The 72,089-nt window shown below is 40.3% G+C and overlaps 1 protein-coding gene across 2 annotated transcripts; it reads left to right on the forward strand.

Annotated features, from left to right (window-relative positions):
- Positions 1-70,034: 70,034 nt before the first annotated feature.
- On the forward strand, positions 70,035-71,083 carry LOC147610439 (uncharacterized). 2 transcript variants are annotated; one of them, XM_086786471.1, is made up of 3 exons: positions 70,035-70,232; positions 70,453-70,558; positions 70,787-71,083. In XM_086786471.1, the coding sequence occupies exons 1-3, from the start codon at positions 70,146-70,148 to the stop codon at positions 70,894-70,896; spliced, it is 303 nt and encodes a 100-aa protein (XP_086642597.1). In that variant the 5' UTR covers positions 70,035-70,145; the 3' UTR covers positions 70,897-71,083. The 2 variants fall into 2 exon arrangements, with proteins under 2 accessions (XP_086642597.1, XP_086642599.1); XM_086786473.1 differs by having other exon boundaries at positions 70,489-70,558.
- Positions 71,084-72,089: the final 1,006 nt, after the last annotated feature.

Raw genomic sequence — 72,089 nt, forward strand, 5'->3', positions numbered from 1 at the left:
TTATGAGGAAACTTTCAGCCCAGTTGCCAAGATGGCAACAGTGAGGGTTGTGATAGCAGTGGCTGCGTCAAAGCAATGGTCTTTACATCAGATGGATGTAAAGAATGCATTCTTGCATGGGGATTTGCAAGAAGAGGTGTATATGTTGCAGCCACCTGGTTATGAGGATGTGAGTCACCCCGAGCATGTTTGCAGGTTGAAGAAAGCCTTGTATGGCTGGTCTGACAAGATTTTTGAATATCTTGTCACTATGGGCTTTCATGTAGCCAATGCAGATTTCTCGCTGTATGTGAGACATGGTGATAGAGGGGTTGTGCTTGTTGTCATCTATGTAGATGACTTGATCATTACGGGGGACCATGATGCAGAGATCTTTGATGTAAAGATCTTGCTTAGACAGAAGTTTGAGATGAAGGATCTGGGGGAGCTCAGATATTTCTTGGGCATTGAGGTGATTAGGTTACCACATGGTATTGGATTACTGCAGAGAAAGTATGGCTTGGACATGTTGTCCAAGTATGGTATGACAGGCTGTAAGCCTATTTCCATGCCATTGGATCAGAATGGCAAGTTGAGTGCAGATTTAGGAGAGATCTTGGAGGATCCTACTATGTATAGGCGCATAGTAGGAAGTTTGATCTACATGACGATCACCAGACCAGATTTGAGCTATGCTGTTGGGTTGGTGAGTCAGTTTATGCAAGTTCCACGGAAACCGCATTTGGATGTAGTGAGGCACATACTGAGGTATGTGAGGTCTACTTTGCATTGTGGACTATTCTATGAGACTGGGACAGAGATATGTGTACATGGGTACACAGATGCTGATTGGGCTAGTAGTATCTCAGATAGGAGATCTACTAGTGGATTCATGTTTTCTTTGGGAAGTGCTGCTGTGACTTGGAGCAGCAAGAAGCAGCCTACGATTGCTCTATCCAGTATAGAGGCCGAGTATAGAGGAGCTGCTATGGCAGCATCATGTGAGGTAGCTTGGTTGAGAAAGCTACTTGCAGATTTGGGTCTATCAGTGGATAGACAAGTTGTCATTTTCTGTGACAACATTAGCAGTATACAGTTGGCCAGGAACCCAGTCTTTCATGCTCGTACGAAGCATATAGAGGTCCACTACCATTTCGTCAGAGAGAAGATCTTGGCAGGAGACCTTGACCTTGTTTATGTCAGTACAGAGGATCAGGTAGCTGACATCTTCACCAAAGCATTGGGTACAGAGAAGCTCCGCAGATTCAGGGCTTCGCTTGGTGTACATGAGATGGAGTTGAGCTCGAGGGGGAGTGTTGAGATATCAAGCTCGTCTAGTGAGGCGGTGGACACTGATGACCCGCCTGGGGGATAGGCCCCACACTTACACCACTGGCATGGTTGGTGAGATCTTGGGTGATATGCGGCCAGTGGGATGACAGGCTGTGTGACAGCCATTCTAGAGACTGGCATAGTTATAGCGCCAGCTCATTTAGTTGGGTTCACACTATAGAGAACCCGTGTGTATGTATTGGTTGAGTACCTTTCATATTATGTGTACTCTTATCTTGTATATGTTGTGTTGAGTGTTGTGTGAAGAAGAAGAAGATTTTCAGCCTCTCACCTTGTGTGTTCTCTATTAGGGTTTTGTGAGTGTGTGTGTGTGCTTGCAAGAGCTCAAGCTCTCTTCCCCCTTGCATCTTTTCAAGAGGCTCACTTTTTCCTAAAAATAGAAGCCTCCTCCTTTGTAAAAGGTTAATGGTGTTCATGCACTATTACTCTATTCATACTACCCAGAGCCATTTACATTGAATTTTCTTGATAATTCAATTGTTTTTTGCCTTAATCCTCTCCAAAGTAATTGGTGTGGCCACTCTTGCTTCAAACAAGAGTATAACCCTCAATCCCTCAAGTCAAAGGAAAGCTTACAACTCCATGATGTAAGCTAAATTTTTTCTCACTTTTTAATTTTAAATCTACTGTTTTCTTGATTTTCTTATTTTATAGTTGATTAAATTAAATTGTAATGCTATGCCTTGATGAAAAGGCCACCCCCTTCTCTTTTTTACATTCCAGCTTTTCTTTATCCTAGAATGATTAACAAAAAGATTAATTAAACTTTTCTTTTTGTTTATTTTCTTGGAAATTAAAAATTGTGTAGATTAGGGTCCTATACATCTAAGTGGGGTTAATTTAAGTTGAAAATAGAATTATAAAAATGAGAAATGGTCAACCATACAAAGGAAGTTATGGCAAAATTTTCTAGAATTTTATGGAAAAGAAAGTTTATTTTTATGTTATTCCAAAGAGTAATTCCCACATTTTTGCATATAAAAGAAATATTCTAATTACTCCATGTACATATTCACCTATGAATATGCACGGATATCACTCATATTAATTATTAAAATTGAATTTTATGCATAGAAAGATGCATAAAGAAATTATTTTTATTTCAAAAGCGTTATTCCCATTAAAATTGATTTTTATGCATAGAAAGATGCATAAAGGAATTATTTTTATTTCAAAAGTGTTATTCCCATTCAAATTGATTTTTATGCATAGAAAGATGTATAAAGGAATTATTTTTATTTCAAAAGTGTTATTCCCATTCAAATTGATTTTTTTGCATAGAAAGATGCATAAAGGAATTATTTTTATTCTAAAAGTGTTATTCCCATTAAAATTAATTTTTAAGCATAAATAGATGCATAAAGAATTTTTATATCAAAATTAGAATTCTCTTAAATTCTATGTTTAAATTCTGTGCATAGATGTGAGGGTGAATCAGATAGATGTGAATGAATGAATGGATGGATGTGATGTGATGTGAGAAGAGGTGAATAGATGTGATGTGAATTAGATAAATGTGAATGGATGGATGGATGGATGTGATGTGAATAGAGGTGATGAGTTGTGAGGTGAATAGATGTAATGAGATGTGATGAGTTGTGAGGTGAATAGATGTGATGAGTTGTGAGGTGAATAGATGTAATGAGATGTGATGTGAATCGGATAGATGTGAATGAATGGATGGATGGATGTGATGTGAATCAGATGGATGTGAATGAATGGATGGATGTGATGTGAATAGAGGTAATGAGATGTGAGGTGAATAGATGTGATGAGATGTGATGTGAATCAGATGGATGTGAATGAATGGATGGATGGATGTGATTTGAGTGAGGTGAATAGATGTAATGAGATGTGATGAGAATCGGATAGGTGTAAATGAATGGATGGGTGGATGTGATGTGAATACAGGTGATGAGATGTGAGGTGAATAGATGTGATGAGATGTGATGTGAATCAGATAGATGTGAATGAATGGATAAGATGTGATGTCACATGAATCAAGATGTAAATGAATGATATGGGATATGAGTGGATGATATGTGATGAAAATAGATGTGAACGTATAAGTGAAGATGTAAATGAATGTATATGTGAAGAATGGATGTGGATGTATGTGAAATAATGGATGTGGATGTATGTGGATATGTATGTGAAAGAATGAATGTGAATGTGTATGTGAAGAATGGATATAGATGTGTATGTGAAAGAATGTGATGTGATGTGTCATGAATATATGTGGATGTGAAGTGCTAGATATGAATGTATGGATACATTTGAGAAGTTGTACATGAACAATTGGATGGATGTGGATGAGTGAGATGAGATGTGTATGAATGAGATATGATGTGGATAGAAGTGATGTGATATAATGTGGATAGAATGTATGTGATGGGATGGTTATAAGAATGTATGTGGTAGATATGAACGAATGAATGTGATGGATATGAATGTGATGTGATGTAAATGGATATGAATGTGATGTAAATGGATATGAATGTGATGTGATGTAAATGGAGATAGATGTGATGTGTGATGTGAACGAATATGATGTGATGAGATGTGGATATGCGTAGATGCGAATGGATGAGATCTGATGCAGATAAATGAGAAAAGATGAGATGAAATGGAAAAATGATGTGATTAGAATGGGAATACATATGAAATAAATGAGAATTGATGTGGAACAATATAGAAAGACGAGAGTTTGTTATGACTTGTTTTTAAATGATTGTTTTATGTAAAGAATGGTGGGAAAGCATTTTGACCATCTTGTGAATGAGATCGTGGAGACCTAATCTGATAAAGTTGCAACCAGCCGACGGAGAGTCAATGGAGGACATCTCGCGTAGCAAGGTCGATCGAGGTCTTATTCGATTTAAATGGTGAGCTTTTGGTACAGTGGATGAGGGACCAAGGAAGCGGCCTATGAGTGAAGTGCTAGGTGACCTGTGAAGGATCCTAGAGGGTGCTGACCATATGGTGCTCGGGCTCTGGGTTGCCGAAGATACCCACACGTGCGTCAGGGAAGATATTGGAACAAGGAGAAAGAGTTGATTTCTAAATTCAGGCATGGATATGGTTGATTGACCTTGCTGGTCCTCAATGGATGAGTCCATGGCTCTTTTATATGAATCTGTTGGTTGATCTTGCTGATCTTCAACGAAGATTCCATTTTGATTTTTATAAGTGAAAATATTACCGGTTACTATGAGCTAGGAACTATCGAAAAGGCCCCTAAGTGGACAGGTGGTGAGCGTTCTTGTTTTGCCAATGATGCCATAGGTACACCGATGAAGAAAAAATTAGAAATTAGTATTTTACTGGATATTTTGGAGGACTATGATCAGTGACACTATGGTTTCATTAAATGATTATTTTAAAGATAGCTAATTCTGTGAAAACGGCAATTTCATATTGGGTGTATAAGTGGTGTGACTAGTTTTAAGTTTGCATGAATATTCAGCTAGGGGGCCTGGGAACTCTTTTCCCTTGTACCCAAGACAAAACCTAACCAAATTCTTAAATGGATCCCATCACTACAGTGGTTGGCTAACCCACGGGATTGGATGGGGTTAGGCTAGATTGATGGGTCCCTAAAATGATACTCAATTCTGTTATGGTACGATAGATAAAGTAAATCCCGGATAAAAATTGTTCTATGGAAAAGAATCAATGGCTCTGCCTCTCAATGAGGAAAAAAGCGTTGGTTTTTATGATCCAAGTGTAATGTTCTCCTTAATCTGACTATGGGACTTACGGGTTCGGTCAAATCAGTTCAGTTAGTTAAGCCTTTTGACTACGTTAGAGTAAAATTATCCTGGAGGAATCGCCCGTGCTTTGCGAGTGAGGGAAGTTTTTCCGGGTTTGATTTTGGAAGAACCGAGGGATTAGTCTCTTGTCCGGATATCCATGGGCGAGGCCCCGAGTAAGGGACCCTGCCCCCCCACGTAGCAAGAAGTGCTACTTTCGCTGCTAGCACCCCTGAATTTGTTGCGCGGTGGGTACTGGGATCTTTTAGCTGGTAAATTGGCTAATGTGGATCAACTAGAAGCCTAAAATGTCAAAAATTTATGAAGTAGCAATAAAAGGTTTTAAAGATATGATGAAATTCATACAAATTGATATTAAGATTGAAATTCATAAATAAGTAATTGGGGCTTCAGATGGAAGTATGCATGGAGGCCTAGACATGATGGTATTTACCTTATAATTCCAAGGAGCATGACTACCCGTATATACTGAGGGTATAACTACAGCTCTTTTACTGGCAGTATATATGAGTAAATCTAAGACTTCAAATTATAAGCAAAAATGCTATCCAGATGATGAACTCAAATGTGGTTGATATGATTTTAAAAACTTTGGTTGAAAACTGATGAGTTGATTTGGATTTTGATAAAAAATGATGATTCCTGAGTTTTGGTTGCGACGATAAGCTGAGCAAAACCACAATGAGGATGAATGGGACGAGTCCTTGTGATGATGTTCGTAGATAATGACTTTAGCAAATCACTATGAGATTATTGGATTGTGCTTGTTGACAAATTACTACTGCTAACACTTGACCCAGTGGATCAAGTTAAGGGATGTCAAATTAAAAATCTCTATAATTGAAAATTCCCATGAAGGACTGTTCAGATGGAAATTTTGATCTAATGGACCATTATTGTGATCAGGATTTGAATGATATGATCTCAAAGAATTGTTATCTGACGATGAGTTCTATATAAGGGATCTTTATCCCAGGATTTTGTTGGGTTCATCAGACTATAAGGAACCCCAGAATCAGTTGGATCTTAAGGGAAAGAGTTGTCCTCTCTAATTTGCAAGATGAGGACATCTTGCGTTTATTAAGTGGGGTAGGATGTAAGATTCCTCCCTCCAGCTTTTGAGGTGTGCAGGTGTAAGAACCTTCCCTTCTGATCTTATAATTATTTCCCTCTCAAAAATAAAAGAAAGATCATGTTTTACCATGTTTTGGCCTGGAGAGAGAAAATGTCTAGCGGGAGGTAATTCAAAATTGAGATATTTTTAGATATAAAAATCCTCCTAGTGTCTAAAATGATACCCTCTGAAACAAAAATTCAAAAAGAACTTTCCAATGTGCAATTGGAATTAAAAAAAATAGGTGTAAAGGATCTTAGCCTAAGGTTCTAGATTTTCAGAAATTTTTGGATTATGGTCCAATTAAGGTTCCTATGGACCAATAAGATTAATCCAAATGTAGGGGAGAGATAAATTGAAGAATAAAAGAAAATCTTCCAAAAATGAGTAAATGCTCACATAAGATGAAGAGTTGACTAAGGACAAGGTTTATTAGTAAAAAAAGAAGAGATATTTAGAGGACATGATGCATTTTTGACACCTCAGTGTGGGGATCTCCCCTCATGAAGGAGGCGCCTATTTCACATGTGTGGAGGAGTTTTAAACTAAAAAATAATGAGATATTTTCATCTCTCCTGTTTCAACTAGATCCAAAAAGTAAGCTAGACTGACCCAAAAAAGGTCAAAAATTGACCAAACTGATCTGGAAAATTGTAGAATCAGTTTGCTTGGTTAGAGGTTCTTTTTTTCCTATAAATAGAAGCCTCCCCCTCTGTAAAAGGTTAATGGTGTTTATGCATTATTACTCTACTCCTACATACCCAGAGTCATTTACATTGAATTCTCTTGATAATTCAATTGTTTTTGGCTTAATCCTCTCCAAAGGAATTGGTGGCCACTCTTGCTTCAAACAAGAGTAGAACCCTCAATCCCTCAAGCCAAAGGAAAGCTTACAACTCCATGTTAGCTAGATTTTTTCTTACTTTTTAATTTTAAATCTATGGTTTTCTTGATTTTCTTGTTTTATAGTTGATTACAGTAAATTCTAATGCTATGCCATGATGAAAAGGCCACCCCCTTCCCTTGTTTACATTCCAGCCTTTCTTTATCCTAGAATGATTAACAAAAAGATTAATAAAACTTTTCTTTTTGTTTATTCTCTTGGAAATTGAAAATTGTGTAGATTAGAGTCCTATACATTTAATTTTTGTTAATTTAAGTTGAAAATAGAATGATAAAAATGAGAAATGGTCAGCCATACAAAGGAGGTTATGGCAAAATTTTCTAGAATTTTATGGAAACGAAAGTTTATTTTTATGTTATTCCAAAAGAGTAATTCCCACCATTTTTACATCTAAAAGAAATATTCTAATTACTCCATGTACATATTCACCTATGAATATGCATGGATATCACTGATATTAATTATTAAAACTGATTTTTATGCATAGAAAGATGCATAAAGGAATTATTTTTATTTCAAATGTGTAATTCTCATTAAAATTGATTTTTATTCATAGAAAGATGCATAAATGAATTATTTTTATTTCAAAAGTGTTATTCTCATTAAAATTGATTTTTATGCATAGAAAGATGCATAAAGAAATTATTTTTATTTCAAAAGTGTTATTCTCATAAAAATTGATTTTTATGCATAGAAAGATGCATAAAGGAATTATTTTTATTTCAAAAGTGTTATTTCCATTAAAATTGATTTTTATGCAGGAATAGATGCATAAAGAATTTTTATATCAAAGTTAGATTTCTCTTAAATTCTATGTTTAAATTCTGTGAATAGATGTGATGAGGTGTGATGTGAATGAATGGATGGATGGATGTGATGTGAATAGAGGTGATGAGATGTAAGAGAATAGATGTGATGAGATGTGATGCGAATCAGATAGATGTGAATGAATGGATGGATGGATGTGATGTTAATAGAGGTGATGAGATGTGTTGCGAATCAGATAGTTGTGAATGAATGGATGGATGGATGTGATGTTAATAGAGGTGATATGGGATATGAGTGGATGATATGTGATGAAAATGGATGTGAATGTATAAGTGAAGAATGGATGTGAATGTATATGTGAAGAATGGATGTGAATGTATGTGAAATACTGGATGTGGATGTGTGTGAAAGAATGGATGTGGATGTATGTGAAAGAATGGATGTGGATATGTATGTGAAAGAATGGATGTGAATGTGTATGTGAAGAATGGATATAGATGTGTATGTGAAAGAATGTGATGTGATGTAAAGAGATGTGATGTGTCATGAATATATGTGGATGTGAAGTGACAGATATGAATGTATGGATAGATATGAGAAGTCGTATCTGTGAATGATTGGATGGATGTGGATGAATGAGATGAGATGTGTATGAATGAGATATGATGTGGATAGAAGTGAGATGTGAATGAATGAGATGAGATGTGTATGAATGAGATATGATGTGGATAGAAGTGATGTGATATAATGTGGATAGAATGTATGTGATGGAATGGTTATGAGAATGTATGTGGTGGGTATGAATGAATGAATGCGATGGATATGAATGAATGTGATGTAAATGGAGATAGATATGATGGAATGTGATGTGATGTGATGGAATGTGATGTGATGTAAATGGAGATAGATGTGATGGGTGATGTGAATGAATACGATGTGATGAGATGTGGATATGGGTGGATGCGAATGGATGAGATCTTATGCAGATAAACGAGAAAAGATGTGATGAAATGGAAAAATGTTGTGATGAGAATGGGAATACATATGAAATAAATGAGAATTGATGTGGAACAATATGGAAAGACGAGAGTTAGTTATAGAAACTGTATTTATCACTTGTTTTTAAATGACTGTTTTATGTCAAGAATGCTGGGGAAGCATTTTGACCGTCTTGTGAATGAGATCGTGGAGACCTAATCTGATAAAGTTGCAACAGCTGTGAGATGGAGAGTCAATGGAGGATGTCTCGCGTAGCAAGGTTAGAGGTCTTGACCAGCCTTGGTTTGATTTAAATGGTGAGCTTACGGTACGGTGGATGAGGGACCAAGGAAGCGGCCTATGAGTGACCTGCGAAGGATTCTAGAGGGTGCTGACCATACGATGCTAAGGCTCTGGGTCACCAAAGATACCCACACGTGCGTTGCGGAAGATATTGGAATAAGGAGTAAGAGTTGTTTTCTGAATTCGGGCATGGATCTGGTTGATTGACCTTGCTGGTCCTCAACGGATGAGTCCATGGCTCTTTTATATGGATCTGTTGGTTGATCTTGCTGATCTTCAACGGAGATTCCATTTTGATTTTTATAAGTAAAAATATTGCCGGTTACTATGAGCTAGGAACTATCAAAAAGGCCTCTGAGTGGACAGGTGGTGAGCGTTCTAGTTGCCAATGATGCCATAGGTACACCAATGAAGGAAAAATCAGAAATTAGGATTCAACCGGATATTTTGGAGGATTATGATCAGTGACACTATGGTTTCATTAAATGATTGTTTTAAAAAAGGCAATTTCATATTGGATGTGACTAGTTTTGAGTTTGCATGAATATCTAGCTAGGGGACCTGGGAACTCTTTTTCTTGGTGCTCAAGACAAAACCTAACCAAATTCTTAAATGGATCCCATCACTACAGTGGTTGGGCGGTTGGCTAACCCACGGGACTAGGATGGGGTTAGGCTAGATTGATGGGTCTCTGAAATGAGTGTTATGGTACGATAGATGAAGTAAATCCTGGATAAAAGTTGTTCTATGGAAAAGAATCAACGGCCTCTCAATGAGGAAAAAAGCATTGGTCTCTATGATCCAAGTGCAATCTTTTCCTTAATCTGACTGCTATGGGACTTACGGGTTCGGTCAGATCAGTTCAGTTAGTTAAGGCTTTTGACTACGTTAGAGTAAAATTATCCTCGAGGAATCACTCGTGCTTTCCGGGGTAAGAGAAGTTTTTCCAGGTTTGGCTTTGGAAGAATCGAGGGATTTCCCCTACCCTGTGCAAGAAGTGCTACTTCCGTTGCTAGCACCCCTGAATTCGTTACGTAGTGGGGACTGGGATCTTTCACCATTCTTGATGTGAAAAGCAGTACTACATCTCCCTCCTCAAAGATCTTAAACATTGTGTTCTTGTTCACTTGCAACTTTCTTCTCTTGTACACAATTTCCACTGTCAAGGTGCTGTGTAGTCTTCTTTCATCAAGCTTCGGGAGGAGCTGTTCAATCTTGTGCATCTTTGATTCTTCCGGAGAGAGCCTTTCAGCCACTGCTATCCTAAGACTCTGTGTTAGGAACTCCATGGGCACTACTGCTTCTAGTCCATACACCATACTAAATGGTGTAAGTCTTATTGCATTCTTATAATATGCCCAGAATGCCCATGATGCTGAGTGTAGTTTCATGTCTCAATCGTTCCTATTCTCATTTACTGTCTTGATCAGGATTCCCTTGAGGATCTTGTTGGTGGACTCTACTTGCCCATTGGCTTGTGGGTAGTAGGCTGTCGACTTCTTGTGTATGATATATCATGTGCTTCTCCATCAGTTTCCTGATCACTTCATTGATGAAGTGAGTCCCTTTATCTCATTGATTGTCTCTATACAGCATCTGAATCTTGTCATTATGGTTTCATAAATAAACTTTTCTACAGATGATGCCTTACAGTCTCTAAGGGCCTTGGCCTCTACCCATTTTGTGAAACAATCAGTGGGGCCACCAATATATATTTGTTTCCTATCCTTTGAGTAGCTGGTTTGAATGTGCTGATGAAGTCCAGACCCCACTTTTGGAATGGCTAGAGTGGCAAGACAAGATTATGGGGCATTATGTATGCATCGCTTAGTTGCCCCATCCTTTGACACATGTCACACTCTTTTGAGAACTTATGCACATCTTTTAATGTAGTTGGCACAGACCTGCCTGGAATACCTTTCGTCCTGTGACTTCTCTGGAAAAATGCCCACCGCTTACACCTTGATGTGCTTCTACTAACACGGCCTACTACTTGTGCTCACGAACACATCTCCTGAGAATCTAGTCGATACCCATTTTGTGTAGCTGCCCACTACCATGAATGACTTACTCCAGAGAGTCAGCTTCTTCCTCTCATCTCTAGACATGTACTTTGAAAAGGACAAGTTAGATAGGAATTGCAGTATTTTGTCATAACAACTGGGTCTTTCTCCTTCTGTGAGGAAGATTTGTGCGGGAAATTATCTTCCACCCCATCTAGCTCTTCTCCTGTTTTCAGTCGATAGGAAGTCTGTTGAACTCAAATTCTTGCAACAAGAGCATCCATTTGGCCAAGTTTCCTACTAGTTCTGGTTTGTTTATTAAGTACAAAAGAGCTTTATGATCAACATGAAACTCAAATAGCCTGAACATCTTGATGGAGTAGATCGTTCCTAGTAACAGCTTCTTTTTGATGGAGTAGTTCTTTTCCTGTCTAGACAATCTCCTGCATGCATAGTACACTAGTTTGTACCATCCCTCTCAGTGCTTCCTGCATCAGGGCATTGCCAATGGCCACATTTGAGACGTCAAAAAACACATGGAACACCAGGTCATAGTTGGGTTGCTGCAGGATAGGTGCGGCTGACAGTATCCTCTTCAAATTACGGAATGCCTCTTGATAGGATCTAGACCAGATATATTCAGCATCCTTTACCATTAGGTTGTATAAGGGCACTGCCACATTAGCCAGGAATCTCATGAACCTACTATGCCACTTGATTAGTGCCATGAACCTTGCAAGCTCTTTCAAATTCTTGGGAGGTTGCAGCTTTACAATGACAACAACCTTGGCTAGATCCACCGCTAGTCCTTTTGCAGATACTATGTGTCCCAAGAGAGATCCACTGGTTATAAACGAAGGCACATTTGGCTTGATTTAGGCTCACTAAAGCCCTCCTACACTTTTCTAGGCACATTGTGAGGTGTGTAATGTGTTCTTCTTTCTTTCCAAACACGTTGAAGTCATCCACAAACACCCTAAAGTCATCCACAAAAAACACCCTCATGAAGGTGGTCAGATATTCATAGAATATTTCCTAAACCATCCTCCTCTGGAATGTAGTAGGAGCATTTTTCAGCCCGAATGTCATCACATTGGAGGTGAATGCTCCCCATTCTATTAAAAAGGTAATTTTTTCTTTATCTTTCTAGGCCATTTGCACTTGATTGTATCCACTAAATCCATCCCATGAAAGAATATGTTTCATGCCCCACTACTGTCCAGCAATGAATCAATGAAATGCAATGGGAATGGGTCAAATATAGTGGAAGCATTCAGCTTGTAGTAGCAGTCAATGCACACCCTAAGCTTCCTATTCTTTTTTGAAACAATGACTATCAGCAATAGCCATTTCACCCAATCCACAGGATAGATGAACCCCACCTTTAATAATTTGTCAATCTCTTCCATCTCACCTATTTGGTATAGTTTGGGTTCATCCTGTATCTACTTTGCCCGATCAGGGTTGCATCTTCCTTCAGGTTGATTCTATGCTGGTAGAAACTAGTTTCAATCCCCTTCATGTTCGAGTAGTTCCAAGAAAAGACATCCTCGTAGGAATTCAACAATTCAAGTAGCCTCCCTCTGAATTCCTGATTTAGATCCTGAGTGTTTTGTGTTCCTGATCATCCCCCAGATTCACCTCCTCAAGCTCGTCTTCCTACACCCTGATATTTCTTTTCCTAAGCTCAGTTTCTTCCTGTTTTAGAGCCACCACCATGTCTTTTTCCTATTCTTCTTGTAGCTCTTCCACATCATCCTCAGTGTCCTCTTCCTCCTTGTGCACGCTTTCCTTATTGATTATCACCTCCGGTTAAGCTACTAGGACCTTCGGGTCATACCTTTGCACAATCCTTTCTATGTCCACTTCAAATAGGGAAAGTATATCTAGATTCTCCTTCAAGATCTGCTCTTATTCATCATCTTCTACCCCTTCTAGGTAGTTCAGGCCTTCTACATGCATTGGTTGGTTTCGTGGGCTTAGCCTGTCTCTTCCTGCCATCAAGATGCCAACCTTTTTTTGCCTCTTCTGATAGTGATCTTGTTTGTTTCCCAGTTATTCTTTATTCTTCCACTCTGAAGCCAAGGCCTTCCTAGGAGCATGGGGTATGCACCTACTATCTCGATCATCATCCTTCTAGGTAGTTCAGGCCTTCTACATGCATTGGTTGGTTTCGTGGGCTTAGCCTGTCTCTTCCTGCCATCAAGATGCCAACCTTTTTTTGCCTCTTCTGATAGTGATCTTGTTTGTTTCCCAGTTATTCTTTATTCTTCCACTTTGAAGCCAAGGCCTTCCTAGGAGCATGGGGTATGCACCTACTATCTCGATCATCTTGAGAACAATGAAAACAACAGTGAAGCTACATCTTGCTGCCTCTATCTATTCTGCTTTGATTATCCTAACAGGCGGACCCTTCTTTGGTCGCCATGCTAATCTGGAATGGAGCGGGCTTCATGTCAGTGATCCCTAGCTTTTTAGCTAGGCTGTCTTGTATTATATTTACCCCTGACCCATTGTCCATAATAACTCTTATTACTATTTCACCTTTGATCTTGATGGTTACTTCCAGAACATACGTGTCATAGTTCTAATCAGTTTCCACATTCTTGCATTCTACCGCCCAATTTTTTGGTTCCTGCAAAGGCATTTGTGCCAATTTTTCATTCGGTATTATGGCTTGTTGTTGGCGGTAACTTCTATCTGGAAACTAGGATCCAAAGTTATGTTCAATTTCATCTTGATGAGATCCTCCCATAAGTCATATTCTTTACTGCTTTTCTCCTCATCACCTGGCGTGCCTTGACTTCTATACATCCTTCTTTCTCTTTCCTTTTCTTCTCTTTCATATCCCTGACTTCCTCTTGTTAGTATTCTTGTCTGGATTCCTTCCAGATGTCCTTCCCTTTCTTCTTCTATCTAAACACTACTGCTGCTTTGGGCTATACTTGGCCCCAATTGGCATTTCGGCGCATATCCTTTGGGTTCCTTCTCATTGCAAACCAACTTCTTTCCTGCTGCAATCTCTTCTCCCTTCTTGATTAGGTTTGTGCTATCCATATTGCTTTCATAATTTCCTAGGCGTGGGCTTTCCTATATGGTCCTTGCCATTCCTTGTGCACTTTGCACTAGTTTGGTGATCTTATCATCACGGACAGTCTGTTGTATTGCCCAATGCTCTAGGTTCTGTCTCTGCTCTGGTTCAATATTCTTGCATGTTGGCACCTTGACAAGTCCTTGTGATCTTGTCACCAGCCATCACTTCTTGTGGCTTTTCCTTTCCTGCCCCATGGTCTATTTTTACCATATTCACAGCCGCATCATTGCCTATTGTGTTTGCCTCCCTTGGTGGCCTTGCCTCCTGCAGTTCCTGGTGATGGCACTGAAATATGGGGTAGTCATTCTATCTGTGCCCTAGACCATTGCAATAGAAGAAGGCTCCCCTTGGTGGACCAAATTTTCCACCTCCCCCAAATCTTCCACCTTCTCTTCCATATGGTCTATTGATTTGAGGCCCTATGGTGACTTGGTTGATAGTGGGGGCTTGTTGCTGTGCTGCTACCTTTCCACCACCTTTGGGTTCCCGCTCCACGTGTTGTAGTAACAAATCTTTGTAGTGTGATCATCCCTTCCACAGACGGTGCTTGCTGTGCACCCCTTAACTAGAACTCCTCTTTTGTGTGGCCTTGATTGTTACCTCATGGACCAGACATCTCGTCTGAGTTCGGATCCTACATGTCCTCCTGCAATCTTGTATAGGGTGGCCCTTAGTTCTTCCTAGACTTTCTGTGCCTATTTCTTGCGTTTCTTTTTCTCGGGCTTCTGCTCTTAGACATCCGACTCCTAATTAGATTATGACTTTGAGGTATCTTCTCTGGAATCAAATTTTGAGGTTTCTTCCTCTTGTGCTTCTTTTTCTTCTTAGAGTCTTTGTTTGTTTGCTTTAGGACTCCTTCAACTTTAGCGGCTCCTGCTACCACTTCTTCGAAGGTTAGGGCTTCTAGGCTGTATGAGGTTGCTATGGATTCCTATCCAGTTCCTGCTGATCTTCTGGCAGATTTCTTTTTTTATTCCAGAATCAGTCTTTCTAGGTGTTGTGGAATTTGGTTTGCCAATCTTCTTGGTTTGCATAGAGGACATTGCAGTGGTCCTCCTTGTTCTATGACTTTAATTTTGTCTAGGGCGGTACCACATTTCCCTCTTTGAGCTTCCTTTGTTCTCCATTCCTACTCCATTGTGCTCTTATGCCTCTCTGGTTAGCATTCCTAACCCTAGTTATTAGTGTGTGCTTTCTTTCTTGGCTTCTTTTGGCCAGTTTACCCTACTGACCATGTAGGACTTAACCTATACTAGCCTCTATCTCTCTACTCTCTACCTAGCGTGCCATTTCCCAGTAGGATCACCAAAAGTGTTAGTGTCCGATCAGCACTTGCACGGTTCCAGATCACCTAGTCAGATCTAGGGAGGAGACATGACTGATGCAACTATGCCCAACAAGATAAGGCAACACGAGCGCATTGTGCCACTGATCTACCTAGGCTAAGGGAGTTAGTTGGACGATATGGCTGTAGTTAGTTCCTACATCTAGTGAGATCCTTAGCATGTCTCCTAATCCTATCTTTAAAAGGGAGTCACTTCTCAGACATGATTGATTATAGACACAGACATAAGTAAAAAGTCATGTTCAACATAGAAAGCACTAACACAACTTAAGAGTCAAATGTAATTGCACAATACAAAGAATGAAGAACTTAAGAGTCAAATGTAATTGCACAGTACTATAGAGAATGAAGAACTACGTTGACAATCACTGTATTCCTCACATCAGTAAAGCCTAGCCCATATAATGCCATAGTCCCCTTCACTCTCCACTCTCCTTTTCTTTACATTTGCCCGAGTACTACCCGTTGGCAACAAGAACAATTATAAGGTTGTTACAAGAACAAGATCCAGAGCTGTTGCCTAATGGACATGCTTGGCGAGACAGTCCACCACTGGATGGCTGCCAACAACTTTGATGGAGAGCTCTCTATCAAAGCTCTTTATTAGGCTTTCTATTGGAGAAGCTAGGGTTAGGGTTGTATAAACAATAAGCTATCTATTAGGGTAAGGGGAATCACTTTTCTTTTCTCTTCTTGCCCTTCTTCTCTTTTCCTGTTCTACTTCTCCTATTCTCCTCTTTCTTTCTCATATAATAAAATACATAGTATAATTTTTAGATTTTTGGTTGAGTATACTTAAAATGTTAATTACTAATTTGATTTATTTTAGTTTGATTTTGTAGGTGTTGGAATTAGGGTTAAGGTTTGTTGGAATTAGGGTTAAGGTTGAAGGTTGAGAGCACACAAACTCACGAGATTAGAATAAACAAATGTGTGCTAGATACAAAAGATAAGTACACACCCCAAAATGAGTAGATAAGAGGGTGTACATATGCATGAGGGAAAAAACCTCCTAGTGAGGGAAAAAGTGCCCCGATGATCCTAAGTGTGTTCACACACATCACTACCATATAATGCTACAAATCCCCCCTAGAGTGATGATGTGAACATGTACAGGGTATGGCTGATCAATCCTGAAAAGGAAGTAAGCCCAAAGCTTTACAAAAAGCTTCTAACTTTTCACGAGGAAGAGCCTTCGTGAATAAATCTACCATGTCATGTGTAGGCACATAGACCAAGATTATCTCTGCTCTACAGTGTTGAGATATCGAGCTCGTCTAGTGAGGCGGTGGCCACTGATGACCCGCCTGGGGGATAGGCCCCACACTTACACCACTGGCATGGTTGGTGAGATCATGGGAGATATGCGACCAGTGGGATGACAGGCTGTGTGACAGCTATTTTAGAGACTGGCATAGTTATAGCGCCAGCTCATTTAGTCGGGTTCACACTATAGAGAACCCGTGTATGTATTGGTTGAGTACCTTTCATATTGTGTGTACTCTTATTCTTGTATATGGTGTGTTGAGTGTTGAGTAGAGAAGAAGAAGATTTCAGTCTCTCACCTTGTGTGTTCTCTATTAGGGTTTTGTGATTATGTGTGTGTGCTTGCAAGAGCTCAAGCTCTCTTCCTCCCTACATCTTTTCATGGTGTCAGAGCCTGGTTCATGCTAAGGGCTGAGCTGCAAGCAAGAGAACCACAGGAAGCGGTACGAGGGTAAGAGCTTCAACTACTCTTCCCTATTGTGTTGGTGACTACACCCTTGTCGGGAGCTCTACGGGAGGCACCGGCAAACGATCTCTGATTGAGGAGCTTTCTTCGCGGGAGTAAAGCTATAGGGCAACTATACAGTCCTATTGGACTAAATTTTTTGGGCTGAAAACGTGTTTCAGGCGCGTCTGGACCTCCGTTTTTCAGAAAGCAGGCGATTTCGAGCACTGCGGGTAAGTCATCGATTCTCTGCAGAACTCTGTTTTAAGAACTGCAGGAAGACAGATTGACTGTGCAGACACTGTGGGTGCTGCAAGAGGTCTATAGTTGCCATTGGGTGTATGTATGCACATTGAAGTCACTGGTTGTGACATTTGAGAGTACTACAGTACCGCTGTACAGAAAATACAGCAGTTTGTGCAGAAAAACCAGAGTGCAGTTTCTGGTAAAATTGTGTGTTTGGCAAGATGTCTAATGATGGCATAACACAGATTGTGGCTGAGAAGCTGGATAAGAATAACTTCCATGCTTGGAGGTTCAGGTTAACGAATTTCTTGATGGGAAAAGGCTATTGGGACTACATAGAAGGTGAGCATGAAGAGGCACCGGAGATACCGGATATAAATCCGACTGCTGCAGATGTGAAAGAGTTTAAAGACTGGAACCAAGGAGCCAGGAAAGTAATGTATTGGCTTTCCATTAGTATACAGGACACCATGATTGGACACATTCAGGATGCCAAGTCCCCCAAGGAGGCGTGGGATACCTTGGTAAAGCTTTATGAAACAAATACCAAGGCACGTAAGATACAGTTGAAGAATGAACTTCATACTGTGGAGAAAAAGAGCATGTTTGTGAATGACTATACGTTGAAGATAAAGGGTATTGTGGAATCCCTTGCATCTATTAGTGTGTCAGTAGATGATGATGACAAGGTGGAAGTCTGTCTACGTGGTCTCGGGCCACAATACAAGGCGTTTAAGACGTCTATTCAGACTCGGGAAAACATTCCCAACTTTACAGATTTGGTGTCTATGCTGATTATCGAAGAGAAGAACTTGGGTGAAGACCAACAGTCTTCACAAAGCAAAAACAGTTCAGAGCAACAGGCATTTTACACGAGTTCAGGAAGAGGATGAGGTAGAGGAGGCCATGGACGCGGTCAAGGAGGTGGCCGAACAGGTAATCAGAATTATGGCCAGCAACAGCAACAACAACAACAGTCCCAGAATCAACAACAACAACAACACGCAGGTGGAAGAGGCAAATTCAGAGGCAGGGGGAGTCAAAGAGGCCGTGGAAATTGGCAAAGGCAATATAATGATGCACGTGAATGCTATTATTGTGGTAAGCCTGGACATGTGCAGTCAGAATGTTATAAGAAGCAGGCTGACATGCAAAATGGGAAAGTGCAGCAAAACAACTATGCATCCTCAAGCAGAAATAATGAGGATAATGAAAGGTTATTTGTTATGCAGCATGTTGTGAATGCCATGTCTGAAAATGTTGATGCAGCACAAAAAGATAATGTATGGTATGTGGATTCAGGCGCTTCGAACCACATGACGAGTCATGGGGAGTGGTTCAAGGAGATGAAAAACCCGGAAAGACCAGGTTTTGTGGAAACAGGGGATGACACTGCTCATCCAATTGCCCACATTGGAGATGTGCCATTGTCTATGCAGGATGGCAAAGTGAAGTACCTTGCAGATGTACTTCATGTACCGAACATAACAAAGAATCTGGTTTCAATTGGCCAGATGATTGAGTAGGGTTTGCAGGTTCGGTTTAACCCTGATGGATGTTATGTTGAAGATTTTAAAGACAAGTGCAGGTTGGTTGCAAAAGGCAACAGAGTGGGCAGAATGTTTACATTGGATGTAGACATGCCTGAGATGAGTGCTACGATGTTTGCAAATGGTTCAGGAATTGTTGCAGACACAGACATATGGCATAAAAGAATTGGACATGTGAATGTGCAGAGATTGAAGTCTATGCAGACAAAAGGAATTGTGACAGGGCTGCCAAAATTTAAAGTGGAAGGTATGCATAAAATCTATGAAGCATGCCAATTTGGGAAGCAAACAAAGCATGTGTTTCCACGTAACAGATATGTGAGCAGAAATGCGCTAGATGTTGTGCATTCAGATGTATGGGGTCCTACGAAGACCATATCTATGGGAGGTTGCAGGTATTATGTGACTTTCATTGATGACCACACAAGGAAAGTGTGGGTATATTTCATGAAGGAGAAGAGTGAGGTGTTCACTCACTTTCAGAATTTTAGAGTTTTGGTTGAAAAGCAAACAGGAAAATATGTAAAGTGCCTAAGGTCAGATGGAGGGGGAGAGTACTTCTCCAATGAGTTCTCTGAATATTTGAAGAAGAATGGTATTCGGAGACAGTATACATGCAGATACACTCCGCAGCAAAATGGAGTTGCTGAGCGGAAAAACAGGCACATTGCTGAGATTGCGCGAGCATTGATGGAAGAGAAGAATATGCCGCATTGCTATTGGGCTGAGGCTGTTTCTACAGCAGTATACATTATGAACAGGACTCCAACTGTAGCCATACATGATGTAACTCGAGAGGAGAGGTTTACTGGCAGAAAACCAGATTTGTCTCATCTAAAAGTCTTTGGATGCATTGCATATGTGCATGTGCCAGATGAGCTGAGAACTAAGCTGGACCCGAAAGCTAAAAAATGTGTGTTTATTGGATATTCCCTTGAGCAAAAGGGATACAGGTGTTATAACCCTGCTACACGTGAGCTGAGGGTAAGCAGGAATGTTGTGTTTGATGAGATGAGCAGCTGGTATGTTGCTGAAAAAGAAGCTGTTGGGGCTGATGTGAGTGGAAGTGTGGTTACACAGAATGCAGGTCAGCAATCACAGTCTTTGAGTGGACCAGGAGAGTCCTCATCTAGTGGGTCCGTTGATAGACCATGGAGTGGCAGGCTGCGTCATAATACCAGTCCTGCAAATGTGATTACTACATCACGTAAAGGAAAAGAGAAAGTGGTTGAGCCCCTTGGTATGCCTGACATTTCTGCAGGGCATTCTCATGTTGATGGAGAGTCTAGTGGCTCAGATATGAGCCTTGATGAGGAGCTTGGGATCCCAGCTATGAGAACACCTGGTGTAAAGAAGGCTATGGAAGCCATGAATGAAAAGCTGCGAAGATCTGGGAGAGTGAGAAATCCTGTGCAGAGATTTACCTATGATGGTTATGTGGCACATCACTATGCATATATGGCAAAGGTTGTGCAGGTTGTTGAGCCCACATGCATTGATGAGGTTGTTGGAAATGTGTGTTGGGAGAAAGCTATGGATGAGGAGATGGATGCACTATATGGAAATGAAACTTGGGATTTAGTGCAATTGCCTGAAGGCAAGAAAGCCATTGGATGTAAGTGGGTGTACAAAGTTAAACATAACAGTGATGGAAGCATAAACAGGTACAAGGCTAGATTGGTAGCCAAAGGATATGCGCAGACATATGGGATTGATTATGAGGAAACTTTCAGCCCAGTTGCCAATGGTCTTTACATCAGATGGATGTAAAGAATGCATTCTTGCATGGGGATTTGCAAGAAGAGGTGTATATGTTGCAGCCACCTGGTTATGAGGATGAGTGTCACCCCGAGCATGTTTGCAGGTTGAAGAAAGCCTTGTATGGCTTAAAGCAAGCACCAAGAGCATGGTCTGACAAGATTTCTGAATATCTTGTCACTATTGGCTTTCATGTAGCCAATGCAGATTTCTCATTGTATGTGAGACATGGTGATAGAGGAGTTGTGCTTGTTGTCATCTATGTAGATGACTTGATCATTACGGGGGACCATGATGCAGAGATCTTTGATGTAAAGATCTTGCTTAGACAGAAGTTTGAGATGAAGGATCTGGGGGAGCTCAGATATTTCTTGGGCATTGAGGTGATTAGGTCACCACATGGTATTGGATTACTGCAGAGACAGTATGGCTTGGACATGTTGTCCAAGTATGGTATGACAGGCTGTAAGCCTATTTCTGTGCCATTGGATCAGAATGGCAAGTTGAGTGCAGATTCAGGAGAGATCTTGGAGGATCCTACTATGTACAGGAGCGTAGTAGGAAGTTTGATCTACATGACGATCACCAGACCAGATTTGAGCTATGCTGTTGGGTTGGTGAGTCAGTTTATGCAGGTTCCACGAAAACCGCATTTGGATGCAGTGCATACTGAGGTATGTGAAGTCTACTTTGTATTGTGGACTATTCTATGAGACTGGGGCAGAGATATGTGTACATGGGTACACAGATGCTGATTGGGCTGGTAGTATCTCAGATAGAAGATCTACCAGTGGATTCATGTTTTCTTTGGGGAGTGCTGCTGTGACTTGGAGCAGCAAGAAGCAGCCTACGGCTGCTCTATCGAGTACAGAGGCCGAGTACATGTGAGCTAGCTTGGTTGAGAAAGCTACTTGCAGATTTGGGTCTATCAGTGGATAGACAAGTTGTCATTTTCTGTGACAACATTAGCAGTATACAGTTGGCCAGGAACCCAGTCTTTCATGCTCGTACGAAGCACATAGAGGTCCACTACCACTTCGTCAGAGAGAAGGTCTTGGCAGGAGACCTTGACCTTGTTTATGTCAGCACAGAGGATCAGGTAGCTGACATCTTCACCAAAGCATTGGGTACAGAGAAGCTCTGTAGATTCAGGGCTTCGCTTGGTGTACATGAGATGGAGTTGAGCTCGAGGGGGAGTGTTGAGATATCGAGCTCGTCTAGTGAGGCGGTGGCCACTGATGACCCGCCTCGGGGATAGGCCCCACACTTACACCACTGGCATGGTTGGTGAGATCATGGGAGATATGCGGCCAGTGGGATGACAGGCTGTGTGACAGCTATTTTAGAGACTGGCATAGTTATAGCGCCAGCTCATTTAGTCGGGTTCACACTATAGAGAACCCGTGTATGTATTGGTCGAGTACCTTTCATATTGTGTGTACTCTTATTCTTGTATATGGTGTGTTGAGTGTTGAGTAGAGAAGAAGAAGATTTCAGCCTCTCACCTTGTGTGTTCTCTATTAGGGTTTTGTGATTGTGTGTGTGTGCTTGCAAGATCTCAAGCTCTCTTCCTCCCTGTATCTTTTCATACAGAGAGTCTTTCCCTAACATAGTGGTAATGCAGCTCAATGTGCTTAGTGCAAGCATGAAACACTCGGTTCCTCGCAACTACTAATGCACTCTGGCTGTCATAGTGAAACTCATAGTGCTAGATGACTGTCCAACACCCAAATCAGCCACCATAAGATGTCTTAGCCACACACACTCAATTGTAGCTGTAAAAGCTACCCTATACTCAGCTTCACAACTGGAAGTGGCCAGTGTAAGCTGCTTCTTGTTGAGCCATGATATACATGAATCACCAAGGCGAAAGCAAAACCCACTAGTGGGGACACTCATGCGTCATAACATCCAGCCCAATCTGAATCACTGAAAGCATGAAGCTATGACTCACTTCCCTTTGGATAAAATAATCCAAAATACTGAGTGCCCTGTAATTAGCGAAAAACTCACTTAACAGCCTGCCAATGCTTTGTACCTGGGCTATGCATAAATATGCTCAACTGTGAGACCACATATTGTATATCTAGCCTTGTGTTGCACACATAAAGAAGGGATCTACTGATACAAACTAGCATCAAAAGAGTCTCATGCATCTTGAAGACTAAGTCGTGTGCATGTCTCTGTAGGTGTAGCCGAAGGTTTACAGTCTTTAAGATCAAACCTTTTCAATAGCTTCTGTATATATTTAGACTACATCATAACAATGCCATCATTGTGCTATATAGACTAAATTCTCAAATAGTAATGCAAGGGCCCCAAATCTAACATCTCAAACAATGACTACAAATTAGTCTTAAAGGCTAAAATTTGATCTATATCGAGTCCCGTGAGCATCATGTCATCAATGTATAGAACGATGAGACCAAAAATGTGTCCTTACTCCTCTTCACATAGAGGGTACTCTCTATTGGACTGTTGCAAAAATTATTTGCAACCAAGTATGCATGAATCTTGTCATACCATGCTCTAGGAGCCTTTTTAAGGACATAAAGAGCCTTTTTCAACTTGCATACTTTAGACTCTTCCCCTTTCACATAAAAACTAAGAGGCTGTGATACATACAGCTCCTCATATAAATCACCATTTAAGAATGCAGTCTTAATGTCCAACCGCCGATATACATTCCACCCATGATGTGTTGCCAAAGCAATGAGACACCTAATGGTAGTCATACGAGATGTGGGTGCAAGGGTCTCATCATAATCAATGCCCTTTTGCTGGGCATACCCCTTTGCAACTATTCTGGCCTTGTAGCAATCAATGCTACCATCTTCTTTGCATTTTAACTTGTAAACCCACTTAGTACCGATGGCCTTCTTGTTGCCATGAGGTAGATCTGTCAAATACCAAGTGTCATTTTTCAGTCTAGAGTTATACTCATCCTACATAACATGCATCCAATGATCATCATCCTGTGCTTCCTTAAAGGAAACAGGCTCCTCCTCATTACATAAAGTAGAAATGAGAACATGATCCACATGAGAATAATTTGCATGATGAGAACCTGCACGCGTTTTGCTAGTAAAGGAGCTACCAACTTGCTACCCCTCAATGTCTACACACAAGCCATTTTGGCATATGCCTACATTCTTCTATAGGTGCTCTCTCCTCATCCACTACATCCTCAATAATTGCCTCATCAAAAGGATAATTTGTAGGCTGATTTTTCACCTGTGCAAAGACTAAATTTCAGCACTTGGTTGAGCATTCAATTGCTCTATTGCTCTACATATGGCTGCCCTCAATTAAACAAAGGTAGGAGCAAATCAAACACGTCCTTTGAGCATACATTTTGCTATTTTTTGCATGAAAGCATGGGCTAGATTGAGTTTTTGACAAAAACATCTCTACTTACCAAAATCTACTCCGGTCGGATGGTAGAGTCTATATCCTTTGCTTTCTGAACTGTAACAACTATTCATTTAACTGCCTTATCATCAAGCTTACTGCGTTGTTGCTTAGGCACAAGAGCACAGCAAGATAACCAAAAACATGAAAATGAGCCATAGAAGGCTTCCTGCCATGCCAAGTTTCATAAGGAGTTTTAGACTGCGAGGTCTTGGGTAAGGCATTTGTTCAACACACAGTTTGCGCACATAGTTGCCTCTAACCAAAAATCATGAGATAAATCTTGTTGTCTCCATGAGAGACATGTTCTTCCTCTCAGCCACACCATTTTTTGAGGTGTGTATGGCACTATACATTGATGCCTTATGCCTTTTTAGCCATATATGCATGAAATTCCTTGGACATATACTCCCCCCCTCGATCTGGAATGAAGGGTGACAACTTTACATTCACATGCATTTTCAGCCCCATGGATACATCTATGTACATGAAGATGGTTGGCAGCCTCATTTACATGACTATTACACGGCCAGACTTGAGTTATGCTATTGGGCTTATGAGTTAGTTTATGCAAAGCCCTAGAAAGCCTCATTTGGACGCAGTGAGACGGATCATGCATTATGTAAAGACTACATCACATTATGGTCTTCTTTATGAGCATGGTAAAGGCTTAGATGTATATGGCTACACAGATGCAGATTGGGTAGGTAGCTTATGATAGGAGATCTACTAGTGGTTATGCCTTTACATTTGGGAGTGTTGTGGTGAGTTGGAGTATCAAGAAGCAACCCACTGTTGCTTTATCCAGTACAGAGACTAAGTACAAAGGAGCAGCCATAGCTACTCCTTTGTACTGTTGTGGTGAGTTGGAGTATCAAGAAGCAACCCACTGTTGCTTTATCCAGTACTACAGAGACTAAGTACAAAGGAGCAGCCATAGCTGCATGTGAAGGAGTATGGTTAAATCAAATCGTGAGCTGATTTGGGTGAGTCCATTGAGGGCAAGGTTTGGGTGAGTCCATTGAGGGCAAGGTTTTCATACACTACTGTGACAACATGAGTAGCATATAGTTGGCCAATAATCTTATTTTTAATGCCCAGACCAAACATATAGAGGTCCACTATCACTTTGTCAGGGAGAAAGTGTTGGATGGTACAATGGATTTGAAGTATGAAGACTGAAGAGAGCAGGTTGCCGACATATTTACGAAGCCACTTGGGAGAGAGAAGTTTGAGTACTTCCGTACCATGTTGGGAGTACATGCAATGAGCTTAAGGGGGAGTGTTGATAGCCCAAGCTCATCTTCTTCATTTATGGTTGTACATCATGAGCTTGAGAGGGGCTATTGAGATTACAAGCTCGATGAGAGCTAGAGCCAGGCACAATATGTGCTGGCATGGTAGATAGCAGCATGTGTGTGGCAATAAATGGTCGCATCCAATTGTGGCCACAGTGTGTGGACATTAGATAGGGTTATTTGGTGTATGAACACAACACATTTAGTGTGTGGTGTGTAGTTCTCTTCTATTATGCATTGTTGTGAGAGGGGGATATGGCTTCATTCATTGGTTAGGGTTACACTAATGGATTAGGGTTTGCTCTCCTGTGTGTGTACTCTTAATTTATCAGTCTTTTATCACAAAGTACTAAGCATCTGATTATGCCACTAACATGCATACATCATGAATAGAAGGGTCATAAACTGCAATGTACAGTCCATGCCCAATCATCTCTGATCAAAACTTGTAGATTCCCTCTTCTCTACACTTGGTGCATATGCATCAGCAGCCCACAGCCATGCCTGCTTCTTTCGTTTTCTCCTTCTCTAGATTTTTCTTGCACTCATTTATGTAGTGCCCTGGTTTTGTGCAATAGTGACACTTACTCTTCTTTTTAGGCTTATCACCTTCTTTCTCTGCATCCTTATACGTCACTAACTCGCATGACAGATTTGTTTTCCCTAGATTTCTCTTCTTGCAAGAGTACTGAAACCAGCTCATCAAATGTAAGGGCATTTGGATTTCCCTTCATATCATAAGTCTAAGGGTAGAGGCAAAACTTTGATAAGAATCTGGCAATGCATTGAGAACTATGGGCATCAATGTACTATTAGGACATATCTCATCGACACTAGTGAGCCTGCTCCTTAAAATCTTTGATCTTGGTCAAGAAGTTGTTCATTGAGTCTCCATCACTCTTGTGCTCAGATTAACTATTTATGCAGATATGCAATGCATGCTTCATTGCACACCTGGTATAATGCAGGTGCATCCCATGCCTGTTTTGAGGTCTTTCATGACTAAATATGAAGAATAATGCTTTGCTTCACAAAAAGTGCAAGTAATGCATGAGCCTGTGTATCTCTTGCATCCCATCTCGTTTGAGTAGCAGTGGGAGGTACTGGTGGTGCATGTGGAGGAGCCACATCTGTATCAGATTCTACTTCTCATGTACCTGCAACCACTAGTTGCACTGGTAGTTGTGAAACAGGATGAGTTTCACTACCATTGACCACATTTGAAGGGCCTTTAGCAACCAGTACATGCCTCATCATATAGGACCACAATGGGTAGTTAGTCCCATCAAGTTTTTCCTCAGCGCAGACCACATTTGAATACATCACTACTGCTAGCCACCATGACTGTCTACTAAATGTAAAATCTTTCAACAAACTGCAAGTACTCAATATTCACTGAATGCAATCCCGGATGGCTGCCAACTAACTCAATCACCTTCAAAGTGTATGAAAAATAACATAATTTTACCGCTGCACAACCTAAACACCCAAAATCAAGCAAAACCAATCCAAAATGATGCCTCTTTAGAATGTCTGTAGAAACCTTGCGGTGCCCAAAACACGCTCGGAGATCACATCATGGACCCCAAAAACATTATATACTTTGTATACAACACACTACAGTATATACCTTCTTCTCCTAAGAGAGTATCTCAATTGGAGACAGAAAAAACAGGGTTATGAGGAGGGAGGTAGACTACTAGATCAAGTGTCAAGGAAGCTAGCTCTAATACCATTTGTTGGAATTAGGGTTAGGGTTGCAACAATACACACACACAAGATAGAGACACTTGAGAGCACACAAACTCACTAGATTAGAATAAAAAAATGTGTGCTAGATACAAAAGATAAGTACACACCCCAAATGAGTAGATAAGAGGGTGTACATACGCACAGGGAAAAAAACCTCCTAGTGAGGGAAAAAGTGCCCCGATAGTCCTAAGTGTGTTCCTACAATAGGCTCTTCTTCTACATCTTCAAGTCAACACTCACAAGCCTCTTGAGGAGGTAATAACTTGTTCCTTTCTCTTATTCTTGTAGGGTTTTTGTATGCCTTTGATTTTTGTATGTTTTGCATGCAAAGAGCTTCAATGCTCTTTTTGTATAGTATGTTTATGCATATAGCTTCTATGCAAGAAAGATCTAATAGAGAACTATGATGGAAAGCTCTCTATTAAGGTTTTTATTAAAGAGACTTCTCCTCTTAATGTTGTATACTATTTTTTTTTCCATATTGCTTTGATTTTATAGGGTCTCATTCTACATCTTCAAGTAAAGACTTACAAGCCCCATAAGGTACTTAGAGAAACCTCTCTTTTATCTTATGTTTTTTTAAGATTTAAACTTTAACATTATTTTAAGCATGGTTAAGCAACAAGCCTAGGTGTACATAGAGCTAGAGAACCAATTTTAGGCCCCCAATTGTTAAATGGTGGGTGGTTGACCATTGTAAAAAGAGAGCTCATATATATAAGTGACTTATGAAATATAAAAAGGATATGCAATCCCATTATCACAATTGAGTTCTCTCTCTCTCTCTTGTGGCTATGGTTGTGGTGAGCTTGTGTGTGATGCCTGCTTGCTTGCTTGATTGTATGTGTGTGCTTATAGGTGATTCTCCCTTGCTTGTCCCTTCTCATTCTTCTTGATCTCTCCTCTCTCTCTCTCTCTCTCTCTCTCTCTCTCTCTCTCTCTCTCTTGCACACACCAAGGCATTTGCAATAGGAGTTGAGCTCTCCAGAGCTCCTTCTCTCATGGCTCCATACCTAGCTCAACAAAATCTCCACTTGGGTAACATAAGTGGTGGTGGAGTGAGCCCCTAAAGGCTTCACATAAAGGAGTTAATCCGCTAAGTGCATGTTTCCGAACCGATGTTTCCGAACCGGCCCTTACATTGTCTTTCTCTTCTCTTCTTCCTCTCTCATGCAAGGAGTATGCTCATCTAGGTGAACATGTATATTAGTTCTCAATTTTTTAGCTTTTTGTGTTGTTGACTGTAGTGTGGACTCCTCACAATAAGATTAACTTCTACACCTTTTCTATAGTGCAAGGGCTTACCACCTTGCAAACCCTATGGTTCATCCTCTCTCTAAAAACATTATAGAAAACATCATTATCAAAAAAAGGAGTATTTTGATGCCCACTACCAACCCCTATGCCACTTCTTACAATGCATAAGCCAGCCCCTCTTTTGAAGTTGGGCTCGGTCAACCCGCTTATTGTTCTTTTTGTGAAGGTGCTCCTTGGTTCTCCTAGCGCACAACTAGTCATGCACAATGAAGGTTTACAATGCCACAAAAATAATCCACAAGAGTGATGCCAGGGTGCGATAAAGATTGGCCAACATGTGATGATGGAGTGTTAGAATTAGCTTGTGAACATGGTGGAAAACACATGCTTCTACACATATAGCCATGGAGTACACATGTACACATGAGCATGGAGTAAGAGACATGGATCAAGAACAAGGTAAACACATAAGCAAAACATCATAGTGTATTCCCCCTTCCAAATTTAAAATAAGAGGGGCATTAGATAGCCATCCACCAATCATGTGACTATTGGGCTCCCATAACCTTCACAAGATACTTACTCCCCACTAGCCCTCTAACCACCTCTTGATATGACATCTGTAAGATTCCTCCCGAGCCTCTCAAGAAGTCGAGTATCTTCCTGTGTAATCAAATCCCTCTTCAGAAATATAAAAGATCTTGTTTCTACCTGTTTTGGCCTAGAGAGAGAAAATCTTCTAGAGAGAGGTGATTCAGTTTTTAAATATTTTTGGATGGAAAAATACCTCATCTTATTGAAATAAATTCCCCCCAAATAGAAGTTCAAAAAGAATTTCAGAAGGTGCATTATAAATAAATTATAATCTATTCAAAAGGCCTTATCCTAAGGGTCCAGATTTTCTAAAAATTTTAAATTAAGGTTCCTATGGACCAATAAGATTAATCCAAATGTAGGGAGGAGGTAAATTGAAGAAATAAAGAAAATCCTCCCAAAAATGAGTAAATACCCACATAAGATGAAGAGTGGACTAAGGACCAGGACTAAGGACCAAAGGAAATACTAAAAAAATGAATTTTTGACACCTCAGAGTGGGGATTCCCCCTCATGAAGTAGGTGCCTTTTTTCCATCATTGCTTTTGAATTTTAAATCAATAAAATTAGATATTTTATCTCTCCTCTCTCCTAATTCAAAACTGGATCCAAAAAGTGAAATTCACCCAAAAGTGGTCAAAAATTGACCTAACTGATTTGGAAAATTCTAGAATCAGTTTGCTTGGTTAGAAGCTAACTTTTTTCTATAAATAGAAGACTCTCCCTTTGTATAAGCTTAATAGTGTTTTATGCACTATTACTCTACTCCTCACCAGAGCCAGAAACAGTGAAATTATTGATAATTCATTAGTTTTTAACCATTTTCTCTTCAAAAGAATTGGTGGCCACTCTTGTTGCAAACAAGAGTAGATCCCTTAAACCATCAAGCCAAAGAAAAGCTCACAAAATTTCATGTAAGCTAGAAATCCTACTTTTTCTTTATTCCATTTAATGGTTTTCTAATTTTTATTTTCTTTAAAATGAAAAATGATGTTATGCCTTGTTGGAAAGGCTTTCCCCCTCTCTTCATTCTCGAATTCAGCCTTTCTTTATCCTAGATATGTAATCAAATTCTTAGAATTAAACTTTTAAAATTGTTTCTCTTTAAAAAGTGGAATTTGATTAGTTTAGAATGCTTTAAACCATTAGGGATAATTTCTAAGTAACTTGAGAATGAAAAAAAATGTAAAAAAATGGTCAGCCATACAAAGGAGGTTATGGCAAAATTTTCTTAAATTTTGTGAAATAAGTTTTATCTTTTAGTATTCAAAAAGAGTAATCCCCACCGTTTGTGTATTCTAAAAGTGTTATTTTCATTCTAGGCATAGAAAAATGCATATTAAAAATATTTTTATTATAAAAGTGTATTTCCATTAGAATTAATTTCTATGCATAGAAAGATGCATATTGGAGAATTTTTTTTATTCTAAAAGTGTTACTTTCATCAAAGTTGATGTTTATGCATAAATAGATGCATAAAAGAAAAGTTTTATTTTATAAAAGTGTTACTTTCATCAAAATTGATTTTTATGCATAAATAGATGTATAAAAGAAATTTTTAATTATAAAAGTGTTACTTTCTTCAAATTTGATTTTTATGCATAAATAGATGCATAAAAGATTTTTTTTAATTATAAAAGTTTTACTTTCATCAAAATTGATTTTTATGCATAAAAGAATTTTTTTATTATAAAAGTGTTACTTTTATCAAAATTGACTTTTATGCATAAATTGATGCATAAAAGGATTTTCTTTTATATAAAAGTGTTATTTCAATAGAAGTTGAATTTTATGCATAAATTGATGCATAAATGATTTTTATATCAAAATTAGAGTTCTCTTTAATTCTATGAATTTCCATGAATAAGTAATTACTCTGTGTGAGAGAAAAATCCTATCGTTTCATATTAAACTATTGAAGTCAAAATTTTAGATAAATGATTAATTTATTCCTCATAGGAATTCGTGATTAGTTTTGAATTCAGTTAAGCAAATACTCAATGAATGAAATTCAGTAAAGTAGTAATTGAAATATTACCCTTCGAGAAAGATAGTTAAGGGAGAACCTTTCTAGACTCAAACCCTGAATCAGACTATGACCAAGACAACATAACTCCTTCGTCAGTTTCAAGAAAAGACGATGTGACCAGTTCAGGAAAATTCACTCGAATCACCCACCGAATTTGAAATCAAGTTAAGACCCTTTGATTCTGATCTGAGGATCAAGGTTACAGAATTCAAGGAATTCTGTTTGGAATTCAGACCTGCGATCAGAAAGTCTTGGGATATGGATTTAAGATATACTCATTATATTCAAAAGAAACTCAAAACTGAAAACTTGCATAGAAACCCTGTTTTCTTAAAGGACTGTCTTATGCTAGAATGCTGGAGGGAGCATTTTGGTATATGTGTTTTTCTAAGGGAAGCTGGGGCAGGGAGTGTTCAAAGGATGGCTCACGCGGCAAAAACTTGCCCAAGTCTTGACCAGTCTTTGTATGGTGAAAAATGGTGTGCTTCTGGTATAATGGGCGAGGGCCAATGAAGCGGTCCCTGAGTGAAGTGCCACGACACCTAAGGGGGATCCTAGAGGGTTTTGACCAGGCGATGCACGGGCTCATGGTGCTTAGGACACCCATGCGTATGTCGTGGAAGATATATACGTATGATGATGAAAAATTATTGTAATCTGTTAACTGGATCTCGTTGCTGACTAGCTGGTCTCGACACGGAGAGTCCAGAGTGATAATTGTTTTTGAGGAACAAGGAATTGGATGAAAATTTTGAGTTATGATATCTGTAACCAATAATTGTTTGTCAATGGATTGTTTTATAAGTTAAAGTTTAAAGAGGAGTGTGTGTGTATCTGTATTCTAAAGCAAAAGTTAAGAAAGGCATTTAATTATGGGTGGGTGAGTACTTGTCTGGTTCTACCAATTCCAGTGGTTGGGCGGTGGCTAACCCATGGGCCGGATGGGGTTAGGCTGGAATGAGTAAAGTTTTAATAATAAATTTGATTAATAGGAATACGTTTAGAACTTGAGTAGTGAAGTAAAAGCCTGAAGACTTCTCTAATGAATAGATCAACGGCTATGCCTGATTCAATTAGGAAAAAAGCGTTGATTCCTTCAAGTTAAGTTTGTAATAGTTTCCCTTCTATCTGGTTTATTCAGATGAAGGTTAGTACAATATATTGACTTTGTTAGAAAAAATTGTTAAGAAAATAAAAATGGTGGAATCATCCCCGTTTTTCGGGCATGGGAAATTTTTCCGGTTTCGATTTTCGGAATGACCACCAGCTTAGTCTCGTGCCCAGACATGCGAGGGCCGGGCCCCGAGTGGGAAACCCTACCCACGCATGAGGGAGCTGCTTCCTCTACTACCAGCTATCGGGAATCCGGTGTGCGGAGGGGGCAGTGGGATCTCACAGTTGGTATCAGAGCGCTGTTGTAAATTTACATAGCAGCAACAGAAATTGCTTAAAATTTTAGAGTAAATCTGGAAAATAATGTTTTCTCTTGTTAATATTATGTTGAAAATTGAAAACTCATAAATTGAATTGGAAATTTATAGATGGATACCCCGAATCTATCTGGCATTCTGAACTCTCCCAGAGTTAGGATATGATAGCCTTTGCATTCGAGCACCTCATCAACTCTGCCATGACCCGAGTAAACAGAGTGAGACTCGCACGTCATTTTGAGTCTTTACTTTCCTAATCTTATAAAGCAACGTCGGTATATGTGGTTCTTTGGAGGACGAGATGTATTAATATTAGTACCAATCAGCATCAGAGACTCAGGCAAAATATTTCCTTAGCCATGATTTTGATAAGGCTAGGGTTTGTTCATCATGTACAACTCTTTATTCATTCACCCAGGAACTTCAAAATTTCATGCCAAGTTTTTAGGCTTCTTAGCCGCTTTATCCCTAGAAGTAGAATTACAGCACCTCTTTCTATAATGAATTGTGTGTACCATGGCATGTCTCCTTCGTAGTTTCGCTTCTTTATGTGTACGCGATTGAGGCAGTGACTTTGGAGCTCTGATGCTTTATGTATATATCAAAAACTTTTGATAATAAATGAGGTTTTGTAAAATAAATAAATATATATATATATATTCAATTTTTTTTCATGATTGTGAATATGGTTAATCTTGTTCAAGAAGTATGATGAAATAATTATCTGTTTAAAGATAAATCTCAAAAAATAAATAATCATAAATCTATTGTCAAAGTTAAGCTGACAAAAATCTTGTTTTGTCAGAGTCATGAGGCACGCGGCCCGTGCAAGGCAACTGGATCCTCTAACAGATGTTCGAAAAGCACTGCAGAGATCCCAACTTGGTCCCTTCAAGGGTGAAGGGGGAGCAAATAGGTGAAGTAGTGGAAAAGTGGATTGAGGCTATGGAAGAATACTTTGATGTAACTGGCTACAATGAGAGAAGCAAGATGTCTCTCACCAGGTTAAAGATTGTGGAAACGGCTAGGGTCACTTGGAGGAATCACTGCGAGACTAACCGTCTCGACAAAAATACCCAGACCTGGACTGAACTTAAAGCTTACCTCAGAAAGAGGTTTTGTCCTCCGGGCTTCCTTCAAACTAAAATGAATGAGTTCTTCGAACTAAAGCAGGATAGCCGAACAATTGAAGAGTACCATCAAGCTTTTGCTCTTCTCCTCAAATATTCTCCACAATTGGATGAAGAGCAGCTAATGGCCAGGTTCATTCAAGGAATGAATGAGCCATTGGACACCTTAGTAAAGAATGCCAAACCTGTCTCAATGCCCGAAGCAGTAAGAATGGCAAAGGACTTTGCCAAATCCTTTGTAGTTAAGGTCCCACCGAAGCCTACACCCTCTAATTTTAAAAGATTCCAAACCCCCGAGTACTTCAAACTTTCCACCCCCAAAGAGGCAGCAAGGCCCAATTCAGAATTAGGATGCGAGAAGATTTAGAAGTGAAGGAAGACCCTTCCCCCACCAGAACACTTTCTCACGAGCCTCACCTATTTCAAGGATTAAGAGGGACAAGCTCATAAGTGAGAACCGGTGTTTGGATGCCAAGGTTTTGGTCACCAGCTAAAAGACTACCCGACTCCTGCCATGTCAAGGGGACAGGGAAGTCAAGGACCCAGAGTGCTCAGACCAATCCCTTCGTAGTATCAAACAAATCACGGTCCGTCTTGCCCAAATCAAGGAAATCCCAGGAGAACTCCAGCTCAACTATCTGCCTCTGTCCAAAGTAGCCTTAGAACTCTTTCCTAGAACTGGGGTAACCAAAGAGAAAGGTTTTCGCCTCAGACTGCAGCAGCCAGAGAGCAGTCACAATAGCAGAAGTAGTGGAAGAGGAAAGAGGATAGATTTATGCAGCAATTGAAAACCAAGGGCCAAATCGTCAGTTCTCAGTCATCCATACTCCAGCTGAGTATCACGGTAAGCCTTTTAAGCTTTTGATTGATTCAGGCAGTACTTATTCTTTCATTTTCCCACGATGCTTACATAAGCTAGTCTTAGAACAGAAATCAGGGAAACCTATGCAAGTTGAATTGGCCAGTGGGAAGATTCTTTTCACTCACCTTGAGACAAGTTATATTCAGTTCAATCTAGATGGGAATTTAACTGACTGTCAGTCCAGAGTTATACCTTTGGGAGTTTTTGACAGGATTCTTGGAATGGACTGGCTCCACAAAATCAAGCTGACATTCACTGTCATAATGGAACCATTTCCTTCCATGACCTTCACAAAAATAAAGTTCAAGGAACCAAAATTTGAAGATCCCCAAGTCAGTAATTAGTAAAAGCTTCTAAGTTACTAAAAGGACTTAGAAAGAAGCAGCTCATTTATGTTGTCAAAATGAATCCAGTAGAGTCAAAGTTAAAAGCTAAAGAACCTAAATGGTTATGTGTTTATGATGATTTATTCCTAGCAGAATTAATTGAGATGCCTCCGATTCAGGAAGTAGATCATGAGATAGAATAGACCCCCGGAGCTCAGCCAGTAGCCCCGCGCACGTATAAAATGCCAGTTCTTCTGAAGCCATCAAAGTCAAGGAACAGCTTAGACAGCTATTAGAACAAGGGTTTGTAAGACCTAGTGTTTCACCTTGGGGTGCGCCAGTTCTCTTTCAGAAAAAGAAAGATGGAACGCTAAGATTTTGTGTGGACCATAGAGGTCTCAATCAGCTAACAGTTAAGAATAAGTATCCTATCCCCAGAATTGATGAGCTTGTAGACAGGTTAAGTGGAGCCCAGATCTTCACAAAGATGGATCTCAAATCAGGGTACTATCAGATCAGGATTAATGAGCAAGATATCCCAAAGACAGCCATCAATACTCGGTATGGGCATTATGAATTCACTTGATACAGGAATTTGATTTTGAAATCAAGTACCGCTCAGGCAAAGAAAATGTGGTAGCAGATGCCCTCAACAGAAAAGCCTCCTTGCTTGCAATTACTGTAGTGTCAAATCCTTTTATTATTGAAGCAAGAGAGAAGATCATGCAGGATAGATTCTTTAGCCCTATTGCTACCCTACTTATGCAGGAAAGCAAAACTCCACAGGAGTTGAACCGAGTTCAAGGGTACAGCCTGAATGATGGAATTATGTATTATAATCGCAGGCTATGCATTCCCAATGATGAGGGAACTAAGGGACAAATTCTGAATGAAGCCCATGACAGCCTTATTGCAGGACATCTAGGTTTCATCAAAACCTACATGTCTGTGAAGAAAAGCTTCTTTTGGCCTAGACTAAAAAAGGATGTACTTAATCATGTACGTCAATGTTTGACATGTCAGAAAGTCAAAGCCGAGAGAGTAAAAATGCCTGGGAAGTTACATCTATTAGACATCCCCCAGATGAAGTGGGAATGCATTAGTATGGATTTTATTACTGGATTACCTTGTGCAATCAGGTTACAACTCCATCTTCGTGGTAGTTGATAGACTAACCAAAGTTGCCCATCTGATTTCAAGAAAGGAAACCTACACTATAGTGGATGTGGCCAGAGTGTTCCTCAAGGAAATCTTCAAATTGCATGGCCTACCCAGAAGAATAGTAAGTGATCGAGAATAGTAAGTGATCGAGACCCCAAATTCACGTCAAGATTCTCGACTGCATTTTTTGAAGCAGTAGGAACTTTCTTAGATCGCAGCACAGCTTACCACCCCGAGACCGACGGTCAAAAAGAAAGGATAAACCAAGTAATCGAAGATATACTTCGGTCATGCTGTGGCAGGGAACCCAAGAAGTGGCTAAGTTATCTGCACCTACTGCACCTAGTCGAGTTTGCCTACAATGCTTCTTATCACCAAAGTATTGGGATGAGCCCTTTCAAAGCTCTGTATGGACAAGATTGCTTAACTCCATCAACTTGGTCCGACCCATTGATTAGGGTCGAGATGTTTAGACAAATGCTTGATGACATGGAGCAGCAGATGCAGTCAATTTGCAAAGATATAAAAGCTTCCCATGATAGACAGAAACAGTATGTAGATAAGAAGAGAATAGTCAAAAAATTCGAAGAAGTAGATATGGTCTTTATTCGAGTACATCCTAAAAGAAGTTCTCTATCTCTTACGAAGTACAAGAAGTTATCCCGCAGATATTGTGGGCCATATCTAATTACAAAGAAAGTAGGTGACTTAGCCTACGAACTTCTTCTGCCTCCTCATCTCAAAGTACATAATGTATTTCATGTCAGCCTACTTAAAAAGTATGTACCAAGCCCGAATCATGTGCTTGATGATAAAACCTTCACTTCTTCAACCCAAGGGCAGATGAAACTCTAACCTGAAGAAATCCTTGATGTTCGAGAGAAGATTCTCATGAATAGAATTCTGAGAGAATTATTGGTTAAATGGAAGTTCAACCCTTTTGAAGATGCCACCTGGGAGATAGAAGCTAAACTGTTGTGGGACTACCCCCAGTTTGCGAGATGAGGACATCTTGCGTTTTTCAAGTGGGAGAGAATGTAAGATTCCTCTCCCCAGCCTCTCAAGAAGTCTAGTATCTTCCCCTGTAATCAAATCCCTCTTCAAAAATATAAAAGATCTTGTTTCTACCTGTTTTGGCCTAGAGAGAGAAAATCTTCTAGAGAGAGGTGATTCAGTTTTTAAATATTTTTGGATGGAAAAATATTTCATCTTATTAAAATAAATTCCCCCGAAAAAGAAGTTCAAAAAGAATTTCAGAGGGTGCATTAGAAATGAATTATAATCTGTTGCTCAAAAGGCCTTATCCTAAGGGTCGAGATTTTCTCACAATTTTAAATTAAGGTTCCTATGGACCAATAAGATTAATCCAAATGTAGGGGAGGAGGTAAATTGAAGAAATAAAGAAAATCCTCCCCAAAAATGAGTAAATACTCACATAAGATGAAGAGTGGAGTAAGGACCAAAGGAAATACTTAAAAAATGAATTTTTGACACCTCAGAGTGGGGATTGCCCCTCATGAAGTAGGCGCCTTTTTCCCATCATTGCTTTTGAATTTTAAATCAATAAAATCATATATTTTATCTCTCCTCTCTCCTAATTCAAAACTGGATCCAAAAAGTGAACTAAACTGACCCAAAAATGGTCAAAAATTGACCAAACTGATCTAGAAAATTCTAGAAGCAGTTTGCTTGGTTAGTGTTGAGAGTCTTGATATCCCAAGCTCATCTACATCTTCATTGGCAGTACATCATGAGCTTGAGAGGGGCTGTTGAGATTCAAGCTCGATGTCAGTGTGAGCCAGCTATGCTATGTGCTGGCAGATTAGGTAGGAATATGTGTGAGACATAAATGACCGCGTGTCCAGCTGGTCATAGTGTGTGGACATTAGCTAGGGTTAGATGAGTGTGGACACAACTCATAGTGTGTTGTGTGGATTATGGATTATGGTATTATGCATTGTGAGAGAGTGGAGATGGCTTCCCTCTATGGTTAGGGTTTGCAATATACATTAGGGTTTGCTCCTGTGTGTGTGTCTCCTCCCCCTCTACCGTTCTTTCAACATGGTATCAGCTCGATGTCAGTGTGAGCTAGCTATGTTATGTGCTGGCAGATTAGGTAGGAACATGTGTGAGACATAAATGACCGCGTGTCCAGCTGGTCATAGTGTGTGGACATTAGCTAGGGTTAGATGAGTGTGGACACAACTCATAGTGTGTTGTGTGGATTATGGATTATGGTATTATGCATTGTGTGAGAGTGGAGATGGCTTCCCTCTATGGTTAGGGTTTGCAATATACATTAGGGTTTGCTCCTGTGTGTGTGTCTCCTCCCCCTCTACCGTTCTTTCAACATGGTATCAGAGCTTGAGGGGGAGTGTTGAGAGTCTTGATATCCCAAGCTTATCTACATCTTCATCGGCAGTACATCATGAGCTTGAGAGGGGCTATTGAGATTCAAGCTCGATGTCAGTGTGAGCCAGCTATGCTATGTGCTGGCAGATTAGGTAGGAACATGTGTGAGACATAAATGACCGCATGTCCAGCTGGTCATAGTGTGTGGACATTAGCTAGGGTTAGATGAGTGTGGACACAACTCATAGTGTGTTGTGTGGATTATGGATTATGGTATTATGCATTGTGTGAGAGTGGAGATGGCTTCCCTCTATGGTTAGGGTTTGCAATATACATTAGGGTTTGCTCCTGTGTGTGTGTCTCCTCCCCCTCTACCGTTCTTTCAACAGTTAGAAGCTCAATTTTTCCTATAAATAGAAACCTCCCCCTTTGTATAAGCTTAATAGTGTTTTATGAACTGTTACTCTATTCATCTCATCCAGAGCCAAAAACAGTGAATTTATTGATAATTCATTAGTTTTTTACCATTTCCTTTTCAAAGGAATTGGTGGCCACTCTTGTTGCAAACAAGAGTAGATCCCTCAAACCATCAAGCGAAAGGAAAGCTCATAAAAATTCATGTAAGTTAGAAATCCTACTTTTTCTTTACTCCATTTAATGGTTTTCTAATTTTTGTTTTCTTTAAAATGAAAAATGATGTTATGCCTTGTTGGAAAGACTTTCCCCCTTTCTTCATTCTTGAATTCAACCTTTCTTTATCCTAGATATGTAATCAAATTCTTAGAATTAAACTTTTCATATTGTTTCTCTTTAAAAAGTGGAATTTGATTAGTTTAGAATGCTTTAAACCATTTGGGATAATTTCTAAGTAGCTTGAGAATGAAATTTTTTTTGAAAAATGGTCAGCCATACAAAGGAGGTTATGGTAATATTTTCTTAAATTTTATGAAATAGGTTTTATTTTTTATTATTCAAAAAGAGTAATCCCCACCGTTTGTGTATTAATAAGTGTTATTTTCATTCTAGGCATAGAAAAATGCATATTAGAAATATTTTTATTATAAAAGTGTATTTCCATTAGAATTAATTTCTATGCATAGAAAGATGCATATTGGAGAATTTTTTTTATTCTAAAAGTGTTACTTTCATCAAATTTTATTTTTATGCATAAAAGATTTTTTTATTATAAAAGTGTTACTTTCATCAAATTTGATGTTTATGCATAAATAGATGCATAAAAGAATTTTTTTATTATAAAAGTGTTACTTTCATCAAAATTGATTTTTATGCATAAATAGATGCATAAAAGAATTTTTTTTATTATAAAAGTGTTACTTTCTTCAAATTTGATTTTTATGCATAAATAGATGCATAAAAGATTTTTTTTTAAATTATAAAAGTGTTAGTTTTTTCAAAATTGATTTTTATGCATAAATAGATGCATAAAAGATTTTTTATTATAAAAGTGTTACTTTCATCAAAATTAACTTTTATGCATAAATAGATGCATAAAAGGATTTTCTTTTATATAAAAGTGTTAGTTCCATAGAATTTGGATTTTATGCATAAATTGATGCATAAATGATTTTTATATCAAAATTAGAGTTCTCTTTAATTCTATGAATTTTCATGAATAATTGATAAATGAATAAGTAATTACTCTGTGAGAGAAAAATCCTATCATTTCATATTCACTCGGATAATAATGAGGAAACTTAGAAAAGAAAACTAACGAAGTCAGAATTTTAGATAAATGATTAATTTATTCCTTATAGGAATTCGTGATTAGTTTTAAATTCAGTTAAGCAAATACTCAATGAATGAAATTCAGTAAAGTAGTAATTGAAATATTACCCTTCGAGAAAGATAGTTGAGGGAGAACCTTTCTAGACTCAAACCTTGAATCAGACTATGACCAAGACATAAAAATCAAGTTAAGTCCCTTTGATTATGATCTGAGGATCAAGGTTACAAAATTCGAGGAATTCTGTTTAGAATTCAGACCTGATGATCAAAAAGTCTTGGAATATGGATTTAAGATATACTCATTGTATTCAAAAGAAACTCAAAACTGAAAACTTGCATAGAAACCCTGTTTTCTTAAAGGACTGTCTTACGCTAGAATGCTGGAGGGAGTATTTGGTATATGTGTTTTTCTAAGGGAAGTTCAGTTGCAATAGCTGGGGTGGGGAGTGTTCAAAGGACGGCTCACGCAGCAACAAAAACTTACCTAGGTCTTGACCAGCCTTGGTATGATGAAAAATGGTGTGCTTTCGGTACGATGGGCAAAGGCCGACGAAGCGGTCCCTGAGTGAAGTGCCACGACACCCACCTAAGGAGGATCCTGGAGGGTTCTGAGCACAGGCTCGCGGTGCTTAGGACACCCATGCATATGTCGTGGAAGATATATATGTATGATGATGAAAAATTATTGTAATCTGTTTACTGGATCTCATTGCTGACCAGCTGGTCTCGATGGAGAGTCCAGAGTGAACTATTTTTGAGAAACAAGGAACTGGATGGAAATTTTGAGTTATGATATCTGTAACCAATAATTGTTTGTCAATGGATTGTTTTATAAGTTAAAGTTTAAAGAGGAGTGTGTGCCTATCTGTATTCTAAAGCAAAAGTTAAGAAAGGCATTCAATTATGGGTGAGTGAGTACTTGTCTGGTTCTACCAATTCCAATGGTTGGGAGGTGGCTAATGGGCTAGATGAGGCTGGAATGAGTAGAGTTTTAATAATAAAATTGATTGATAGGAATACGTTTAGAACTCGAGTAGTTAAATAAAAACCTGAAGACTTCTCTAAAACGAATAGGTCAACGAATAGATCAACACGGCTGTGCCTTATTCAATTAGAAAATAGTTTCCCTTCTATCTGGTTTATTCAGATGAAGGTTAGTTCAGTATCTTGACTTTGTTAGAAAAAATTCGTTAAGAAAATAAAAATGGTGGAATCGTCCCCGTTTTTCGGTCATGGAAAATTTTCCCGGTTTTGGTTTTCGGAATGACCACCAGCTTAGTCTCGTGCACCAGAGATTCGAGGGCGAGGCCGCGAGTGGGAAACCCTGCCCAGCGCATGAGGAAGCTACTTCTGCTACCAGCTATACCAGGAATCCGCGGTGTGCGGAGGGGGCAGTGGGATCTCACAACATCAATCCCACCACAACTCATTAGCCAAAGCTAATGCTAGTAATGGTCGGGGGTGTTCACACCCAAGCTAATGCCAAAATGTTAGGGGGTGTTCACACCCAAGCTAATGCCAAAATGCTAGGGTGTGTTCACGCCTGTCAACACCTCTCTTTAGCTTTGTTTAATTAAGGGTGTATGATCTCCTATCAATGCCAAGTATGTCATGAAAATGTGTGAATAAGTGGTTGCTAGAAGGTAAAATGCAAGCCATTTCAAGTCATCCAATATAATCATGTAGAGCTCCATAAAGATGATGGTAGACCAAGGAGATGGTGGAAAGATGATTTCTAGTAATGCAATGAAGAATCCACAAGCATATGTTGATGAAGAATCTCATCTGAGTGTGATACCATCTGCATAGAACCTCTGTTTTCATTTAAAGGACTGTTTATGCCAGAATACTGGAGGAAGCATTTGGCATGTGTTTTTCTAAGAGGAGGTTCGTTGAAACATCTGGGGCGGTGTCGAGGGACGTCGCTCGCGCGGCAAAGCCTACCGAGGTATTGACCAGCCTCGGTACGGTTAAAATGGTGCGCTTCCCGGTACGATGGGCGAGGGCCACCGTAGCGGTCCCTGAGTGAAGTGCTAGGACACCTAAGGAGGATCCTAGAGGGTTCTTACCAGGCGATTCATGGGCTCGCGGTTGCTAGGACACCCACGCATGCGTCGAGGAAGATTTGGATGTACTGAAAAGGATAACTTTTGTGGATCAAAATTTTGGATATTGGATCTCGTTGGTTGGTCAGCTAGTCTTCAACGGAGAGTCCAGATGACACATTTTGTAATACAATGGACTTAGAATTTTGGAGGATGATGATCAGTAATATTATGATTTTTCATTAAAGGATTATCTTAAAGATTCTTGTTTAAGAAATTAATTTCCATCCTCTTAAGTCTTAGGATCTCGCGGACGATATCAAAATGAAAATTTAATAATATATCATTTTTTTAAGAGAATCATGAGGCGAGGGAACCGTGGGTCAGCCAAACCCTCTTACTGATGATGAAGAGCTTGACCGAGAAGTTCGCAAGGCTCTCCCTAGAACTCAGCCAGGACCCTTCTCAAAGGTGAAGGGGAGAACCTGGGCGAGGCTATGGAGAAATGGGTGGAAGCTATGGAAGAGTATTTTGATGTCCTAGGCTACAATGAGCGGAGCAAAATGGCTCTTGCCAGGTTGAAAATTGTGAAAACAGCCAGGGTGGCATGGAGGAACCATTGTGACACCAACCATCTCGACAAAAATACTCAGTCCTGGAACGATCGTAAAGCCTATTTAAGGAAGAGGTTTTGTCCCCCCCCAGGTTTCTAGAAACCAAAATGAATGATTTTGTAAAGCTAAACCAGGGAAGCAAAACCATCGAAGAGTATCACCAGGTATTTGCTCTTCTACTCAAGTATTCTCCACCCCTAGATGAAGAGCAACTTATGGCCAAGTTCATTCGGGGAATGAATAAACCCCTAGACAAATTGGTCAAAAATGCCAGGCCTGTGTCCATGGCAGAAGCTGTCAGAATGGCAAAGGACTTCGCCAAAGCTTTCATTGTAAAAGTCCCACCAAAGCCAGCTTCGTCATCCTTCAAAAGATTTTTAGACTCCAGGAAGTTCTTCCAACTTTCCGCCTCTAAAGAGACACCAAGGTCCTAACCAAAATCTGGAGTCGAGAAGTTTCAAAAAATGAAGGAAGACCTTTCCCTCGAAGTACTTTCTCAGGAACTCCGGCTTTATCAAGAATGCAGAGAGAGAACAAATGCTTCAAATGTCAAGGGTTTGGGCACCAGCTCTCTCAAAGATTGACCATCTCCTTCTGTGGGCCAAGGAAGCCAGGGTCCCAGAATTCAAAGGCAGACTCCTTCGTATCAGTCCACCAATCAAGGTCCCCCGTGCCAAAATTTGGGTCCCCCGCGTCAGAATCAGGAGCATACACTACTGAGAGTAACTCCAAGTCATGGACGGCATAATTCCTCTCATGTGTTCTGAGTTTTTTGGATTCATAGGCCACTGCATGACCATCCTGCATTAGACCACCACGCCTAAGGCAAATCCACTGGTTACTAAGGCTATCTTCAGCTTGTCAAAGGTACTGTGACACATTGCAATCCACTAAAAAAGTGTACTTTTCTTGAGAAGGTTAGTTAAAGGGGATGCTATCTGAGCATACCTAGGTATAAAGATCCTATACCATCCGGTTAACCCTAGGAATCCTCTCACTTCCTTTACTGACTACTGCTTAGATCTTTGTGGGGTCAGGAGAAATCCCATCCTTTGACACTATGAATCCCAAGTATTTCACCTGGTCCAGGGATAAGGAACACTTGCTCTTCTTTGTTGCAAAGAGTTGGTGTTTCCTTAGGATTTCTAGGACTTTGCGCACATGATCTTCATGGTCTGCAGCATTCTTCGAGTATACTAAGATATCATCAAAGAAGACAAGAACAAAATCATCCAAGTATTCTCTCTGAATATCTTGCATAAGACAATTAAATGTCTCCGAGGCATTAGTTAATCCAAACGGCATGACTGTGAATTTATAATGCCCATAGTGAGTATTGAATGCTGTCTTCGGGATGTCCTGATCCTTGATTCTGATCTGGTAGTACCTAGATTTTAGATCTATCTTTGTGAACATTTGGGTCCCACTTAACCGATCTAGAAGTTCATCAATCCTAGGAATAGGATACTTATTCTTAATTGTTAATTGATTCAGTCCTCTCTGTAGTCAATACAGAGTCTTAACGTTCCATCTTTCTTCTTTTGAAAGAGAACGGGCGCACCCCAAGGTGAGACACTGGGTCTAACGAATCCTTGCTCTAACAGTTGTCTTAATTGCTCCTTAAGTTCTATACCTTCAGGGAACTGGCATTTTGTATGCACGTTGGGCTACCGGCTGAGCTCCGGGGGTTAATTCGATCTCATGATCTACTTCACAAGATGGAGGCATCTCAGTCAATTCTTCAAGAAATACATCTGCATACTCACTTAACCACTCTGGTTGTTTAGCCTTGCATTTTATGTCTACCGGATTCATTATAACAACATACACAACTTGCCGTTTTCTGAGCCCTTTTAATCATTTGGGAGCCTTGACTAATTGTAGCACTCGGGATCCGAAAACTCCAATTCCTTGAAGTTTATTCCCGTGAAGGTCTAGGAAAGAGATGGTTCCTTTGTGACAATGAATGTCAGCCTGATTCTTTTGGAGCAAATCCATTCCAAGGATTCCGTCATATATTCCCAGGGGCAGGACTCTGAACTGGCACTCTGTTACGTTCCCATCTAAGCTAAACTGAATAAGGTCAGTCTCAAGGTGAGTGAAAAGAATCTTTCCACTGGCTAATTCCACTTACATAGGTTTCCCTAATTTTTGATTTAGGACTAATTTACGGAGACATCGTGGGGAAATAAAAGAACGAGTACTGCTTGAATCAATCAAAAGCTTGAATTTCTTACCCTGGTACTCTGCTGGAGTCTAGAGGACTGAGAATTAACGGTTATTCCCCTAATGCTCAATTGCTGCATAGATCTGTCCTTTCTCTTCCTCCACTTCCTCGGCTATGGTGACTGCTCTGGCTGCGGTCTGAGGTGGAACTCTCTCTCTTTGGTTATTCCAATTTTGGGAGGGAGTTTGGAGACTGCTTTGCATGGAGGCTGCAGGAGGCTGAGCTGGCACTCTTCTGGGATTACCCTGATTTTGGCACTGGGGACCCTGATTGAACTGATATGAAGGAGTCTGTCTCGAAACTCTGGGACCCTAGCTTCCTTGGCCCATAGAAGGAGATGGACAATCCTTGAGCTAGTGCCCAAGTCCCTGACATCCGAAGCATCTGTTCTGGCTTCGAAGGTCTTCCCTTTGCATTCTAGAGAGAGCCGGAGTTCCTGAGAATGTACTTCGGCGGGGGAAAGGTCTTTCTTCATTTTTGAAGCTTCCCGTCTCCACATTCTGGTTAGGACCTTGGTGTCTCTTTGGAGGCAGAAAGTTGGAAGAACTTCCTGGTGTCTGAAATCTCTTGAAGGATGAGGGAGCGAGCTTTGGCGGTACTTTTACGATGAAGGCTTTGGCAAAGTCCTTTGCCATTTTGACAGCTTCTGCCATGGACACTGGCTTGGTGTATCCAAGGGTTCGTTCATTCCCCGAATGAATGTGGCCATGAGTTGCTGTTCATCTAGAGGTGGTGAATATTTGAGTAGAAGAGCAAAGGCCTAGTGATATTCCTTGATGGTTTTGCTTCCCTGCTTTAACTCTAAGAATTTGTTCATTTTGGTTTCCAAAAATCCAGGGGGACAAAATCTCTTTCTCAAATAGGTTTTAAGGTCGGTCCCCAGGACTGAGCATTTCTGTCCGGACGGTTGGTGTCACAGTGGTTCCTCCATGCCACCCTGGCTGTTTTCACTATTTTCAGCCTGGCAAGAGCCATTTTGCTCCACTCATTATAGCCCGTGACGTCAAAATATTCTTCCATGGCTTCCACCCATTTCTCCACAGCCTCGCCCACGTTCTCCCCTTCTCCTTTGAAGATCCTGGCTGAGTCCTATGGAAGAGCCTTGCAAACATCAGGGTCAAGCTCATCATCTTCAGAGAGAGGGTCTGGTTGACGGCCACGGTTTCGGCCACGGTTTCCTCGTCTCATGATTCTACCAAAAATTATATATCATTAAATTTTTATTTTAATATCATCCACGAGATCCTAAGACTTAAGAGGTTCGGAAAACAATTTCTTAAACAAGACAATGATCTTATTGGAGATCTATGACATTGATAACAGATTTTTCTTTAACAGTTCGTCCATAAACAATCACTTAAACAACATGGAATTTTTCTCCAGAAAACATTTCTTTATTTATATAAAAGTTGCAATATGTACATAGAGCATCTCGGCTCCAGAATTCAAAATCTCCTCAGGAGATGCATAAGATGACGGTACTGGGCCATAGCCATGCCCTGATACAAACGTTCAGTTTACTGACAAGGGAGCTATTATCTTCTCCTTAGGAATAAAGCAACTAAGGAGTCTGTAGACTTGGCATGAAAGTCTAAAATTTCGAGGCATTGAATGATATAGAATGACACCACGCACCATTTTCAGCTTTAACAGAATCATTGCCCAATGAGAGGTTCTGCCTCAGCATTGCACGCCGGTCGCAAGAGGCGTGGACATACTGCCCTGCAAACGACTTATGCTGTCGTCTCTCCGCCGCCCGCTGGTGGGTCAGGAAAATATAAATCCTCGAAATGGCGTGCGAGACTTGCTCAGCTTGTTCAAGTTGAAGCGGAAGAGATGAGATGCTCGAAGGTGAACGTAGTCATATCTTGAGACTGGGTGAGGTCGGGAATACAAGATAAATAGGGAACTTCCATCTATAAAAACAATTTCTTTGATTAAAAATTCTTCATTAAAGAAGCTTACGGAATGAAAATAGATTATGAAAAATGCTTTTTTGGGTTTTTATTATTATCAATTTTTTATAAGAGTTTGTTTATCCTTATTAGCTTTCATGATACCAGCTGTGAGGTCCCCGCTCGGGGGGGTCACTATATTAGAATACCCCTATCGCGTGCGTTCAAAGCCTATATTTTAAATCCTTTATCTGTGAATTTTTAAATCCATATAATATCCCCTTTTCTTTATGAATCTGTAAATTGTTTTGAAAAAATTTTAAATCATACCCTTATGTAAATATATTTCTGTAAGTTTCATAAATTAAAAATATGCTTCTGTTGAACGCACGTGATATTTACATTTTTTTGTGAGTGACCCCCCCGCGAGGGTCCCCGCCCGCCCGCTCCGAGGCTCCTACCGGGCGACGAAAGCAGCGTCAGCCTCCCGCGCGGGGCGGGGGTCCTGCACACTCGAGGCCTCGCCCGCAAATGTCCGGGATGAGAGGCTAGCCCGCCGGGGGCGGTCCCTTCGAGACCGGGTCCGGAAGACTCCCCTCACTAAGAAGGCATGGGCGATTCCACTAGGAAGGTAAAAAATCTTTTAACTAGGAGATTACTCTAACGAGTCAAGTCTTGAATAAATTAAACTGATCTACCAAGCCTGAAGTCACATGGTCAGATCAAGAAGAGACTTGCGCTTGGTCCATGGAATCACTGCTTTTTTCCTCATTTTCGAGGCACAGCCGATGATCCCTTCCCACAGAACAAGGTCTTCTCAGGATTTAAATTGATTAACGTAACTAATCGTATCTAGTTGTTTCTCAGGAATCCTCCGATCTAGCCTAACCCCATCCGGCCCATGGGTTAGCCAACCACTCGACCACTGAATTGGTGGGATTCCTTTATAAAGATTTGATTGGGTTTTTGCTCGAGTACCGAGGAAAAGAGTTCCCAGACCCCCTAGCCGGCGATTCATACAAAAATCAAATAGGCACACCACATACACACCCAATATGAAATTGCCATTTATAACAGATTCGACTGGTTTTAAGACAATCCTTGAATAAAATCATAATATTTTCGATCATCATTTTCAAAATTCCAAGTCCATTGTATTAAAAAAATGCATCATTTGAACTCTCGGCTGGCCAACCAACGAGATCCAGTATCAAATTTTTGTTCCCAAAAACCTTTCCTTTTTGTCCATCAGATATCTTCCTCGACGTACGCCTGGGTGTCCTAGCAACCAACGAGCCCGTGCATTGCCTGGTCAGAACCCTCTAAGATCCTCCTTAGGTGTCCTAGCACTTCACTCAGGGACCGCTTCGTCGGCTCTCGCCCATCTATCAGAAGCGCACCATTTTAATCGTACCGAGGCTGGTCAAGACCTCTTCATGCTTTACCGCGGGGCGACATCACTTGACGACTCCCTGCCAGCTGTTCTAATGAACCTCCTTTAGAAAAACATTAGCCAAATGCTTCCTTCAGCATTCTGGCGCGCAACATTCTGGCGTAAAACAATCCTTTGAATGAAAAATAGAGTTTCCAATGCAAGTGAGATTCCAGTTTGAGATTGGTTCCAAAGATCCTTTTTCCAATAATTCCCAGTTTCAATAATGAGGATCCTTGATCTCTCATGAGGGTAATCTACCCGTCATTTTATCCATTTATCCGACTAGATTCTTGGTGAGATTGGTCAGGGAAAAACTAGATAAGTTCCGGTAGTATATTCTTGGATTTAGTAATTAGAATTGGTCACGAAGTTTTTTGTCTGATTTAGTTCGAGAGGACAAGTAGGTTTACTGTCCGACCTCCCGTAGTCTAACTAAATTCATTCAATTTAGTTCTACCAGGATTACTTTTAACTAAACATGTTTTTTTTGGGGTAAATATCCATTTAGTGATTTTACCAATTCAATTATCCAAGATTTTCTTTTTCCCACATAAATTCTCAACCTTAATTCATTAGGTAGAATTATGATGGAAATTTATCTTTTGACATTAGAATTTAATTCAAATCCATCTTTTCTCAATTATCATGGAAATTCATCTTTTGATTAAAATATCAATACCTAATTTTTTTGAATAAACTTGAAATCATTCTTTTTCTCATTTCAATGAGTGCAATCCAATAATCATGGGAATTCCTCTTTTCCCTAAATTAAATCTATTAAAATTCTTCTTAAAAATTACATAAAAATAACAATTAATTCCTTTAAGCTAAAAATTCCACTTTTCTCATCTAAACATTTGAATTCCAATATAGTAGGATTTCCTCTTATATCGATTAAACTTATCTATGTAAAAAGATAAATTTAATTAAATTTTTCTCTTAATATTTAAAAAAATCTCCATTAATTATTTTGCACTAGGAATTACACTTTCTTCATTTAATTAATTGGATTCCAATATGGTGGGAATTCCTCTTTCATCATAAAAATTTATCTATACAAAAAGATAAATTTAACTATATTTTCTCTTAAAAATTAAATAAAAATCTTCATTAATTCCTTTGCACTAGGAATTATACTTTTCTTATTTAAATATTTGAATTTCAATATGGTGGGAATTGCTCTTTCATCATAAAAATTTATCTATACAAAAAGATAAATTTAACTAAAATCTTTCATAAATTATACATTATTTTACCATTCCAATTTTATTCTCTAAATCATTGGAATACATGGATTTCCAATGTCTTGGGGATTACTCTTTTAACATAAAAATAAATTACAAAAAAAACATCTTTTTTCTTATTTACTAATTATGCATAATCATAAAAATAAATTTCATCATGAGATTACAATGAGAATCATGCAATTAGTCTAGGATGATAATTCCTAGAATATGGTAGGAAGTCCTCTTTTCATATTATGAATGAATAATGTTTTATGTGTTTATTTTAGAGAAATTTTGCCATAGCTCCGCTGCTATTACTGATAATTCTCAATTTAATTGAGAGAATGAAGTTTAATATTATTATTATGATTAGAATGACCACTAATTGGATCATTATCCAATTATTGGTTGATTCATAATTTCTCTATGAAATAAATATCATAAAAGCATTAAAAAGCCATTATTTTGGCCTCCAATTAAACAAGCATAAAAATTACTTTTGGATTAGAGAAATGCTTCATGAGAAGCTTCATTTGGATTGAGAATAGGTCATAGGAATGACCTTTCTTTGGGGGGGAGAGAGATGCTTAAAAACCATTAAAATTAAGCATAAATGAAAATTTATGTGTTTCTTTATTACAATACATTAAAGCATTTCAATAATATTCAAAAGCCATTCAAGGTTGAGAGGGTTTGAGAAGAAAGAAACATTTAGAAATTATAGAAAAATGACCATAATCCACTCTTTACCTCCTAAAATGCTTGATTCTTTAGTCACTTTAGAGGCCCCCAACCAATCAATTGGTTTGGTATGTCGTAGGAGTCACCAAGAAAGATTGAAGAGAGAGAGAAGCTCCAATCTCTTCAATTTTGTAGAGGTTTTTAGAGGATAATAGAAATTAAGCTTAGTTTAGAGTAATACCAACATAATTTAGTTCACAGATAATAATACAAAGGAATGAGTGTCTATTTATAAGAGAGGGAGGGCACTAACTGAGTCCAACTGAGTTCAAGAATTTTCTAGCTTCAATTTGGCTGAATTTGGACAAATTTTGGACCAGTTTGGCTCCCTTTTTGATTTGGTTTGAATTAGGAGAGAGGAGAGATAAAAATATCCCTTTTAGATTTATTTTCCATGGCCTCTTTAGCACCAAGAGACTTGCAAAATCCGCAGTAGGTGCTAATTACCAACTCAAACATGCTCCGATTTTATGACCAAACTTTGCAAGCATGTGGGGGTGGCCCCCCCCACATGCTTGCAAGCCCCATCGGAGCATGTTTCGGTATTATGGTATGGGGAAGGCCCAGATTTTCCATGGCCTCTTAAGCACCAAGAGACTTGAAAAATCCACACTGGGCGCTAATTATTAACCCAAACATGCTCCGATCATGACCAAACTTTGCAAGCATGTGAGCGTGGGCCCCCCCACATGCTTGCAAAAGTTTGGTCCCCATCGGAGCATGTTTGGGTACGATGGTATGGGGAAGACCCGGATTTTTCATTGCCACTTAAGCACCAAGAGACTTGAAAAATCCGCACTGGGCGCTCATTTCCAACCCAAAGATGCTCTGATCATGACCAAACTTTGCAAAGCATGTAGGGGTGGGTCCTCCCTACATGCTTGCAAAGTTTGGTCTCCATCGGCGGAGCATGTTTGGGTACGATGGTATGGGGAAGACCCGGATCTTCCATGGCCTCTTAAGCACCAAGAGACTTGCACTGGGCGCTAATTACCAACCCAAACATGCTCTGATCATGACCAAACTTTGTAAGCATGTGGGGGTGGGCCCCCCACATGCTTGCAAAGTTTGGTCCCCATCGGAGCATGTTTGGGTATGATGGCATGGGGATTTTAAACAAAGAATATGATAGCCAAAGTGTTAAAAAAACAAAAAACCAAGAACATCAACTAAAATGTAATGATACTCAATAATGAAAAAACTCGTAAATATAAACATCAAATAAGTACATCAGAATGTGAGCTAACCCAGCTACTCTGGGTTTAGCCCCCACTAACTCAAAAGATCAAGGCATAATGAAAATGAGCTACCCCCGCTAGTCTGAGGTTAGTGACTGCCCATAAATCTAAGTACAATGTAAGTGAGCTAGCCCAGCTAGTCTAAGTTTAGTCACTATCAACGGCAACCCAATCAAAATCGTCATCTCTGACTGGTGGTCGACGTGCATGTCGAGGCTGCTATGCACGTTGAGGAGGCTGTGCTAGCTGCCAGGATTGTCGAATATCTATGGGGAGGTTTGCCTCAAAGCTAGGATCATGAGCTAGTGCCGGTGTACTCGGGAGCTCACGAGTCCCATAAGCTGCTATAACCCTCTCACTCTCTCTACGTCGTGCTACTGCAAGACTTCTTTGTCTATAAACCCAAAATTTACAAATCAAAAATGGTACGTGTCTGCCACTCTGCGCGTGTAAGCTCCTCTACTGTAAGGACACGTTGAGAGAAGCAGCACTGCTGCTAGCACCATCACCCGAGTGCCACTAGGACCAGCACCACCCACATGCTCATATATTGTGATGTGGCTCTCCTGAAGGACTCTCTAGTATGCATCAAACTCATTTGCACTCCACTCAAACTCTAGAGGCACCTCAGGCTCCTGATCTCTGTCACATTGATGCGGAGTCGAGTCCGAAGTCAATAGCTGAGGTAAAATCAAGAGGCCTGCCAGTCCTAGAATCTCCTTGAGCAAAGCGTGGGTGAAGATCGTCAATGCCCAAAACTCTATATGTCTCTAGGTCGACACGTGCGTGGCAAGAGGGACATGCTGAGAAGCATCCTAGCTCCTAGTGGCTGATGCAAGACAAATGGAAAAACTGTCCACATCACAGAGCATATCCACCAGTACTGTCAATGTCCTTGATACAGAGAGCGCAGCAAGCATCACGGAGGAATGGTGGTGCATCCTGAGGGAAAAGTCATCGAAAAACCTCTCTAACAGGCCGTGGATATAAAGGCAAGTAGGGCACTATCATGTCTGAGGATCTGCGGCACTCCCGAACATGCAGCATCAACTGCTCTGCCCTATGTTGTGCAATCTGCTCCATAATCATGTGTTGCTGCGCCTCAGCTCTAGAAATCTCTACCTCTCAGATGGAGCCTATGCAAAAAGCAAAGCATTAAAATAATTGATGTCTCTCTCATTAGGTATTACTTAAAGAAATTTATAACTTAGGACCTTAATTATAAATCTTTTACGTACAAGAGAAAACTCTCTCGCATGCCGTGCCTCTACAGTAGCTACCTCTGTCATCTGCAATGCAGCTCTAAGGCGGTCGATCTCCGCTCTCACCTCCTTTACCAACTCCTGTGAGTCTCTCAGTGGTAGGTGTGGGACCCTACGTGACACAATCAACCATGCCGCTCATCTAAAAATATAAAAAAGTACATATAAACATGTAAATAAATGACTAAAAAAACTTAAGTAATAAATGTGTAAATACCTCGACATCTGTCGTCGGTATCGATCGTGAGACCAAGCGCACCACGTGCTGGATGCTCTTCGTGGTACTCCGTACGTCGATGCCAACCTGGGTGAGATAGCTACACACGAGGGTTGGTGGAGGCCACCTACCCTGGTTGTCCTAGAGATGGCCTTGGCTAGCACCACCACTAGGCCAATGCCTAGTGTAATCCACCTCCTCCCCTAAGACAAACTTCACATATACTTGCTTTGCGCGAAGTATATGGGAATCTGGCGGTTGTTTGGCATCCTCCCATATGGGGCAACATATCGACTATAGATATGTGCCGCCATATGAGGATGCGAACACCGCGAAATAGTAAGGGGCTTACCCGCCCTAGGCCTCATCCCACTGCTATTGAGGAAAAGATCTAAGTAGGCTCCATCCCTAATTGGACCAAGATCACAGACCTGATGATATGTCAGGCCATGTGACATAGGAGTAGTGCGATGGTGGGCTATCCACTCATCTACATAAACAATATCGTAAAGGCTACGAAGGAATGATAGCATCGCCTCCAAGTCTTCCACGATATGTAATGTAGACGGTGTGTCTCTAGCACTCCTACAGATAGCTGCCGCTAACTCGCGGTCTATCTCCACGATGAGGTCCACAATAGACGAGGGGCCCTACTGTTTGTGGCCCTCCTCACATGACTCCATGCTAAAACCTAAGCCTAACACAAAGGTCCAATGTGAAAGGTCCAAATGCTTAGTGCTAAGTAGCACTAATGAAGCTATAAAACAATGCTAATGGGTCCATTAATGCTAATCCAAATGAAGAGAGTAAGGAGAGTGAAAACGATTTCTGACAATGAGGCAAAAAAAAAACTTTTTCGGTTTTATAACCTCAAACGAGGTTCAGTGGCATCATGCACTTTACGGTTTGCAAGATGTACGCTCCAGATTTTAGGGTTAGTGAGACAAACGACCAAGATACGCACTTAATTTTAGGGTTGGTGAAGGATCGACGATTGAGATTTGAATTCAGTATCTCGTTCAAGGCACATGGACGGCTTAGATTTTAAGTCATTACCAGCTAGTCTTAGAACAGAAATCAGGGAAACCTATGCAAGTTGAATTGGCCAGTGGGAAGATTCTTTTCACTCACTCCATGAGACAGATTGTATTCAGTTTAATCTAGATGGGAATGTAACTGCCTGCCAGTTCAGAGTCTTACCTTTGGGAGTTTTTGGCAAAATCCTTGGAATGGATTGGATCCACAAAAATCAAGCTAACATTCACTGTCACAATGGAACCATTTCCTTCAGTGACTTTTGACGATCGAGATTCATTTAATACATCAATCGAGATATTTAAACGGCTGGGATTTTATATTCACGTGATCACAAAATTTTTCTTGTTAATAACATGTGTGAACATGTTATTAACATGTTCACAAAAAAGCCGGTGGCAAGCGACCTGGTAACCGGGAAAAATCCCGCCGGGCTTTTGATATACCCCGGCGGGCCCGCCGGGCTTATGCTTTACCCGGCGGGTCCCGGCGGGGTCGTCACATATCCCGGCGGGGTACATTTTTCTATATATATGGGCCCGGGGGGCCCTTTGGGATTTCATTGCTGACAGCATACACAGGTAATAAAAACTTGTGTGTGTGTGTGTGTGTGTGTGTTTGTGTATGTGGGTGTGTTCGTGCGGGCAGCCGCCCACTGTCGCAATGCGCGGCAAGATGTGGGTGGTCCGCCACACGAGGGATGTGTGTGTGGGTGAGTTCGTGCGGGCAGCCGCCCATTGTCGCAATGCGCGGCAGGATTTGGGTGGCCCGCCACACGACTGGTGTGTGTGTGTAAGGCCATTCTTCGGAATGGTGCTTACCCTGGGGCACTTAGTCGGTAACGCGGCTAGTCTGTGTCCTATGGTAAGTATGGCACGCCGTAGCGGTACTAGTCGGTAACGCGGCAAGTATCGTATCGTTATGGCGATGTCACCTTCCCTTCCCTTCCCTTTGTCAAATGCGGACATATGGTCGGTAACGCGGCCAGTGTATGTTCGTATCCTATTGGTATTCCCATAGAATCGGGCGGCATTTTGTCGTTAACACGGCAAGTTGGTGTCGTCCGCTAGTGCATAAAATGTTTTTTGCATATTGCGGCATTTGATCGTTAACGCGGTCGAAAAAGTGTCGTAAATTTGCTTGTGTATTTCGGCATATGATCGTTAACGCGGTCGAATAAATGTCGTAAATTTGTTTGATTTGACTTGTATTGTTTTTATTGTGTTTGATCCATGCGATACTTGGTTGCTAACGCGGCATTAGTATTTCATGGATCAAAGTTTACATCATATTGTCTAACCGTTTTATTTTATAATATCGTGATTCGTAACTCGAAAAATATGAATCTCTCTCTTCTTACCCCCCTCTCTCTCATGATACACTTCACAACTCTTTCTCTATCTCTCTCATGATTCACTTCACAACACGATAGATGTGTAGATAATGTTTTTTTCTCTCTCTTAAAATATACATACTTCTTAATAATTTCTTTTTTCTCCCTCTATTTACTTAAAAATTAAAACAATACATTATTTTTCTCTTTAGGAACTCCCAAAAACATTAAAAATGTGATTTAATGTTTCTTCTCTCTATCTGTCACAACTCTCTCTTCCTCTCCTCTCTCTCTCTCTCTCTCATGATACACTTCACAATTCTCTCTCTCTCTCTCGCAATGATACACTTCACAACTCTTTCTCTCTCTCTCTCATGATACACTTCACATCTCTCTCTATCACGATAGGTATGTAGATGAGGAGTGCTTTAGGATTACAAAACATTATTTTTCTCTCTTTAGGAACTCACAAAACTATAAAAAATATCATTTAATGTTTCCTCTCTCTATCTGTCACACCTCTCTCTCTTCCTCCCCCTCTCTCTCTCTCTCTCATTCGATAATGTATACACTTCGTAAGTAATAATGCGCTTGTTGCGGTTGTCTCACGTTCGATAATGTATTGCATGATGTTGAGTTCAGTAATGTTTGATATATTCTGTTTTTGTTTGTTCATTGATAAGTAATGATACACTTATTGCTGTTTTCTCACGTTTGATGATGTATTGGATGATATTGAGTTCATTAAAATTATTTGATATTCCGTTTTTGTATGAACATTGACGATATTGATATACTTGTTGCTGTTCTCTCACGTCTGCTTGATGTTTATTTCAGTAATGTTTGATATTTTGTTTTTTTATGTTTAGTGTTATTTGCTAGATTTACGAAGACGATCAACATGCTTACTCCCGAAGAGCGCAAAATTGTTCTGCGAGCAATTCGTGTTGAAGCGGTCATCACAGTATCACAATGTACTGATGATGTCGTCAAGAAGATCAACGAGTCTGAGATACTCATGCGAGATCTCATAGACCAAATATGGGAAAATGCACAGCAACGCTGAGCTGCTGGATAGACAGAAGATAGCAGATTTCAACCATCAGCACATAACACGAACCATTTTGGGGAGCATGCGAGTAGCGTGCAGTGATCTTCGAGATGCTGCCCCGCCTGAAGCCAACATGCAACGTCTACAGTTATGGGACGTTGTATGGAGCGAGCAAAGGGCCAAGAGCAAGCGCATGAAGGCGTTGGATGCAGAGTCCCTCCCCAAAAGAGTGCGAATTGCCCAAGACGTCGCTGCAACGTCCAGTCAGGCAGATGCAAGTGGTACAGGTGTCATTAATCGTACCATCTACAATTCTATGTGCACACATCTTATTGGCATCCCGCACGAAGCTCTTCACGAAGGACGAACAATAGGCTCCGGTGTGTTTGGAACAGTAAAAGAGTATGTAATTAAAGGCATATCATTTTTACCGGAGCACATCACTTTTTGCGGAAAGCACTACAAAGGAGAAGGCATCGCGAAGTTCGAGAGCTTCCAGGCAGAGCAGGGTATGCAAGTGCTACATCCATCGATTGTCCGATGCATTGCCTTTACAAAAGAGGCTCCTTGGATCACAATTTTCCCGTACTTTAATGGCGGCGCTCTTGGTGATACTCTACTGAAGGTTCCCTTCAGATTCAGTGAGTTCACCAGAGCCATTTTTTGTTTGGATCGAGGATGGAGACAACCGCCGCCTGATAATATCCCTTTAGGTCATCTAGAACTTTCAAAAATAAAAGAGGTAGTAATAAACATGCCACATATTATGCATGCCCTGGTGGAAGGTGTAGCGGCAGCGCATATGGCAGGTATTGTACATACCGACCTACATCCTTTTAATGTAGTGTTGGATTATACAAAAGAGCTAAAGCCACGCATAGGTATTATCGATTGGGGATTGCTGCTGAGAGCGCCCAAAAAACGGGTGTCTCTCAATTTTGTTTATGAAGCAGACAAGAACCCCGAGAAGGTGGCACAGGCAGTCTCCCACGCAGACAGAGAGCGAAATAAACGGCCGTGGATAGCCCCAGAGCTTTATGATCCATTTTTGGCAGATGCATACACTCCTGCATCTGATGTTTTTGCCTTGGGATATTTATTACAAACTTTATATGACTTTTGGAAGAAAGTGCAAGAGTTGTGGATGGATAATAGTTCCCATGACAAAGTTACCATGGATACTATTATTCATAGAGTCAAAAATTGGATGTTTCTGCCTAATCGCGATGAGCGAAAATCAATTTTGCAAGTAGTTGAATTTTTTAGGTCACTAAATACTGACCCTACGAGGGCACAACGTCCTCTTGTAGAGCTATCGGTGGCATTCACCCCGACTTTGTAATGATACAGTATCAAGAGATGAAGTTTCAGGAATTTGAGAATTTGATGTGTCCAATGTTTCAAAATTTTGTTTCTCTTCAAAATTTGATGTGTCCAATGTTTCAAAATTTTGTTTCTCTCTTCATTGGGTCTTTGCAATATCTCTCTCCTCTTCTGGTGTTTAAGTTTATGTTTTCTCTTTAAAATTTGATGTGCGAGCATTGTTTGAAGTGTTTTTGGAGTCAAGTGGATATTTCTCATCGAGTCTTTGCAATACATATCTCCTCTCGTTGTGTTTGACTTCAAGATTTTGAGAGCAATGGTCAATTTATCTTACGTTGATCTTTACAGTTCATTAAAATCCTAATGTCGTTTACGTTCATGCAGATATGGAGCAAGCGCAAGCGAACGAGCATCAGGAGTTAGCCAAGAAGGCATACGAGAGAATGAAGGCCCTTGCACACGGCCTGACAGCCCGCGAAGCTACAAGAACAGCGTGCAGATTATCGAAATGGACAAATCCAACATATGCCCAATGGAAAGACATAAACAAACGGGTAACCACAGAGATGATAAAGGCAATATGGCCATGTCCAGATGGCGAGATAAAGAAGGGAAGATGGAAGATTTCTCGTTGCACTCACAATGATATCAAAACTAATGCTGAGCGTATTTTCTTGGAGGTGTACGGTCGTCCTCTCCATAACGCCGACGCTCCACTGTATTTTGCTAAAATGCTATATGCTCACTTTGTACTGGAAACTCCAGTGGACTTCGCCTCCAGAGAGGCCACTGTCAACACCCACGACATACGTGAAGAGACAGTTACATTCACAAGAGAAGAACTTGCTCTTATGGTGGAGGGCGCCGGATTGGAGTTAAACCAGGTCAAAGAAAGCTTAGGGGCACAGCTAGCAGAGAAGGAGAAACAAGCTGACCGATTAACTCAAGCGTCAACTCCTCCCCCGGCCAATAGAGGAATTCAAGAGCAGCTAACAAAGATCAGCCAAGACGTGCAGAGCATCTCTTCACGTATTGCTCCTGTGCGCCAAGGAAACCACATCTCTCATTTTTTGATACATCCTGATCTTGTGGGAGTTTCTGCTGAGGCTACAAGTTCCTCCACCCCCCAATGTCCTGTATGTTACAAAGTATTCGATGGGTGGAGCGGCCAGTATATTCTACCATGTGGACACTACTACCACTTAATATGTTTAGTGAGACAAATGCAAAATACTTCCACATGTGCATTGTGCAGTGTCCCAATAAATCAAGGTATTTATACAGTGTTCGGCATGGCTAGCGAATATAAACCACCAGGACCTTTAGATGCAACTCCTAGTGCAATTCGCAATTTATTTCAAGATGAGAGCTAAGAAAAACAAATTCTACTTTTGTATTGATAATTTCTCCAAATATGATCATTTGTACAAGTACTTTTTATTAAATTAATGAAGTGACTTCTTCCTCTATGTCAGTATCTTGCTCCAAAATTCTTTCACCGTTTACTCTCTCGTCTGCTAAATTAAGCTCATCTAAGTCAATGTCTAAATTGTCTTCTATCTCAAGGGTGGTGCACAACGTACGTCCAACATCAAAGTTCTCGTCTACATCTTCACAATTGTACATCCATCTGGGCATATCTTCTTCATACTCTTCGCTTTCGATGTCTCGCAAGATCTTTTCATTGCAGTACATGTAAACAAGTTTATCTGCTCGATTTGCAAGAAGTCGATTGCGAATAGTACTATGAATATATTTATACATGCTCCAGTTTCTTTCTGAGCCTGAGTTTGAAGAGCACTGACTTAGAACCTTCATCGCAAGGTTGCGCAATAAAGCATAATGCTCACCACCATTCATCATCCACCACTTCCATGCAGGTTGCTCTTTAGCCATTTGTTGAACAAGGGAGTTGGAAAATAAACCCTCTTTCAACCGAAATGAGGTCATCTCCTTTATGCACTGTACACGATCATCATCATTATTATAGAAAGTGTTTACCACTTTATAAAAATCTTGCACCACCTCAACGTTGGACATCAAATCCATATTCCAATATTCAGGATCTAACATGTAAGCAGCACTGTGCAGTGGTGAATGCGCTCCAATCCATCTAGCATGAAAGTACTTCAACAGAACTTTTCTTTGTCTACTAGAGAATGGTACACGCCATTGCTTCTCCACCACTGAATGCTCTAATTTCTCAGGACACTCCAAACTCCGCTGGACAGTCCACCATTGCATCCATGCTTTTCCGAGATTAGGCGCTCTTTGATCAAGGCTTCGTACAGCATACATAACAGGCATCATTACATGGTATGCATCCATCACACTGTTCCACCAACTTCTTCTCGTAAGCGCTGCCTTCAAGACTTTGATTTTCTCTTTCACTTTTTCAAGTTGAGTGCTCTCCCAGTCATGAAATGCCATGCATGTAAATGTTTCACAAACTGCATCTTTATTTCTAAGAAGAGACTCAAAAGTGTAAAAGTGAGTGCAAAATCTAGTCTCCGCTGGAAGCTTTAATATAACTGACATGCGAGGTCGAAACATATCCAAAACTCTCTGTCTCTTGAGCATGAATTTCACAAGCTGGCGAGCAGTGTCGACGATTGAGGCAAACCATTTGGTATCATCAGATTTATACCAATCTTTTAATACAAGATTCAAACTATGAGTATTACAGCCTACCGGAAAAATATGTGGATATTGTCGCTGTAGGATTCTGGATGCATTTTTACAATTTTTTGCATTGTCCATGACGACTTGGACTACATTTTTGGCACCCACTTCCTCTATCACAGTGCTAATAACTTGAGTAATGTAAGCCCCAGTTTTGATTGAACCAGCTGAATCCACGGCACGGATGAAAGTCTCACCTCTAGGTGAAATAACCATTACATTAATTAATGGTTTTCTTTGCACATTAGACCATCCATCACTTACTATACTACATCTAGAAAGCTCTATATTGCTAAGAATTATTCTTTGTACACGTTCTTTTACCTGCGCATAACATTTCTCTAATAGATCATTTCGCATAGCATGGTACGTAGGCGGTGAAAACCCTGGTCCAAACTCACCAATTTTCTTCCATGCTCTCTTCCAATGCTCACTGTCCACCATCATCATAGCACTCCCAGAAAAGTAAATCGCTTCAGCAAGGACGAGTTGTGCATCATCGAGTCGACCTTGACGTAGGCTTTCTTGCAATGAAGTTTGACGCATGGGTATATTTCCTACGTCAAAGTTTTGCTTGCAAGAAGATGCACTGGGTAGATTACTTTCTGGTTGCATATTGCCGTTCGGGGTACAAGTAGGCGATGTAGCGGGAGTTTGATGATTAGAAGAACAGTGTTCTTGCTGCCTTGATACATTAACGGGAGGAGTGTCATGTTTTCTTGAATCTTTCTTTTGAATTTCTTCTCTTATGCGTTTGGCCACTATAGGTGTAGAGGGGTGGGTACATGACTTTTTCTTCGGTCCGCCTAAAAAGTGTTCTCTTAGTCGAGGCGCCCCACCTGATTTTACTGCATGGCATAGCTTACACTCCCAATCTATGAATCGATCACCAACGTTAATTGCATATTGCCACTCTATCCCAGGTGCCTTTTTTTTCCTGCTATTTGAAATTTGGACTCTATTGGAGGTACCACTGGATCCAACATTGTCCTCCATCTCAACAAATAACCTATTCAACCAAGCATATAACAATGAATACACAAATGAAAAAACAACAAATCACTCACGTATAACAAAACATACATCTGCAGACAAAGTACTTCGAAACTATCTTGACAAATACAAAAGATCATCACATAACACAAAACTATTTCAAACTATCTTGCAAGGTCTTACTACAAAACTACTTCGAAACTATCATGCACATTGCACCCCCAATGAAGGATGCCTTTTGTACCCAATTAAGGATACTTTACACAATCAAAGATCTATGCTTGCCCAATACTCTAGTATAGGACAATAGACCTTCTCTAACATTCACAAAAAAAATCAAAGATCTATGCTTGCCCAATACTCTAGTATAGGACAATAGACCCTTGTCTACTCTAAACTATATCAAGTATCAAGAACCAATACAAGCCCCTAAGCAGGACTCTTGGCTCCATCAAACCATTCATAAAGCAGAATGAGGTAGATTACGTACGTGGCTCAAATGCAAAGCTGAATGACTCCAAATTTGTCCCTAAATCTCCGCAAGTATTAGCTACGAACCACACCCTGCCCCCAGTTCAAAGAACTAAGGACGAGTGGCCCAATAGCCTTAGGAGTGCCTACAAGGAAAGACGACAGCCCCTAAAATAAGGACGTTCTTCCCAAGAGGACACTTCTAGCAACTCGAGAGCTCCACAAGTACTTTGAGGAGAGATATCACGCCCCCAAAACAAGGACTATCTTCCCAAAAGTTGTACGACGGGTGTCGGGCAGTGTTTATATACAGAATAATACCCCGCCGGTGTTCTTTCTTTTTCCTGGCGGGCCCGCCGGGCTTTTACCTTTCCCGGCGGGCCCGCCGGGAAAACATCATACCCCGGCGGGCCCGCCGGGAATAGTAGAAGCCCGGAGGTGTTACTGGAATAGTGGGTTCCGGCAGGTCATTTCTCAGGTCATGTGAATATACAATGTGATCACAAGTTTTAATATGTTAACAATAGGTTTTGTTAACGTGATCACGAAATTGTGAAGACGTTAATGAAATCCCTGGTGACTGCCCATAAATCTAAGTACAATGTAAGTGAGCTAGCCCAGCTAGTCTAAGTTTAGTCACTATCAACGGCAATCCAATCAAAATCGTCATCTCTGACTGGTGGTCGACGTGCATGTCGAGGCTGCTATGCACGTTGAGGAGGCTGTGCTAGCTGCCAGGGTTGTCGAATATCTATGGGGAGGTTTGCCTCAAAGGTAGGATCATGAGCTAGTGCCGGTGTACTCGGGAGCTCACGAGTCCCATAAGCTGCTATACATTAGGAACTCAATGGAGTCTTCTTGGGCCCTTTAATTTGCCATGAGGTTATGGAAACGTTTAACTTTTTGACAAATAGGAGCCCGCCATGTAAGCAAAAACCATTGGTTTGTAAGAGAGGTGTAAGAGTGGTCAAAGGGTGCACTTTTTTCCCCAAAAAGGGGGGAGGGGCAATTTTACAATTTTCGGACCTCCATAACTTCTACATACAAGCTCCGATCTGAGCGGAGATTACAGATCCGTGATCTACGCATCAAGAGCTTTCCATAGATATGTTACATGATATGGTTTTATCCGCTAGATTTTAAATTCCATTTTTCCCCCCAAATTCAAATTCGAATAAAGTAGCCGTTTTGAAGCTTCAAATTAGAAAATGTTTCTTCTTAAGAGAAAAGGTTTGACTCCCTTAAACTGCCAAATAAAAGGGCCCAAGAAGACTCCATTGAGTTCCTAATGAACCCTCTCCCTCTCTCTACGTCGTGCTACTGCAAGACTTCTTTGTCTGTAAACCCAAAATTTACAAATAAAAAATGGTACGTGTCTGCCACTCTGCACGTGTAAGCTCCTCTACTGTAAGGACACGTTGAGAGAAGCAGCACTGCTGCTAGCACCATCACCCGAGTGCCACTAGGACCAGCACCACCCACATGCTCATATATTGTGATGTGGCTCTCCTGAAGGACTCTCTAGTATGCATCAAACTCATTTGCACTCCACTCAAACTCTAGAGGCACCTCAGGCTCCTGATCTCTGTCACATTGATGCGGAGTCGAGTCCCAAGTCAATAGCTGAGGTAAAATCAAGAGGCCTGCCAGTCCTAGAATCTCCTTGAGCAAAGCGTGGGTGAAGATCGTCAATGCCCAAAACTCTATATGTCGCTAGGTCGACACGTGCGTGGCAAGAGGGACATGCTGAGAAGCATCCTAGCTCCTAGTGGCTGATGCAAGACAAATGGAAAAACTGTCCACATCACAGAGCATATCCACCAGTACTGTCAATGTCCTTGATACAGAGAGCGCAGCAAGCATCACGGAGGAATGGTGGTGCATCCTGAGGGAAAAGTCGTCGAAAAACCTCTCTAACAGGCCGTGGATATAAAGGCAAGTAGGGCACTATCATGTCTGAGGATCTGCGGCACTCCCGAACATGCAGCATCAACTGCTCTGCCCTATGTTGTGCAATCTGCTCCATAATCATGTGTTGCTGTGCCTCAGCTCTAGAAATCTCTACCTCTCAGATGGAGCCTATGCAAAAAGCAAAGCATTAAAATAATTGATGTCTCTCTCATTAGGTATTACTTAAAGAAATTTATAACTTAGGACCTTAATTATAAATCTTTTACGTACAAGAGAAAACTCTCTCGCATGCCGTGCCTCTACAGTAGCTACCTCTGTCATCTGCAATGCAGCTCTAAGGCGGTCGATCTCCGCTCTCACCTCCTTTACCAACTCCTGTGAGTCTCTCAGTGGTAGGTGTGGGACCCTACGTGACACAATCAACCATGCCGCTCATCTAAAAATATAAAAAAGTACATATAAACATGTAAATAAATGACTAAAAAAACTTAAGTAATAAATGTGTAAATACCTCGACATCTGTCGTCGGTATCGATCGTGAGACCAAGCGCACCACGTGCTGGATGCTCTCCGTGGTACTCCGTACGTCGATGCCAACCTGGGTGAGATAGCTACACACGAGGGTTGGTGGAGGCCACCTACCCTGGTTGTCCTGGAGATGGCCTTGGCTAGCACCACCACTAGGCCAATGCCTAGTGTAATCCACCTCCTCCCCTAAGACAAACTTCACATATACTTGCTTTGCGCGAAGTATATGGGAATCTGGCGGTTGTTCGGCATCCTCCCATATGGGGCAACATATCGACTATAGATATGTGCCGCCATACGAGGATGCGAACACCGCGAAATAGTAAGGGGCTTACCCGCCCTAGGCCTCATCCCACTGCTATTGAGGAAAAGATCTAAGTAGGCTCCATCCCTAATTGGACCAAGATCACAGACCTGATGATATGTCAGGCCATGTGACATAGGAGTAGTGCGATGGTGGGCTATCCACTCATCTACATAAACAATATCGTAAAGGCTACGAAGGAATGATAGCATCGCCTCCAAGTCTTCCACGATATGTAATGTAGACGGTGTGTCTCTAGCACTCCTACAGATAGCTGCCGCTAACTCGCGGTCTATCTCCACGATGAGGTCCACAATAGACGAGGGGCCCTGCTGTTTGTGGCCCTCCTCACATGACTCCATGCTAAAACCTAAGCCTAACACAAAGGTCCAATGTGAAAGGTCCAAATGCTTAGTGCTAAGTAGCACTAATGAAGCTATAAAACAATGCTAATGGGTCCATTAATGCTAATCCAAATGAAGAGAGTAAGGAGAGTGAAAACGATTTCTGACAATGAGGCAAAAAAAAAACTTTTTCGGTTTTATAACCTCAAACGAGGTTCAGTGGCATCATGCACTTTACGGTTTGCAAGATGTACGCTCCAGATTTTAGGGTTAGTGAGACAAACGACCAAGATACGCACTTAATTTTAGGGTTGGTGAAGGATCGACGACTGAGATTTGAATTCAGTATCTCGTTCAAGGCACATGGACGGCTTAGATTTTAAGTCATTACCAGCTAGTCTTAGAACAGAAATCAGGGAAACCTATGCAAGTTGAATTGGCCAGTGGGAAGATTCTTTTCACTCACCCCATGAGACAGATTGTATTCAGTTTAATCTAGATGGGAATGTAACTGCCTGCCAGTTCAGAGTCTTACCTTTGGGAGTTTTTGGCAAAATCCTTGGAATGGATTGGATCCACAAAAATCAAGCTAACATTCACTGTCACAATGGAACCATTTCCTTCAGTGACTTTTGACGATCGAGATTCATTTAATACATCGATCGAGATATTTAAACGGCTGGGATTGCATCTTCAAATGTGCGTGAATGGACGGGTCGGATTTTGTAGATGAACCTCGTTCAAGGTTTTTAAACCGGTCTTGATTTCATCTCTATACCTTGAACGAGATATGTGGATGGATGAGATTGCATCTCTATACCTCGAACGAGGCATTTCAATGGTCGAGATTTTATTTCAATATCTCGTTCGAGATATGTGGACGGTGGAGATGGACTGGTCAAATAGGCTGAATGTACATTTGAGTGGTGTGTCTAGGGGGATACACCATGGCATTGGTGTGGATCGGAGTGGCATGAATATCTCGATCGAGATAGTGTGGTGGCGGTGACTGGTGACATGGATGATGACTGGAAACTCGGACCTGCTAGCGTGGCATTAGTTGGTACCTCGTTCGAGATATGTCGCTTTAGGCTTGGGAGGCACATGTCGTGTTTTAATTGATGGCGATATCACGATCGAGGTACCCCGCTCGAGATGCGTGGATGTCCCAATTTTAGAGAGAGTGAACGAAAGTGAGTACCCTCATCTTGCAACCACCCCTATGCATTATGGCTCTATGTATGAAGCCTTTATGCATAAAGTTTCTAGATTTATTCATAAAGCTTCTAGGCTTAAACATTAAGCCTCTATGTATAAGGCTTAAGCATAATGTTTAAGCCTTGTGCATAGAGGCTTAAGCATAAGGGCTTTATGCATAAAGCTTAAGCTTGTGCATAAGGGCTTAATGCATAAAGCTTTATGCTAATGCATATGGCTCAATACATTATTTTTTCTACATGATATTGCAAGCATTTTAAATCTCATTAACCAAAAAAAGGACAATAAAGATAGGGAGAACAAAGTGGAAAGAATTTAGTGTGATGATGATGAGAACCCGAACGCTTATGCTTACACTTAATGCATTACAGTTATGAATTAAATGTAATACATTATGCATAAGGCTTAAGCGTGTACATTAGTGTATATGTTGAGTAAATGTATACATTAGCGCATATGTTGAGTAAGTGTGTACAATGATTAATCAAAGTAATTAAATTGTGTAGGTTTATATTCAATGGCTAGACCCAAAACATTAATAAAGATAGTTAATGACATGTTATTATTGCTCACATACCAAAATAGTGTGAAGATGCACACTACACTGCTCTTCATAGGAAAGAAGTATGTTGCAGATTTTTTTTGTGGCACACAAGAGCATGGTGGGTGCACTCAAGGTGGCATTAACAAAGTGCAAGAGAAGCTTTCTAAAGCTATTACACAATGAAGGGAGAATCATCTAATCACTTCCACTAATGAGCTTGTCGATTTGGTGCAATGAGCTCATCAAAATGTAGTTTAGGATTTAGGGGTAATAGACATGAACACCTTATGTAATTTGGAACTATGTATGTAATTTGCAATATAATCCATGAAATTATTTTATTGTAATTATTTTTTATGTTTTAAGTGTTCCTGAGAAAATGTGAATAATTAGTGTTTAAATAATGTGATTAAAATAAAAAAGGATAGATTGGGGGAGAGATGTGGGACATGTCCCCACATCTCTCACCCATTCTGTCCTTGTGTTTTTATTGCAGATAGTCCACGGCTATATCTACGCATGGCTATTTATGTGGTTATGTGCACATTAAAATAAGTGGGTATACAGGCTACTGTGTGCATGTGATTATATGTGCAGTTAATTGCATGGTTCTAGCCGCGAGGTTCTAGCTATGTGCTTAGTTGTGCTTATAGCCATGTCAATGTTTTTTTCCATATATAGATTCTTTTATATTTTTACGGCTCTTTACACTGTTGTGCTCTTTGTTTGTTGTAGTGCAACCAACTTGGTAAGATAATGCTCGTCAACTGTTTCTTGACCATGGAGTATCCCTATTAATAATACTAAAGGAGTATCAAGGATTGAATAATTAGAAAGTAAGGAGTCAATATATTCAAGCCATCTTTATCATTAGAAAGAGAGCAACTTAATGCACTGATTCAAGGGGGCCTCACTCTTAAGAAAACCCCCATATCATATGCGTACATGAGACACTAAAGAGTATGCCTCCATACATATCATTTGTCTATACAATCTTTTTAAATGAATGTTTAACACTCATAATGTGAGTTAAATGAATTCGTACTAATGAAAAAGATAGCTATCAATGTAAATTTTTTATTGACCCTAATTTTAAAAAGTTATCCTATTGAACTCGACGTATTGAACTCACGTGACATCGTACATTTTTTTCATAGATCCCCTTGGGTGCCGACTACCGAATGTACAATGTCTTTAGTTTAAAACTACTTTCTCTAAAAAATAATATAATATTTAAGCTCCATGTGACCTCTACTATTTTTGTACCAAGGATGTACAAGTTCACTATACATATCCAAAACAAGAGGATGTGATATGGATACATGTATTACTAATTTAGGTTTTTGCGTGTACAATACACACTAAAATTCTTAAGTGATTGACAATAAAAAAGGGAGTACAAAAATCATGCAGCAGTAATGGAAGCATTGCATGTATTAGAGTAATTTTTATTGGCAACATTTGGGAAGCCTACAACAACTTAAGTTTGGGGAGCAATCTATAGCACACTACAAAAGCTGATTCGACTTGAGGCAACCAAACTCATTTTTTGAAGAGCTTTAAACATGTGTTGTAACTGTAACAGCTAGGAGCATGCTACTTACAATTGTTAATATGGGGAGAATTTAAAAAGTCATACGTGGGTCTAGTACCTTAGTTGATGTAAATAATATTTCTATTTAATAGTTTTCCTTGCTTTGTATCATGGAAAAATGTAAGGTGTACAATGCCATTAAATAAAAAGCATACTACCTCTAGAACCCAGTAGAATATTTAAACTCCATGTGACCACTAGTACTTAGGATGTACAAGGTCACTCATTATCTTTATTATAAACAAGAGGATGTGACATCCATATCTTGTTGATTAAGGTTTCCATGTATGTGAGAATTTTTGGAGTACTCGACACAACAAGAGGAGTATAGAAATCATTATTTATCTAAACCATAAATGATAAATTGACTCACGTTTGAGATAATTGAATGGTGATTCTTCTCCACCTTGCCCGTTAAAGAAATTACTTTATCTATGATACTCTATGTGTAGAAACAAGAATGCTATGTAAATCATTTTTTGCAAGTGATTGTGTTGGCAAATCTTAGCAAGGATGGTTAGAATCTTGATTTCATGAGATCGCATGATCACTTTAACTTCAAAGATACTAGGGTAATTTTTGCTAAAAAGTTGATAGAGTGAAGGGAGGAGATCCTCTTCTATGATGGGGCTATTGGGCACAACAAATGCCAACTTTAGATGGCTAGCATTTTCATTCTTTTCGGCATGTTGTGCATTAAAAACTTGCATAATAACTCCATAGTCGATCTAGAAAAATATGAATAATAGAGTTTAAACACACTAAATTCCTAATCATGTAATCAATTTTGACCCCATTGTTCTTTCAAAGTGAAGACAACCTATAGGAACTTAGTGTGAAGAGGGCACTTGTAAGCTGAGTGTGGAACATATAAGTTGAAATTTGGTACTTTGAGACCAAAAGTAGAAAATATGTTTGACCAAGCGAGTTAGAACTTAGAGGTGACATTTGGGGGCACTTGTAAGTTGAGTAAGGAGAAGGTACTTACAAGTTGAAATTTGGAACTTGGAGAGCAAAAGTAAAAAAGATATGCCTAACCAAGTGAGATTAGAACTTAGGGGTGACATTTGGGAGCAAGAGGATTCATTGTCAGAAAAAAAATCATACTTTAGTGTATTTCTCACCACTCAAATGGAAAGAAGCCGGTGTGCCTCGAGAATACAAGCTAAGAGTTTGAGAATTTTGGCTATAAAAATGATTGATGTGTGAAGGCAAATGGCCTAGATAAAGATCGATCCCGCCTTATTTTGACTGGTTGGGGACAAATTGTGTTTTTCCCTATTAGGGAGAGGGTCGAGGGGTGCTTGTTTTTTTTTTGGGGGGACCAATAATATTTAGTTATATTAATTGTTCCAAGTCGTACATACACCAAACCCAGAAACTCTACGGGGGGACATGCATGGTAGGATGAATGCCTTGGGCTTGCAACTTGGAAGCAAGATTTCATACATGGCATGTGAGGCAATTTGGTCCGGACGAGCTCCGCCTCGTACGAGGGAATAACCCACTACACGAGTGAAGTGTGCGGCCATCTTTGTTCTTCCGTCCGTCAGCCTGTGCGCGTCTCTGTGAGAGAGAAAAGAAAGCCATCCCTTCTTCCTTAACAACACCACACAAACAGAAAAGAAAGCCATCCCTTCTTCCACACAGAGAGCTTCTGCTCCCCCGAAAGACCCTCCCCTACAGCATGTCGCTACCGGAGCTGCATCAGGAGAATTCAGCTCTCCCTCACCCCCTCTCCGGAGATCCCATCTCCCCCGCCTACATACACACGGTAAGCATCCCAACGCGCTTAATCTTGATTCGCTGCTAGCCTGCTCCCAGTGAGAACGTTCCATTTTGGTCTGGGTTGCTAATCGTTGATTGCCATAATATCTTAATCAACTTAGCCTCATCTTAATCAAATTAAATATCTTCTTAGGTGATTTGGTGATAATTAGACGTGTCTAAGTAATCATCGTTAATTGCATGGGTGTTTTCTTTTGATCCACCAGGTCCAGCACCTCATAGAGAAGTGTCTCTTATTTCAGATGGATCGGGAAGAGTGCGTTGCGTCCCTAGACCAGCATGCTGGGGTACAGCCGGCCGTTACGAGAACAGGTAATTATGGCCGAGGGAGTTACTGACAAAGCATAAAAATAACAGAGCAAGGCACACGTATTCTTTTACACTTACCTCATGGGGCAATAATGGGGTTGAGATTGTGGCTGCTGATACTGGACACAAGCACGGGTGTCGTGTCGAGATCTAACAAGAAATATCTTAAACACATAACCTGCAATTATTTATGATTATTTAACAAGTGACAAATGCGCTTCATTGAGACAGTTTGGAACGAGCTTGAGAAGGCCAACACTGAGTTTTTCACTGCCTACTTCCGACTATTATCAAGATCATCATCAAACCACGACCAATGCATCTTCTCAACAAACACATGATGACTCATTAGAGCAGTAACAACTCTTTGCATGGTTGAAGACGATGAGGCAAGGCTCTACTGCTATGCACAGGATGATGCAAATGCTCAAGATTTGTTGGAAACGCCTTTTATTGTATACTTACACCCCTTGATCACATCTATGCTTGAATCAATTTAAAATGATCTTTGATTGATTGATGTTACAAGGTCTTCCAAGTGCTTTCACTCTTGATGGAATGATACACACTAGAACATCCTTAATCTTTTACAACGTTGTAAGGGTCTTTATGTTTAGGGAAAATGTAAGGACCTCGTTTTCCCTTTTCTTGAAGCTATTTGGGAAAAAAGCATTTATCAAATATCATAGCTAAGAATTTATCTCTTCTAATTCTAGCATATGAATTATTATGCACTGTTGAAATGTGGTGCCCATCATGTCATGTATGGGGCACATGTATGTGGGAGTAAGGTAGATGGAGCCTAGGATGATATGAAATTTGAAGGGATGTAAGTTAAGGTTATTAGGAAATGTGAATGGATGAATTTAAAAGTGAGTCAATGGTCAAAAAGTAGGCACATGGAAAGTGCAAGAGTGGGCAAGGCATGTGGGCATTTATGAACACATGGATGGCACAAAGGTGTATGGAACATGTGAATGGGAGCTCTATGAGAGCTATAAATGAATGTAGCAAACTCATTCTCACAATGCAAAAATTTAAGTATGTGATTAGCTCTAGTTTATATCTTGGTTATCTTCATTAGTGTCAACATTATGCTTTAATTATATCTTCTTCCATCCACCATAGCTCTCATTTCCTATGTCTATGCACTCATACTCTCTTCAAATCCACTTCTATTAACATGGTATCAGATCCAATGTCATCTCAATATTATCATTTAACATCATAATTAGCAAGATTAAAGATCTATTAGTGAGTAATTAGCTCATCTTATCCATAAAAGTTTATGGTGGCCAAGAAACCATATGCTAGTGGATAGGTTGCCATCGCTCAATCTATTTACCATTTTGGCAAACCGTTGCGAGAGGTTTTTTGTGTCCTATGCAAGCATGATTAATAGGGAGATATAATGTAATAATGTACATATGATAGCTTATAGAATGAGGTTTTGTTGGCCAAGGTAGTCGCCCTAGTTTGAGACCAAACACTTGGGGCATGTGAGTAAGCCATGCACTTGCTAAAAGGGACGCAG

Source organism: Cibotium barometz, chromosome 49 (genome assembly GCF_041138505.1).
Source record: "Cibotium barometz isolate CiBa-2024 chromosome 49, ASM4113850v1, whole genome shotgun sequence".
Lineage (NCBI taxonomy): Eukaryota > Viridiplantae > Streptophyta > Polypodiopsida > Cyatheales > Cibotiaceae > Cibotium > Cibotium barometz.

What these genes read in the sequence shown, in the direction of transcription:
- LOC147610439 (XM_086786471.1), top strand. Translation starts at nt 70,146, where the DNA reads ATGTCGCTACCGGAGCTGCATCAGGAGAATTCAGCTCTCCCTCACCCC. An exon ending in CCCCCGCCTACATACACACG is followed by an intron (nt 70,233 to 70,452) that starts GTAAGCATCCCA and finishes TTGATCCACCAG; the next exon opens with GTCCAGCACCTCATAGAGAA. An exon ending in GCCGGCCGTTACGAGAACAG is followed by an intron (nt 70,559 to 70,786) that starts GTAATTATGGCC and finishes TCATTGAGACAG; the next exon opens with TTTGGAACGAGCTTGAGAAG.